The sequence below is a fragment of the Colossoma macropomum genome, unplaced genomic scaffold (assembly GCF_904425465.1).
Source record: "Colossoma macropomum unplaced genomic scaffold, Colossoma_macropomum, whole genome shotgun sequence".
Taxonomy (NCBI): domain Eukaryota; kingdom Metazoa; phylum Chordata; class Actinopteri; order Characiformes; family Serrasalmidae; genus Colossoma; species Colossoma macropomum.
The window spans coordinates 1,540-59,622 of NW_023495821.1; the positions used below are offsets into that span (position 1 = coordinate 1,540).

Consider the following 58,083-nt stretch of genomic DNA (forward strand, 5'->3'; position numbering starts at 1 on the left):
TTGCAAAAATATAACATCACGATACTTGAAGACAATTTTTTTCTTTTTCCTTTTCTTTGAACATGCTGATGTATTCTGACTAACATAACATGTTCCATGTTTTAAGGAACTTAACATAAGGTAACATTAAGGAAATCAACATAGGTATGGCAGCCTAAAGAGCCGAAAGAGCATGTTTTTTTTTTTTACTGTTTTTCTTTGATGTTATTTTCATTTGTTTTCTGAAGACCTAATGATATTTATGTCATTGTCACAACATAACGAACATTGTTCCACTGAGATAAGACACATTGTCATGATAATGGTATAAATATCTTAGGAATTTTGAGAAAACAACATTCGTTATGTTGTCATAATTATATAACTAGCTCGAATCCATAACTCTTTAGGGCTTCCGTACATAAGGCTATAGGCCTGTTTTTTAAGTGATTGCACTGGTATAAGGAGGCTAACGATGTTCAGTTGTGCAGAAACTTGGCATTATTATTCTGAAACATCTTGGGGAAATTATAGGTTTTTGTGTTGGATAAGTAGTGAAGACTGTCTTTCCAGAAAAGGTATAATGAGCTAATACTAGAGTTAACTGGTACAGTATTTGGATGCTGTTGATGACCCGTTGTCTTCTACACTAGGTCTTCTGTCCTCATATGATGTGCCAACATGTTAGTTTGCCAGAGAAATATTTTTTTGTTGTTTCCAGCTTACAGTCTAAGCTGGAACCAACAAACAGATTGTTAGTACTTTTTTTGTAGTACTACTACAGCAGTTCCTAGTTCCAGCCAGACCACCTCTGCCTCCTCAATCATCAATGTGCCCTTGTGTGCTTGGATTGGAGAAGTAACAACTTTATCAGTTACTGGGTTTCATAGTTCAGCTGCTTGAACAAAAAGCACTTCCCATTCCCTCCATTTGTGGTGGGCTTATCTGCGTCATGTTTTTCCAGGGTTAGAGCCATGAAAAGCTCTTTTAACCAATCCCAGCATCTTTTAAATGATAACATATTACATTTATTAGAAAAATCTCTTTTGTCTAAACTGCATTATTCTTTTCGGGCCTTACTGCTGTCAGAAGCCTGAATTTCTGAAATTGACCCAGAGGTACAAGAACAATTTCACTTTTTTATCTGAAACGCTGTTATGAGCCCTGGTACTTATAGATACTAAGCTTAAACTAGTTTACTGTGTCACATTACTGGCCTTACCTTTGTTTAAACTTGCCGAAATATGAAACGGCAATTTGTAGTAGTAGTAATAATAATAATAATAGTAATAATAGTAATAATAATAGACCAGCTGCAAAACAAAAAGATGGAGAAACTGAGATTCTATGTTGAAAATTGTCTTTAAATCACTTTAAATCACTTTGTATTATTTTATTATATTTTAATGAGCAAAATAGCACAATATGTGCACTAATATAGATTACAAAAAGGTATTTACAGTTGATAAAGACATAGAAAATTAAATAACAGTCCTAATATTGATACCTTTGGAAAGCAAATTAAATAATACACAGTAGGTACTGCAGATGCTCTATCTACACTAGCAATATAATGGCTTTTAATTATAAAATAACAGACAAGCAAGAAAACATTGTGATATACAGGAAATCAAATAATCGTTTACATCATTTACAGTGGATCCACAATTAAAATGCTTCTATTTTGTGTTGTTTAAGTTTTTATTACAAATCATGTCATCAGCATAACAATGTGAGTGAAAAGTAAAATCTTTGAAATATTTAAATGAAATTCAGAATTTCTTAGCATTTGCTGTGTGACCCCACAAATCTGTGCCGCCGCCTCTGATCAGTAGCTCAAATCCACTTGAGAGTTGTCTGAACTTCAGCTTCAATGGAACAGATACGTCTGACCATCTACAAAGATTTGAGACAATTAAACAATAAATATTAAAGGTTCAGTTTCCTTGTTTCCTTTGACTATCGTACTTTGACCTGTGAGTAAATGTCCTGACTTTCCTTGACTCTGGACGTTCTGGATGGAGGAGGTTTCTTAGCAAAATTCAGAGCTGCATAATTCAAGGCATCTGTGTTCTCAACCTGACGGAGAACATTCCACAACAACGTATATTAATTTTGTAAGCTGCAAATTAGTGTAGAAATAGTATGACTACACAGTACAACATATGCAGGACAAGGAATGTACATGATAATAAGAAATATTTTTTTCATTTTACCTGATTTGTGTGACTTGGATGATCAGTGAAAGACCCTGAAAAGGGTAAAGTTTGGCTGCTTGTTATAACTGTGGACATTTAATTGAGATTTATGAAACAAAAGCTCTATTACAGCATCAACACTGGTGACCTACCTTTCCGTTGGTTCTTAAGGAGCAGAACAGCCAGAACAACAGTCACAGTAAGAGTTATCACATTGGATGTTGTCAAGGCAATAAAAGTCCAACTGTTATCTTCTAAAATGAGGAATACAGTGTATTAATGATCCTCCTCCACTTCACACAGTGGACGTTCTTTACTGAAAGAAAGCTATACAAATGCAAAGATACAAAGTCTTACCTTTTACACTGAGTTTAGTTCCATTCCCAAACAGTATCTGTCCACATGCAGAGACTGCACAGTAGTAAGTTCCAGCATCAGAGAGGCTGAGGTTTCTCTTGGGGAGTTTGTAGACACAGCTCTGTGTAGGAGAATCAGTCTCAGAGCTCCTCGTACAAGAACTGTCGGTGTCTCCATGAGTGTAAATGATTCCTGGATGAGATTCTTCTGATCCATGTCTGATCCAGTACACACTGTGTTCTCCTGAACAGCTCAGAGGAGCCACTGAACACTGGAGTGTAACCGACTCCCCGCTTTTCACATCTACTTCAGTCAGATTTCGCTTCTTAGACTTTTCATCTTAAAAATCATTTGAAAAAATGAAAGAGAAATGATGCAAAAAGCTCAGATTAACATGCAACTATAAAAATCATCAAGTTAGAAGAAGAGAACTGTTACCTGGGAAAAGCAGAAGGGTCCCAGATCCAAACTCTGTAACGCCTTTCTTTGCTTTCACACAGAAATATGTTCCTGCATCCTCTTCCACAGTTTTAATGATGCTGAGATCAAACTTTTCTTCACCTGCAGTCAGTCTGAAGCGCTGTTTAAATGTTTCAGCAACTCTGATATTTGCATTATTTGCAGATGATCTCACAATAAGCTGAGGCAGTTTTCCAAAACTCTGCTTATGCCAGGCTAAATAGTGTTCACTGCCTTTGACGAAGTCTTGGTCACATTTTATTGTAACATTTTCTCCACATCTCACTGTTTGCACTTGAAGGTCATCAGTCTCAGACGTTTTCACTGAAACAAAATAGATGCATAAATAAACAAATAAACAAATCTAAAAAAACTAAAAGGACAGCCTGAATAACTGTATTATTTGTGTCCTAACAAAAAATAAATTGTATATATTAAATTAAACGAATGACCTACCTGTAACAAAAAGACAGAAAGTTGCAAAGACTGTGATCATTGTTCCTGTCGTGAGAGAGTGATAGTGATGTCTAACTGGTCTGTGGAAAGAGAAACCTCATGTCTGAAGTGACAGGTCATTCTGAAGTTGTGAACTTTTGTGATTGGTTGAATTATTGTGAAGGAAATGGGGAAAGGTCAATTCTATGAGCATGACGTCACATCTGCACCTTAATTTTATTGCTTTGTTAAGGTCATTGATATAGAGACTTCCAGTAGATGGCAGATTAACAAACAAGTATGAATGGTGAAGAAGAAGGATGTGGAGAAGTGAAGGCTCACAGTGAACATTACTTCCTGTACTTAGGGCGTTAATATCTGATGTGCTTGTATGTTCAGTGGCTGAAGTGAGTTTATGGCATTTTTTCAGAATGAGGGTTAAAATTGATGGAAATAACCTCAGTATTTAAAGTGGGAAACTGGTTTTAGATATACTGAGGGGTAGATATCAGGGGCCTCATTTTTATAATGTTGCGTCGAATTCAGAATGAAATTATGCGTGTGCACGAAAAGCAGAAAATGGCATGAGGAGAAGATGATGGTTCTACAACTGTGGATCAAGAACATTGTGGAAGGTGGTCTCAGGGAAAAGGTCTCCAATTCCATTATGTGTGTTCTTCCGCCTCACCCTCCACCTTTTAAGTGTAGAGTGAGTAAGAATTGCATAATTGTATAGTTTTACTTTTGGAGATTTGATGACTCTATGATAAAACCAAATCTTGCAAATATCCAAAAGATATATAGAATAGGTTACAATCAGAATCAGCCTTTATTTCCCAGATATGTTTGCACTTACAAGGAATTTACTTAAAGTTGGACAGTATCTTGGTTACTCAGTAGCACAGTAGTCATTCTACTCCAACAGGGTAGTGCTGTAGTCAAGAGCAAGAGCTGGGCATGTTGAGTTTGAGTCAAGATTAAGACTGAGTCCGAATCAAGACTGAGACCAGGAGTGGCCAAGACTGAGACAAGACAGAAACCAGTATATAGAATATAAAAATAGTAAGAAGAGAGGAGAAAAAAATAGCTTGTGGTTCATAAATATAACATTAAATAATATATAGACTAAAAATATTATTAATTATCATTATATTGTCTTAGTCTAACTTTGCACTGTAGCCTTTACCAGAAAATAATACTAAGGTTATTCTCTGTCTCTTCTTCTCTGAACCACCTAAAGTCAACCGAATATAAACAAAACAACAAATTAGTCACTGGACAAAAAATTACTCACCTTCTGTGTTTAAGGTGGTAGTAACTGCAGGCTTCTGCAGGTTGCGTTCCACGAGGATGATCAGGCTATAAATACCTGTGGGTTGTGCAACGGGATTCATAGATTGAGAAGAGGTGGTACAGTGCATTGAATGTCTCGTTTCGATGTGTTAGCAAGAAGAGTGAATTTGGGCGTGCCTAAGGCTATAGTGTGAAGGAAGTAGCTGAATTTGCAGGTGTATTGAAGCGTACGGTCATACGGATCTACAGGCAGTGGCAAAAATCTCAGTGTACAGGAAATTCTCACCAGAACGCTGGCAGAAAGTGGAAACTGATGGACAGTTTCACAGCCTGTGAATAAGAAATGCTTTGCTTCCAGGCAAGAATACCTTCTAGAAGTCAACGCAGGTCCTTTACAATCAGTTTCTGAAAGAAATTGTTCCTCAGGGAACTGCATGACATGAACATATGGAGCAAAGTGGCACAGAACAGGCCATTGCTCACTTCTGCTCACAAAGTTGCCCAGTTACAGTGGCTGAAGAGACTGGTCAGATGAATCTCGTTTCTGCCTGTGCGTGAATGATGCTAAGTGTCAAGTTCATCATAGACCTCAGGAAGCTTTCAGGGAGGACTGCGTGTAAGGTGTGATTCAAGCTGGAGGAGGTCTGTGATGTTCTGGGGTGTTTTAATTATGTGGAAATTGGTCCTTTTGTTGAGGTCACAGTAAATTTGAACCACAGTGCCTACATTGAGCTGCTGGACAACCAGGTTTTGCCTTTTGCTCATCATCTTACAGAGGAACATAACATCCCTATCCGTGTATTCCAAGATGACAATTTTCACATTCCCAGGGCTGCAAATGTGACTGATTGGGGTGATGAACATTCATTAGCATTCACACATCTGGACTGACCTGCAAAATCTCCAGATTTGAATCCTCTTGAAAATCTGTGGGACTACCTGGAACAATGAGTAAGACACCAGGGAAGGCATCCATGAAATTTGGCTGAACTGCACAATTCTTTGATGCAGGAATGGCTGAACATTGATAATACTGGTTAAAAATATATGCACTCATTTAAGCGCATCTTAGGCCCAATCCCATTTCTTATTTTTACCCATACCACTTGTTTTTGAGTGTCACCTTCCCCCCATGGAACTGAGTTACAGGGGGTAGTTTTTGAAATCTTCCCCTGTAAAACAGGACAACCCTTAAAGAAAAAAGAACATTACTTCATTAACAGGCTACCATCAGTGTTCTGTAGGTGACCCTGCCAGTCTGCACTGATAGCAGAGGAGCAGTAAAGTTCAGCAACCTCACTGCTGGTCTTTAGTTAAATTTAGGGAATCGTGTGCCTTCAATTATTTTTTATCGCCCACCCCTAATTTTTTGGTGATATGAAGCTGAAGTCAGCTGTTCACCAGCTTTTTGTTCAAATTTTCTGTTCCACTCTCCTGTAGCACTCTGTTTGGAGTGAGCCTCTGAAAAACCTCCGTTTGGACAGCCATGTAGCCCCAACACTTCACCCTACCCCTCTATCTCAACAAACATCGGGACACTCTACTCCTAGACGTGAACATGCAAAACAGTGGGCTAAGGGCTAAGTTGTAGGAACAAGGGGTAAAATGGGATTGGGCCTTAGTCAATGCTTAGCAAGTCTCCACACATTTCTGTGACCACAAACCACCACTAATATTGATAATGATGATGAATATTATAATTATAGTGGTATAAATACTTATAAAGACTATTTAATAAACATTTAAGCATTCATTGGAATTAAATAAACTTACATTTAACAGTATAATTGCATGGGACTCTTATTGTGATAACAGTGGAGTTTCTGTTTTTGTGAATGAAGTGCTTGAAATGGAGAGCAGTTAAATCTACTTTTCAGTGGATTCGTTTGATAATTATGTTCATTTCTTAATTCTGACATGTTGTATCTACTGCTGTGTCATGAATGAATCTCACATGGAGGCTTCACAGTTGTCTGGCCTCAAGAACATTTTCCACCTTACCCTGAAGCTGAGGCAAGAGTTTACTGTTGAGGCCAAAACAAGAGTGAGACCACTAGAATTCACGGTTTTAACTTAAATATTATAGTACTACAACGGGGTTAAAGAAGTTTCTACACTTGTTTCGGAATGTTTTGTATGTGTTGTTATATACTTACGCTTTTGTAGGCTTCATATGCAAGTATTTCTGTTGTGTGGCTTTTACATAATGTATGGATTACACTGGATTGCCTTCCTGCTGGATTTGAATATAAATGAAGCCTATCTAAAGTACTATGTTGACGCAGGGCTGTCAATGCAATTAGACAGCATGACCTACTATGTGAGAATCCTGTGTCTCACAGCAAGTGTGCTAAATTCAGCCCAACAATTGAGAGAGATTAAGCCCAGTTCTAGATTACATTTTCCTTTCAGTGTAAAATCTCTATTCCAGTGTTTGCCAACCTTGGTCCTGCAGTGCTTTCCCTGCTTCATTACACCTGTTTCAACTCAGAAAAGGGTCGTTAATGATCTGATTAGTTAGATCAGGGGCTTTACTTGTAGAACCTACTTGAATTTCATGCTAACTGAGTGTACACTTGAATGTATGCACACAAGTGCAACTGATTATTTATAAATCACAAATGGTCGTAGAAATGAGTGCACGGGAAGGAACTTTCCAACTCTGCCCATCTTTTAACTGATTTACAGATAAGTGTTTTCAGCAATAAACGTTCAAAAGGAGCAAAAAGAGTATAGTACAGCATGTTCTACAGACTTGATGCTCACTGGTTTAACAATGAGTTTACTAAAATTGTTTAATTCATTCATTAAAAAAACAGTAACGTAAGTCTACAAAAGTATAGATGTTGTAGTGTTCCGCTACTGGCTCATGCTACTGTGGGAGTGCGGAAACTGTGGCCATGTAAAGTGGCCATGCGTGGAACCTCTTAGGGGGTGCTGCGCCGTGGTAGGAGAGACTTTTATTATAAATAAGTTGTTGTTGTTGTTAGCTTAATGATGTGCACATGTGTTGGTTGTGCTGTTTTATACTGGGCTGTGCGATGTTGCAGTGTTAGTGCTTAACATCGAGAGAAAGTGTATGGCTAGAAGTGACACACCTGCAATCTCAGCCTTTTCAGCTAGCACTGAGCTGTGGTTCTCTCTAGCTGCCTGTTGAATAAAAGAGTGTTGTTTATTAAGTGGCGATGATGTGAAGATGGTGAAGGAAAACTCCGTTGACACTGTCTTACCAGTATAAGATGTTTATTACAAAGTAAAACAGTATCATATCAAGCACTATGAAGTACCTGAGAGAGGATCCGTGCCAATTCTAAAGTGTCTCCTCCAGAACAGAATATTCCAACTGCTTATATACGGTTCTTGTTGTTGAAACAGAAGACAGAACATGTGGTTCTTTTTAAAATGATCTCATCTATTTGGAACTAAGAGAAGAAGGGAGAAAGTGAGAGGCCTACTCCCTATGGGCCTTTGGACCAGGGGGCCCCTTAATTTAAACATTCCAATCCCCTGCAAAACAGAGCACACAGGGTACTTCAAACACTACAATATCAACTTATACTCAACGTTAAGAGTGTTGTTGCCTTCTTTTATAAAGTTACTCTTTTTAAATACACCTCATATTCCCCCCTTCGAGGCTTCAGCAAAGTCTCGAAAAACAAAAAAGTATCACATACATGTTTGCAGTTGTAACAAAATAACAGTTCCTCCTACACATGCTTCCTACAGCATGAGCTTAGCAATGCAACAACTTTCTGGAGTGTGAGAGCGAAAAAACCTGTCAGGCAGCTATCATTCCTGAAATGTCCATCAAACAATCTAGACAGGAAAAATTCTCTCACGGCCCCTCTGCCTTAGGCGACCACATAGAGTACTCCAGACCACTTTAAAAAGGAAAAATCTTGATAAATTGTATAGAGATATGACTTAAGCAAATACATATGGAAACCTCAAAAAATAAAATCAAAACAATGTCCACATTCAGGCTGGTTGACCCATCGGACCTTCCAATGGACCTTTCCCTGCCTAACACCAATATCCCTAAGCACCCGAAAAAAGAAAAAAACATCTGAGGTCCCAATGTATTTACCCCATAACAGAAAACATCAGTCTTCAAGCAATTTAAAACCAAAGAGAGTGTTATAAATTTAAGTACTACTCATGCAATAAACAACTCAAACACTCAATCCAAGTAGTATGTCTTACTAAGATTATCACTACCTTATAAAGGTCCTCTATCAATATCACACATTACAATATAATATAACAAAATCTAATACTATGCAAATATATATATATATATGTAGACATAAAAATATATCACACTGCAGCTCTTAAGCAGCGTCGACTTTCAGTGTAGTGTCGATGATGTGTTGACTCTTGGGCATTGTATCACAGTGTCCTTATTCATAGTCCTTCAGTCCAGTCTTATTGTCCATGCACATCGGGGTCCCTGAAGATCCAACCACCCTTACAGTGGTCTTCCCCCAACATCGTTCTTGAAGGAAAGAAAAGAAAACCACCAACCAGTATCTTTTGCAAAAAACAACAGATGAATCAAATTGAAACATCACATATGAATTAACACCTTATAAGTTAATGTGAAACTCACAGTATCATACTTTCACATTATTCCAAGTTATAAATCACCTTTTTCATTTCCCCCTGCTATCATCCCACTCTATAGTAAGAGACTACTAAATACTCAAAATAGTAACAGAAATAAATGTTAAGACATTAATAAGAATAGATATTTAAAATGGATATTTCTCCATCAGTTCGCCTTCTATCACCACTTCCTCATCATCGTCTGTGTCAGTCCTATGTAGTAATGGCATCTGAACTTGATCTCCAGGCATCACAACGCCAACCCATCTCGATATCATAGCCTTTGCAAAGGTCAACAACAATGTACAGAAACAGAACATCACACTCAATGATCTAAGAACTGCTACCATAATCTGAACCAACACTGCTCCCAATGGTCCTAATTTCTCCTGCAACCAAGCATTCGCAGACCATCCAGCTCCTTCTGATGGGTCAAAAACCCCCCTCAGATGCTTCAATGCATCTATGATACTAGTCACATTATCAGAACTATCAGGAATCAAAGTATAACAGGCATCACCAGTTAAGTTCAAAGCCACACATAGGCCCCCTTGTTTGGCCAAAAGATAATCAAGAGCCATGTCATGTTTCAGCAACGTCGGTCTGTGACTCTTTTGAGTATTTGACAAGTATTCAAAACCTCTTATAGTCTCATTTGCAAAACCCTGTAGGGTGTAGGTAATATTATCAATGTGATCTGCCAAAAATGTCAGACCATACCATGGAAATAGTCCTATACCCCACCTCTCTCCTAGACTTATCCTCCAATGGTAGGACTCCAGATTATGAAATTGTACTAGTTCCCTTTTCTTCCTACTTCCAGAAATAGCATCAGATTGAACCTCATCAGAAACTTTTCCCTTCTGGACAGTAAAAACCTCATATGGAAGCTTCAATGTTGCCATGTAACAGCATCCTATCCACCCATACGGTAGAAATATATATGCCTTATCACCACAAACCCCACAGATTTCACTTCCAATGCATCAGGGATCGCTGTTATCATATTTTCATACTGATTGTCATGCATCCCTATGGCTCAGAGGTTTCCCTGGACTCCATCTCCCAGAATCCTCTGGGAGATCACATGACTCCTGACCCTCCACCATGCTCCTATCACAGGTCTCTTTCTCCTGAGTACTGATCTGTTACACCTGTGACCTCTCACCAGCTTCAGTATAAAGCCTGGGCTTTTAGAACAGTTCAGTGCGAGGTATTGTTTCTTTCTATTTTTCCAGTTTTGACTATTCATCTGTATTTTGATTCACCCGTTTTTGCCTGACCCCTTTTGGATGGTGTTTGCCTGTTGTTATGTTTGTGTTTCTTTACTTGCTGCCCTTTCTGGATTTGACCTGTGCCTGTTTCCTGACAACAATTTTGTTTGATGATTCAAACAGTAAAGCCTCCTCGGTCTCTCTATCCGCGAGCGTGTAAGTGGTTCTGTCATGTTACACTGATCAAGTAAATTCACATATGGTAACTCTCCCAACCAAGAACAATTATGTTTAGGCCTAAACAGATGCACTGACAGAGCCATCACCTTATCCTCTGCTAATTGCTGCTGATATAACAGCCACTATAATGCACAAGATTGACATTTAGCACTTAATGGTTCTGGTACCTCTCTAAAATTGAAGGCCATGTGCCTGGTGTTGGAACTTTCAACACACATGGACAATTCCGCTTCCTAACCGATCTTACAGAATGAGTTAACTGCTGGAATCATAAGTTCCTACCTGCCCTTGGGTCTGCGATTTGTAACCCCTAGAAATCAAATCCATATGCCTTCCACTTAGTTTCTCTCTTCTGTAATACACGATACTGGTCAGTCATGTCTTCTGGTGTCCAGTCAAGGTCAAAAAACTCCTCTTCCATGTCTAAAATAGTCCTCTGAGCTGTCACAGATGAATCTGCATCATGCTCTTCCACCATCCGTTCTCTAGGTTTAAAAATCTCATTACTACTATTCACACTAAGCTCTATCTTTAACATAGGTTTCTGGGTTGTATTTACTCCTTCTTTAAAGTTCAGAAATGTCATACCAGGTGTCTGTGTTACATTTACAACTTTCCTAGGCGACAGAGATGTCGTCACTGTTTTATTAGCAAAGGTTGCCCTTGGCCCAACCTCACTTGTAATATTTCCAGAAGTAACAAAAGGAGAAATTGGCGCCTTCCCTGTAGTAGCATTCATCCCCTTCAAAGTTGTAGCTAAAGTAATAGCCTAATCGATGTAATATTCACCCTTGGAGTGGTTGCTGTGGTGAATCGTTCCCGAACTCTTTTAGTAACCATGAAAACTCCCAGAAGAACTCAAATCTTCTATCACAACTACTACCTTACAAGTTATATAACCCTCTCTCCACACATTTTCTTCTGGCTCTCTTGAGCCTTCAACATCTCCTCTCTTCTTTACCTTCAACAACTTACTCCTGTGTAATCTTTCTCCTAACTTCCCCCTTGCAACATGAGCTGACCCCTTTGCCTCCTAAATCATCAGACCTCACTCCGTGTCAGCACTGGCCTGCTGCTTCCTCTCTCTTCTCTCTCTCTCTCTCTCTCTCTCTCTCTCTCTACACACATACACCTTTCTCTCTTTTTCTCTCTTCTTGTCTCTCTCTCCTTCTCTCATCATTTTCTTTTTCTCCCTCTTTCTGTTATTCTTCTCTTTTCTGTTTCTTCTTCTATTTTTTTTTTATTTCTCCCTCTTTCTCTTCTCCAATTCTCACACACCCCATAGGTGGATAAACGAAGAAACAAATCAGAATTAAGTATCAAATGAACCCACTAGCTATTTTTAACCACACAATAAGCAATCCAATATGATTTACACCCTTTATCTACCAACACACAAATGTTTTTCTCCTTTAAACACCAAATTATCATCAATAAAGAAATTTCAGTTTATTTCACTCTGATAACACCTTACATACTCGTTCAATTTTTCTTTACCCATACACACAAACATCCTCACTGATCTCTCCACTCCTCTCCAAAATTATAAACGTCCTTCTTGGGGGCTCATGAATGTTGTAAATTAATTTATAAAAGTCCTCTTATTCTTTCTGAGGCTCATAAATCTTAACTTTATCTTAAATCTTAAATCCAAAAATGTCCCCCAAGAAAGCTCATGATGTTAATCAAAATCAAAGAAACGCCCTCTCATAGAGGTTCATATACTTTTACACATTATCATTTATACATTCCTAAAGCCAGTCACACAGCTGGAGCACAGCCAAGACAAGCAACGCACACACACACACACGCGCACATGCACACGCGCACACGGAGAAGCCAGCTCCGCACACGCACAGTAAGGGGGGGGCCAGTCCCCCTCACACAAAAAACACACAGCGAGCTCAAAGACACCGAAGACAAAGAACAACATTCATCCTATAGCATGCTTTTTCCTGCCGCTCCTTTTCCTCTTTTTCTTCTAAATTTATGCTGCCCTTATGAGGTGTGAATATTCACTAAAAAGCTGCTTCAGACACAGTTCGTCAACTAGTGTTCGAGTGGGAACTTTACAATTGAATTTTCCATTCCACACCTCCAGTTCCTTAGAACTGACCCAAAATTCACCTAGTGATTTTCCAGGATTTTAGGCCCGTCTAAAACCGCCCCCCAGAGGGCTTTAGTCCAAATCTGCGGCTCCTTTTCTCCTTTAACTCATATCATCTCTATTCTCTTTAACTTCTCTTATTTCTCTTTAACTCTTCTCTTCCCTATTTTCTTTAACTTCTCTTATTCTCGCCTCTTTTTTCCCATTAATCCAATTTCCCCAGGGCCCTGGGCTGTTACTTTTCACTTTTGTCCCTTTTTATTTTCTAACCTGATCTGACTATTTCTCTAAGCCAACTTTCACGCAGTGACTAATATACACATGTCTTACCATTAAGAAGATAGGGGCCCAACCTTCATTAATCTCGCATGGTGTTATTTAGCTCACCTTATCGTTACTAATTAGGCTATTCCACACTTTTCCATCAGCTTCCCTTTTCTGTATTATACTCCCCCTTTTTATTGCAGCGTACACAACACAATAAACCCCAATTTAGAACGGAGAAGCACATCAGCACAGCATGGCTCACACACACATGATTCTTTATGGTGCAACTAGACAGCAAACACCCAACAGCCTCAACGAAAAAACCGGCGCTCATCTGAATAGCCGGTCTGGTGCGGGAGGAAGTGCGCTAAGGCTGTCGGCGACGCAGCCAGCCACAACACGTCCGAAGTTCGTGACGCCAATGAAGTACCTGAGAGAGGATCCATGCCAATTCTAAAGTGTCTCCACCAGAACAGAATGTTCCAACTGCTTATATACGGTTCTTGTTGTTGAAACAGAAGACAGAACATGTGGTTCTTTTTAAAATGATCTCATCTATTTGGAACTAAGAGAAGAAGGGAGAAAGTGAGAGGCCTACTCCCTATGGGCCTTTGGACCAGGGGGCCCCTTAATTTAAACATTCCAATCCCCTGCAAAACAGAGCACACAGGGTACTTCAAACACTACAATATCACCTTATACTCAACGTTAAGAGTGTTGTTGCCTTCTTTTATAAAGTTACTCTTTTTAAATACACCTCAATAGCATCCACATTAAAAGCGCAGTGTTTATATAAACACTTTAGTAAAATTACTGAGGAAGAGGATGGCCTCATGAGCCACTCATCAGAATGTATTAAATCAGCCCAGGCTTGAAAGGTGAAAGGTGGTTCTCCGCAGTGCTGCTTCTGCTAGGTCCTCAAAAAGGACCAACACACTAGCTTATTAACCTGTTCTTAATGAATGAATGAATGAATGAATCATTAATTAATTAATAGTATTTGCCATACAGCTTATTTGCAGTAGCCCTGTTTGCCTGTATTCTGTTTGACAAAAAAGACTAATCTGTGTAAATCAAGTTTTATCTAAATGATTCTAATTTTGCATGATTTGTAATAGAAATATTTTACTTATTATGTCTAACAGAAGCACATGTTGAGACTTTTTAATCTTTCATGAGAGTGCATTGCCCACCACTGTACACTGTCTCCTTCAGCAGAGCCATGTGATATGAAGTATCTGATCGTAAAATGTGTTAATGTGTTTTTTTTATTATGAATTACTAACCGATGTAGCGTATTCCAACTCTCCTACTGAATACACTACACTGTGTGCAGTCTCTAAAATTTGTTGGATTATATTATCTATTATTACGAACAGAAACAGGCATCCTCAGAGGATACCACAGAATGAGGGCACTGAGTGGTGTCCTTCGTGTTTGCTTTGATCTGCAGCGGTGTGAACCAATTTGCATATCAAACTGCAAATATTAGTTATGTTGTTCAAGGTTTGGGCTGGCTCCATAGTAAATGTAATGTTAATGCTACGGCGTATGGAGAAATTTTAGGCAGTTATTTGCTCCCAGCTTTGTGGCAACAGGAAGGAAGGAAGGTCCATTTCCTGTTTCACCATAACTGGACACAAAGTGAGCTCCATAAACACACAGAACTCCAGTGGTCTCCAGTGGTCCAGTGGTAAATGGGCACAAATTTCCACAGACACACTCCAAAATCTCAAAATTCTCAAAATGGATTTTATTTTGTTCTATGGTTTCAATTTAAAGTAATTGTGGATTTTCATTTGACTTCACAAATGAACAAAATATAGAATTTGGCAAGGGTTGCCCAAACTTTTATACATATCAGTGAGTAATGGTGATCTGTGATAAGTCATTTTCATTTGTTTTCTGAAGTTCTCATGATATTTATGTCATAGTCATGACAAAACTAACATTGTTTCATTGAGATAACACTTTTTTTCTTATGATAATGGCACAAATATCTTGAGATCTCAAGAAAACGTTTTTTGTTGTAATAATTATATAATTAACTCAAGACTCAAAAGAAACAAATGAAACTAATTAGTTATCATGGAAAAACAGAGTAAAAAACATGCAAATCCATGGATCTTTAGGGCTTCCATACATCAGGCTATAGGCCTAATTTTTAAGGTAATAGACTTAGTATAAGGAGACTAACGATGTTCAGTTGTGCAGAAACTTGGCTTTGTTATTCAAAAATATCTTGGGGAAATTAAAAGGTTTTTGTGTTGGGTAAGTAATGAAGACTACCTTTTCAGAAAAGGCATAATGAGCTAATACTAGAGTTAACTGGTACAGTATTTGGATGCTCTTGAGGACTTCTTGTCTTCTACACTAGATTTTTGTTCTCATATGATGTGCCAACATGTTAGTTTGCCAGAGAAATATATTTTTGTTGTTTCTAGCTTACAGTCTAAGCTGGAACCAACAAACAGATTGTTAGTACTTTTTGTAGTACGACTTCAGTAGTTAGCCTAGTTCCAGCCAGACCACCTCCTCAATCATGAATGTGCCCTTGTGTTTTTGAATTGGAGACGTATCAGCTTTATCAGTTACTGGGTATCATAGTTCAACTGCTTGAACAAAAAGCACTTCCCATTCCTCCATTTGTGGTGGGCTTATCTGCATCATATTTATCTAGTGGTAGAGTTGAAAAGCTCTTTTAACCAATCCCAGCATCTTTTAAATGATAACGCATTACATTTTTTTAGAAACATCTCTTTTGTCTAAACTGCCTTATTCTTTTTGGACCTTACTGCTGTCAGAAGCCTGACTTTCTGAAGTTGACCCAGAGGCACAAGAACAATTTCACTTTAAATTCTAATGATTTTTTTTTATCTGAAAAGCTGTTATGAGCAGCCCTGGTACTTATATATACTAAAGTTAGCTTACTGTGTCACATTACTAAGAAAATAGCAGTTGTTGTACACCATGAAAGCTAATTCCTTTATTTGTTTTTCTTCTTACATACTAAAGTGTAAAGAGAATCTGACAAACTATCCATAGACACACACACACACATTTGTCTAAACTTGCTGAAATATTATTAATATTTTATATTATATTAATAATATTTTAACAAATTAATGACAATAATAATAATAATAATAATAATAATAAGATGGAGAGACTTAGAGCTCATGTTGAGAATCATCTCTTTAAATCAGTTTGTGTTATTTTATTATCTATTAATGAGCAAAATAGCACAATATATGCAAATAAAATTCACAAAGTTATTTACAGTTCATAAAGACAAAGAAAGTTAAATAACAATCCTAATATTGATACCTTTGGAAAGTAAATTAAATATTTTGTAATCAGGGAAAAACACACACTAGCAATACAAGGCTTTTAATTCCTCTTCCAAAAGCAATATACGGGGTTTGAATTACAAAATAATTGCCAAGCAAGCATTTAGATCATTTACAGTGGGGTCCAAAAGAGACAACATTTAAAATGATTCTATTTTGTGTTAAGTTTTTATTACAAAATTCTGTTATCAACATAACAAAATGAGTGAAAAGTAAAATCTTTGAAATGTTTAAATGCATTTCAGATTTTTTTAGGATGGGCTGTGTGATCCCACAAGTTTGTGCAGAACTCTCTAATCAGTAGCTCAAATCCACTTAAGAGTCTCTAATACATCATCTACAAAGATTTCAAACAATTAAAATATAAACATTAAATGTTCAGTTTTCTATCGTACTTTGACCTGTGAGTAAATGTCTTGACTTTCCTTGACTCTGGACGTTCTGGATGGAGGAGGTTTCTTAGCAAAATTCAGAGCTGCATAATTCAAGGCCTCTGTGTTCTCAACCTGATGGAGAACATTCCACAAAAATATATATTAATTTTGTAAGCTGCAAATTAACATCAACGTGGTATGACTACACAGTACAGCATATGCAGGACAAGGAATGTACATGATAATGTGAAATAAATGTACATTTTACCTGATTTGTGTGACTTGGATGATCAGTGAAAGACCCTGAAAAGGGTAAAGTTTGGCTGCTTGTTATAACTGTTCATGTTTTATTGAGATTTCTGAAACAAAAGCTCTATTACAGCATCAACACTGGTGACCTACCTTTCCGCTGGTTCTTAAGGAGCAGAACAGCCAGAACGACAGTCACAATAACAGTTATCACATTGGTTGTTGTCAAGGCAAAAATCCAAATATTATCTTCTAAAATGATAAAAGGCACACAGTGGGTTAATTACAGGTGATGTATTCATAAGCAGGAGTTCAAGTTTCTCCTAAGGTAACCATTTCATACAGTGGACGTCCTTTACTGAAATAAAGCTCTGTATTAACAGTCCTACCTTTTACACTGAGTTTAGTTCCATTCCCAAACAGTATCTGTCCACATGCAGCCACAGCACAGTAGTAAGTTCCAGCATCAGAGAGGCTGAGGTTTCTCTTGGGGAGTTTGTAGACACAGCTCTGTGTAGGAGAATCAGTCTCAGAGCTCCTCGTACACTGACTGTCTGTGTCTCCATGAGTGTAAATGATTCCTGGATGAGATTCTCCTGATCCATGTCTGATCCAGTACACACTGTGTTCTCCTGAACAGCTCAAAGGAGTCACTGAACACTGGAGTGTAACCGACTCTCCACTTTTCACATCTACTTCATTCAGATTTCGCTTCTTAGACTTTTCATCTTAAAAATCATTTGTAAAAATGAAGAGAAACAATGCAAAAAGCTCTGAGAAGTACAAACATGAAGGAAATAAACATGTACAACATATTGGTTAGTATTGCTTAAAATCACATTTATCAGAATAGAACTGTTACCTGGAAAAAGCAGGAGGGTCCCAGATCCAAACTCTGTAACATACTCCTTCACTTTCACACAGAAATATGTTCCTGTATCCTCTTCCACAGTGTTTATAATGCTGAGATCAAACTTTTCTTCACTTGCAGTTAATCTGAAGCGATCTACAAATGGTAGAGCGTATCTGACATCTGCATTATTCTCAGCTGCTCTTACAATAAACTGAGGCAGTTTTCCAAAACTCTGCTTATACCAGGCTAAATAGTGCTTATTGCCTTTGACAAAGTTTTGGTTACATTTTATTGTGACATTTTCTCCATAAGTCACTGTTTGCACTTGAAGATTATCAGTCTCAGATGTTTTCACTGAAAGAAAAAAGTGTTTTATGACTAAAATAAACACCTCAATATAAATTGTTTAAGATTAATCATATTTTAAATTAAATAAGTGACTTACCAGATGCAAAAAGGCAAAAAATGGTGAAGATTCTGATCATTGCTCCTGTTGTGAAAGAGAGATGATTGTGAGTGATGTGTAATGAAGTGGTCAGCTGCCTGTAGCAGAATAGACCTTGTGTCTGATGTGATTGGGCATTCTGAAGTTGTGAACTTTTGTGATTGGTTGAATTTTTTTTAAGGAAATGGAAAAAGGTCTGTTCTATTTGCAGGACCCCACATATCTGCACCACATTTTTTATTACTTGGTGTGGGTTCTTGAGAGAGTTTTCCAGTAGATGACATTCTAAGATGCATTTTTTCTTGTAAAACACAAAATATTACATGTAGAGAAGTGAAGGTCTATAATGAACATGTTGCTATCTATAAGATAACTCTAGGCTACTACTTTATAAATACATGCTGTACCTCTAGCTGGACCGGTAGATCAAAAATCTCTGATGTGCTTAGTGGTTTAGTGGCTGTCAGTTTAACCCCTTGAAATCCCAGTCTTACGACATAATAATGCTGATTATTCAGTAACTGCAGGGACTTGTTGACAAACTGGTTGAGCTGTTTTTAGGTCACACAAGTGTATAATAAAACTTTGGGCCCAGTGGCGGAAACTGGCCATTTAAGGGGTTAAAACTTTATGATTAGTGCTGTTTTCAAATAGGAAATTAAGATTGATTAAAACAATCTCACTATTTAAATCCACGCGATTTAGAAGGAAAAGCAGTTTAGAAAATGTGTGTGTGTGTGTGTGTGTGTGTGTGTGTGTGTGTGTGTGTGTGTGCGTGTGTGTATTAAAACAAAATTGGTACATTAATGTGTGGAGAACAGGAACGTATTTATACAACTTTCTGTGGATTTCCAAAATGAAAGTATGCACAAAAAGCAGAAAATGGTGTGTATATATATAAAAATAATCTGATTTGTATAAGCTTGAGTATATGTCCATGCATGCTGTTTAATGAGCCTCATGTCCCATCATATGACCTCACACAATTATCAGTGCAGTGGTCAGTGTACATTGCTTCGTGAATATATACTTTTAGTGGAGTGTCCCATTTATGGAATAGTGGCAACCGTGGTAGAGTGGAGAAGAAAATAGAGTGATCTTTTAGAGTGTGAAGTATTGCTGCATGCTAAATCATTTCATTGTTATTGCTAGATATAGTTGTGTTTGTCATCTGACTGAAAATAGGAAAAGTTGTTCAGGCAATCCTGACTTTTAGACTGAAACACATCGTGGAACTCACTCATGTTTCACAGGCTACAAATTCTCCAGAAGGGGGCACCATTAGCAGTCAAATCATTTTTGATATTTCTTAAGAGCAGTGCTTCACATCAGTGACACTTTACTTAAGTGTCCTTTACTTAAAGTTGGTAAGTATCTTGGTTACTCAGTAGCACAGTAGTCATTCAGCTCCAACAGGGTAGTGCTGTAGTGAAGAGCACTAGAAGCAAATCTGAGTCAAGACCAAGACCTGGACACATTGAGTTTGAGTCAAGATCAAGACTTTAGTGTAGTCCAAATCATGACTGAGACCAGGAGTGCTCAAGACAGACTAGACAGAAACCAGGCTAAGATTTTTCAGAATGTAAAAAGAAGAAAAGAGAATGTTTTTTATTTTAAAATTCATAGTAAATCATTATCATCATTCAAATATTTTTGTAATATTTTGTCAAATATAACATTAGATAATAAATAGACTAAAAATATTATGAATTTGAATTATCATATTGTAGTCTTAGTCTAACTTTGCACTGTAACCTTTGGGAGCAAATGACACTAAGGTTATTCTCTTCTTCTCTGAAACTTATACAGAATCACCACCTAAAGTCTACTGAATATAAACCAAACAACATACATCCATTTTTATCATTAAATGAAGACATTCAGAGTGGCTAAGGTAAGCCATCATGGAATAGATCAGATTTAGATTCTCAACCTGCAGTGAACAGATTTTATTTAAACATGTAGAACAGGGGTGTTAAATTTAAATAACCTGGGGGCCACTAGCTAGGTAGTCTTCTCCAAGGCGGTCAGGTAGAAAATATGTAGGGAAAAAGGGTCGTATATTTGTTTCCAAGTATGAATTTTAACAAAGTATATGCACTCATTTAAGCACATCTTAGGCCCAATCCCATTTCTCATTTTTAACCCATACCCCTTGTTTTCGAGTTCCATGTTGCCCCGTGGAACTGAGTTACAAGGGGTAGTGGTTGAAATGTTCCCCTGTAAAATGGGACAACCCTTAAATAAAAAAACCTTTCATTAACAGGCTTCATTAACGCTGTTCTGCAGGCAACCCTCCCAGTCTGCAGTGATAGCAGAGGAGGGTAAAGTTCAGCAACCTCACTGGTGGTCTTCAGTTACATTTAGGGAATCATATGCCTTCAAAGTTGGGGGGATGCAACAATTATTTATTATCGCCCACCCCTAATTCTTTGGTGATATAAAGGTAAGGTCAGCTGTTCGCCAGCTTTTGGTTCAAATGTTCTGTTCCACCTTAAACAGTGCAGCAGTTCTGATGCCTGAGGCACCAGAATGTAACTGCTGCACCATTTAAGGTGGAACAGGAAATTTTGCTAGGGCCGTGTAGCCCTAACACTTCACCTGCCCCCTATATCTCAATAAACATCAGGACATCCTTCCCCAAAGCCTGAACATGCAAAACAGAGGGGTAAAGGCTGAGTGGTAGGGGCAAAGGTTGAAATGGGAGTGGGCCTTAGTCAGTGTTTAACAAGTCACCACATTTCTGTGACCACAAATCACTACTAATATTGATGATGATGATGATGATTAATTATTATCTAACAGTAGAATTGCATGGGACTCTTATTGGAGAGCAGTTAATTCTGCTTTCTCAGTGGATTCGTTTGATAATTATGTTCATTATGTTCATTTATGTTCAAATTTCATGCTAAGTTTGTTCTGAAGAAAAGTTCTGAATTTGCATGTGATTTTTAAATTGAGTGTACACTTTAATGTACGCACACAACTTAAGTGCAACTGATTTATAAATAACAAACAGTTGCAGAAATGAGTGCACAGGAATGAGCTTTCCAACTCCGCCCATCTTTTAACTGATTTGTAGCGTTTCCAGCAATAAACGTTAAAAAGGAGCGAAAACAGTATAGCCCAGCATGTTCTACAGACTTGATGCTGACTGGTTTAACAGTGAATTTACTAAAACTGTTTAATTCATTCATTTAAAACAAAGTGAGCTCCACAAACACGGTTTGATGAGTTTAGTGTGGAGGAACTCCAGTGGCCTGCAGAGAACCCTGACCTCAACTCCACCAAACCACCTTTGGGATCAGTTAGATTGTGAGTCAGGCCTTCTCATCCCACCCCAGTACCTGATCTCATAAAAGCTCTTTTGACTAAATGGGCACAAATTCCCACAGACACACTCCAAAATCTTGTTGAAAGCCAGAAATTTGTAGGCTGCTATAGCAGCAAAGGTGAGGCCGACTCCATATTAATACCCAGTTCATATACACTGATCAGGCATAGCATTATGACCTCCTCCTTATTTCGACGCTTATTGTCCATTTTATCATCTCCACTTACTATATAGGTGCACTTTGTAGTTCTACAATTACAGACTGTAGTCCATCTGTTTCTCTGCATACTTTGTTAGCCCCCTTTTACCCTGTTCTTCAGTGCTCAGGACCCCCATGGACCCTCACAGAGCAGGTACTATTTGGGTGGTGGATCATTCTCAGCACTGCAGTAACACTGACGTGGTGGTGGTGTGTTAGTGTGTGTTGTGCTGGTGCGAGTGGATCAGACACAGCAGTGCTGCTGGAGTTTTGAAACACACTGTGTCCACTCACTGTCCACTTTATTAGACACTCCTACCTTGTCAGTCCACCTTGTAGATGTAAAGTCAGAGACGATAGTTCATCTGCTGCTGCACAGTTTGTGTTGGTCATCCTCTAGTCCTTCATCAGTGGTCACAGGACGCTGCCCACAGGACGCTGCCCACAGGACACTGTTGGCTGGATATTTTTGGTTGATGGACTATTCTCAGTCCAGCAGTGACACTGAGGTGTTTAAAAACTAAATTAAAATTAAAAATTTGAAATTTTGAATTTGACTGCAAATTGATGGAACCAGCTTACATTGGAGTCGGGGGGCTGACTTCAGGCGGGGTCGTCTCAGGACAGACTGGATCGAAGGCTGGAGCTCATGCGGTGGTTCCTCTCCTCACTGGCTGTGGATGCTGCATCTCCGTGCGGGCACGCGCCTTTCCATCAGTGATTGGGCGGAGGCGTCTCGTGGCCGTCTGACGGTGGAGCTTGGGCAGCCTTTCAATGGTCGATCTGTTCACAGATCAGTGCGTGGCTCTGGGTGCGATGCTGGGTCTCCGTGGCGTCAGAACCGCTCCCACTCCTCTGGCGAGGTTCAGGTTGCAATCAGGGTTCTGAGGCTGGTGATACTAATTTAACTAACTACCTCTCTTTAGCCAAATCGAAAGTGATGGATGTATTCTCCCTGGCCAGACAAGAAATATCCACCTTCCTTCTCTGAGGGTGGTTTAAACTTAAGGTGTGTAGACAAACAGGCAAGTTACAAAACAAACAGAGGTTTCAGATCTGGAAATTTAGTGTTCTAATACTTCTGACCTGTCTTTCTGACCAAGGCCGGCACAAACTTAGAAACTTGGCTACCTTCTTGTTGAGAATGCAGGAATCTGAACTCCCAAATTTGCGGTGCACTCTGGTTTTGCTCGGCTGGAGGCCCTACCCTTTGGAGGTGGAGCCAGAGTGCTGATAGGTTCTCCTCACCTAAGGTTACTAGCTACTTATTGTTTCCAACTCTGATTGGTTGTGCATAATTTTAGGAATGACTTCCCCAGAATCACTGCCTCCTTTGTTTCAGCTAGTTTAAACAAAGAAAAAGAAGCATTTCTATATCATCAAATTGGTTTAACTTTCAAAATCAAGGAATGAACAACTAGGATATTCAGGCATGTTTCTAAGAGAGAGTTTAACCCTTGTTACCTGATACACAACACATGTCAAAGAACACAGGTACTATTTGCCAATAAAAGGAAAGGAACAAAGGAAGAAAAGAAAAGAAAACCACATTCAGGATACATATTGGTCAATGGTCTAAACTCATAGCAATTAAATGGTTGGGTCTGACTGTTATCAAAGTTATACTCTACGTATTTCTAGCCTTTAATAGTAGAAAAAGATACAGGTAATATTTAGGTACTACCCAACAACAAGATTAATACAACAAGTAGTATTGCTTACAGATTATATAATATGTTGATAATCAAGCAGACAAAGCAAGAAGTTTCTTAGGGTTCCTTATAAGCACAAGTCCTTACGGTGGTGATGTGGTAATTCGCGGTTTCACCCCTTGGGGGTGCTGTGGGTCCATGCTTGAGATCCCTAGGGAATTTAGAAAGTTGAAACTTTGCCATCCAAAGTCGTATGAGTTCCGTTTTTGGTATGTCTTGTTTAGTTAAAAAGAGTCCTAACGAATGGTTGCAGTTTGGAGTGGACATATACCTTAGAAATGTACTTTCTGTTACTTAAAGATAAAGTTGTCCACAGGACTTTGGAGGGCCATGTGGCCAATATTCCAGGGAGGCGTTGTCCTGTTGCCCTCTGGGTCAAGGGAGAGGGGTGCTGGTTCTTGATTCAGCTGTAAATCTGACTGAGTCTGAGGTTGGGGGGTGTTAAGCTGACAGATTTACACCTCAATTCCAGACTTGCTGGAGCCAAAAGGCCCTTAACTTTGGGTTGCTGATACGTTAGAAACACTCAGCCTAGGGGTAAAGTTTCAGCCAGTGTTCACTACAGATGTTATTTTCATTTGTTTTCTGAAGATGATATTTGTCATTGTCACAACATAACAAACATTGTTCCACTGAGATAAGACACATTATGTCATGATAATGGCATTAATATCTTGAGATATTAAGAAAACAACATTCGTTATGTTGTCATAATTATATAACTAGCTCGAATCCATGACTCTTTAGGGCTTCCATACATAAGGCTATAGGCCTGTTTTTTAAGTGATTGCACTGGTATAAGGAAGCTAACTGTTCAGTTGTGCAGAAACTTGGCATTATTATTCAGAAACATCAGGGAGAAATTAAAAGGTTTTTGTGTTGGATAAGTAGTGAAGACTGTCTTTCCAGAAAAGGTATAATGAGCTAATACTAGAGTTAACTGGTACAGTATTTGGATGCTGTTGATGACCCGTTGTCTTCTACACTAGGTCTTCTGTCCTCATATGATGTGCCAACATGTTAGTTTGCCAGAGAAATATATTTTTGTTGTTTCTAGTTTACAGTCTAAGCTGGAACCAACAAAAAGATTGTTAGTACTTTTTGTAGTACTACTACAGTAGTTAGCCTAGTTCCAGCCAGACCACCTCCTCAATCATCAATGTGCCCTTGTGTTCTTGGATTGGAGATGTAACAGCTTTATCAGTTACTGGGTTTCATAGTTGACCATAGCTGCTTGAACAAAAAGCACTTCCCATTCCCTCCGTTTGTGGTGGGCTTATCTGCGTCATGTTTTTCCAGGGTTAGAGCCATGAAAAGCTCTTTTAACCAATCCCAGCATCTTTTGAATAATAACAATAATAACAGAGAAATCTCTCTTTTCTAAACTGCATTATCAACTGTTTCTGGCATTGATGCTGCCAGACTCTCTGAAGTTGACCAGGAGGTACAAAAAAATTTTTAAGTTTAACTTCTACTGATTTTTTATCTGAATCGCTGTTATGAGCAGCCTTGGTACTTACACATACTAAGCTTAGCTAGCTTAATAGGTCACATTACCTGGCTTACCTTTGTTTAAACTTGCCGAAATATGAAACCGCTATTTGTAATAATAATTATAATAATAATAATAATAATAAACAAAAATACAAAAGATTGAGACTGAGACCCCATTTTGAGAATCATCTCTTTAAATGGGTTTTTATTATTTTATTATATATTAATGAGCAAAATGGCACAATATATGCAAATAAAATTCACAAAGTTATTTACAGTTCATAAAGACAAAGAAAATTAAATAACAATCCTAATATTGATACCTTTGGAAAGTAAATTAAATATTTTGTAATCAGGGAAAAACACACACTAGCAATACAAGGCTTTTAATTCCTCTTCCAAAAGCAATATACGGGGTTTGAATTACAAAATAATTGACAAGCAAGCATTTAGATCATTTACAGTGGGGTCCAAAAGAGACAACATTTAAAATTATTCTATTTGTGTTAAGTTTTTATTAAAAATTCTGTTATCAACATAACAAAATGAGTGAAAAGTAAAATCTTAAAATGTTTAAATGCATTTCAGATTTTTTTAGGATGGGCTGTGTGATCCCACAAGTTTGTGCAGAACTCTCTAATCAGTAGCTCAAATCCACTTAAGAGTCTCTAATACATCTTCTATAAAGATTTAATTAAAATATAAACATTAAATGTTCAGTTTTCTATCGTACTTTGACCTGTGAGTAAATGTCTTGACTTTCCTTGACTCTGGACGTTCTGGATGGAGGAGGTTTCTTAGCAAAATTCAGAGCTGCATAATTCAAGCCATCTGTGTTCTCAACCTGATGGAGAACATTCCACGAAACTATATATTAATTTCATAAGCTGCAAATTAATGTCAACGTGGTATGACTACATAGTACAGCATATGCAGGACAAGGAATGTACATGATAATGTGAAATAAATGTATATTTTACCTGATTTGTGTGACTTGGATGATCAGTGAAAGACCCTGAAAAGGGTAAAGTTTGGCTGCTTGTTATAACTGTGGACATTTAATTGAGATTTAAGAAACAAAAGCTCTATTACAGCATCAACACTGGTGACCTACCTTTCCGCTGGTTCTTAAGGAGCAGAACAGCCAGAACGACAGTCACAATAACAGTTATCACATTGGTTGTTGTCAAGGCAAAAATCCAAATATTGTCTTCTAAAATGATAAAAGGTACACAGTGGGTTAATTACAGGTGATGTATTCATAAGCAGGAGTTCAAGTTTCTCCTAAGGTAACCATTTCATACAGTGGACGTCCTTTACTGAAATAAAGCTCTGTATTAACAGTCTTACCTTTTACACTGAGTTTAGTTCCATTCCCAAACAGTATCTGTCCACATGCAGCCACAGCACAGTAGTAAGTTCCAGCATCAGAGAGGCTGAGGTTTCTCTTGGGGAGTTTGTAGACACAGCTCTGTGTAGTAGAATCAGTCTCAGAGCTCCTCGTACACTGACTGTCTGTGTCTCCATGAGTGTAAATGATTCCTGGATGAGATTCTCCTGATCCATGTCTGAACCAGTACACACTGTGTTCTCCTGAACAGCTCAAAGGAGTCACTGAACACTGGAGTGTAACCGACTCTCCACTTTTCACATCTACTTCATTCAGATTTCGCTTCTTAGACTTTTCATCTTAAAAATCATTTGTAAAAATGAAGAGAAACAATGCAAAAAGCTCTGAGAAGTACAAACATGAAGGAAATAAACATGTACAACATATTGGTTAGTATTGCTTAAAATCACATTTATCAGAATAGAACTGTTACCTGGAAAAAGCAGGAGGGTCCCAGATTCAAACTCTGTAACATACTCCTTTACGTTCACACAGAAATATGTTCCTGTATCCTCTTCTACAGTGTTTATAATGCTGAGATCAAACTTTTCTTCACTTGCAGTTAATCTGAAGCGATGTACAAGTGGTCGGGCATATCTGACATCTGCGTTATGCCCAGCTGCTCTTACAATAAGCTGAGGCAGTTTTCCAAAACTCTGCTTATACCAGGCTAAATAGTTCTTATTGCCTTTGACAAAGTTTTGGTTACATTTTATTGTAACATTTTCTCCATAATTCACTGTTTGCACTTGAAGATTATCAATCCCACTTGTTTTCACTGAAAGAAAAAAGTGTTTTATGACTACATTAAACCACCTGAATATAAATTGTTTAAGATTAATCATATTTTAACTAAATAAGTGACTTACCAGATGCAAAAAGGCAAAAAATCACAAAGATTCTGACCATAGCTCCTGTTGTGAAAGCAAGATGGTAATGTTTAATGAAGTGGTCAGCTGTCTGTAGCAGAAGAGACCTCGTGTCTGATGTGATTGGGCATTCTGAAGTTGTGAACTTTTGTGATTGGTTGATTTTTTTGTAAGGAAATGGAAAAAGGTCTGTTCTATTTGCAGGACCACACATATCTGCACCACATTTTTTTTTCTTGGTGAAGGTTCGTGAATGAGCTTTCCAGTAGATGGCATTCTAAGATGAAATTTTTCTTGTAAAATACAAAATATTGTGGTGGAGTGAAAGTTTTAGTGAACAGGTTAATATCTGTAATATGACTCTTAGGCTACTATTTTATAAATACATGCTGTACCTGTAGCTGGACAAGTAGATGAAAAACCTCTGATGTGCTTAGTAGTTTAGTGCCTGTCAGTTTAAAACTGTAATGTATATGTTAGTGCAGTTTTCAAATTCTATTAATGTTCATTAAAACTTCACCATTTAAAGAAAAAAGCCACATTAAGGTGTGGAGACCAGGAGCCTCATTTAGAAAACTTTCTGTGGATTTCCAGAATAAAAGTATGCACAAAAAGCAGAAAATGGTGTATTTTGCACAATAGTGATTGGTGCTTTTGTATTTTTGGAAGCAAAAAAAAAGGTGGTATTCAATCTGAGGTACACTGTTTTAATAATGATTTATTGCTTCTCATATTATGTTAGCAAATAGCTTTATTGGACACAATTTGATGCCCATATCATACATTCCTAGTGTAGGTGAGGGATAGAGTGTTGTTTGGTGGCACAATGATAGGATTAATTAGGCAAGAGAGAAAAATAAATCATGCTATATCATAGTCCAGCAACCAATAGCTATAGCATATTAAAGGAGATACACTACATGGACAAAAATATTGGGACACATACACATTACACCCACAGGAGCGTTTATGACATCCCATTCCAAATCCATAGGACACAATATAATTTTTTTTCACTCTACAGCTTTTTTCACATGTCTGGTGCCATCAGAAAATGGGTTTTGATGAAAACAGCTGTTGAAACTGTAGTTGAAAGTGTTATGCAGGTCAGAGGGCCAAAGATACACAGATAGACTGCCTGAGCATCAAAAAATATTAAGTGAGACTAAACTTAAATACAAGCTGTTAATCTAATTTGTTTGTTCAGTACAATGTAGAACATCCAAAAATGTTTCAGACCTACTTCCTTGAGGCCTCAGCATTATAGATTAATGTAGTAAATTAGGCTCCAGCAGGTCTGCACACTGTACTGTAATCATTAGTGGTATCGTATGTAGAATGACCAAAAAACTTGAAATGCATCCAAGCACAGTATGCTGGAAGGCACAGCAGTTCATCTCCGCACAGTACCGATCATGGGTAGGGGATGGCTGCCGTTGACACTTGGGGGCAGGAAGATATGACATTTAGTCTGGATAGCTGAAATCCAAGATGTGCGTTCTGGGCCTGTATGTTTTGAAAAGCAATTGGTGCCAAATAGACCTAGAAAATACCACTCTGAGTTTCAAAGGCAGCCATGAGGTGAAGATGAGGCCACCGGGTGCCCAGTGCATAGTGGAACATGCTGCATCAAAGCCAGTTGAAGCGTCTCCAGGGGCGGAGAGTGCTCTCACGTTCACACGGTGAGCTATGAGAAGTTCCACTGCACCGGGAAGAGGATGTAGAGCAGTTTGTATGTTGCTGTGACCAGTGAACAGTTAAGAAAGGCACCTGCAGCAGTCGCTCACGCCACTTCAGTCTATCTGCTCCGGCGCTCTGATGGAGTGGATGCTGTGGATTTCACATTCAGCTGCCCGCCAGCACTGGTCAGTCCCCCACCCAAGCATGCCCTAGAAGAGGAGTGCGGCCCCCAGTTCGGTTCAAAGGCTTTGTGATTCTCTGGGGTGAGGACATGTGGTAAGGGGTGGGTAGTATAGTGTGTTCAAGGAAGGTTCTGCATGTTAATTCTGTGTTATTGTTCCCCAGTTATTTTCTGGATTTATTCTGACAAAGCATCTTATTGAGAGGGTTGGGCTAGCCTTCCTTCACTGTGTTTATGCAACACAACAGGATGAACTAGTCAGTGGGAGCTCAGAAGCAGTAGAGGGTGTAGAGCTAGCTGTTAGCCTAAATACTTGCTTATTGTACACGTTGCTGTGAACAACTACAGGCTTTAGCAAAGCACAACTACTTGTACATAAGCTTTGTCTTCTTCCTTAGCGATTAATGCTACAGTATGTATGAAGGTGTACATTCTGCACTGTTTTTGTTTTTTAAACTACTCCTGAATTAGGGATTTTGTCAAATTTGATGTCTGAATTCATAAGGCAAAAAAAAGCCCACGAAGGATTCATCAGCCTACAGGCTGCCACATGGCAGACAGATCAAGCAGACGATGTGTAGTGTCCAGAAAGATGTAACGCTCAGCATCTTAATACTACAAATTCATACTAGATGATGTGGCTTGAAACTTACATTGAGAAAAGCAGCCATGCCTAAGTTTTTAAGATGAACAGACAAATATTGTAAGTCTGTCTTCAACTTGGCTAATGTTACTTGCCTAGTCACATAATAACATCAGAACATTTCACCTCGTCCATTTTAGCTTTGAAAATAGCAAGTTTGTGAAGAGTTTGTTAACTGGTACCAAATGTGATGCTTTCACTTCTGAATGAGGTATAGTGTAAAATGAGCTGGAGCTTGTTGTTTAACAGTGCTTTTCTGTGAGGGTTCCTATGTGGTATACAGTGAGACGAGACAAATACACAGACATTTTTGCTTTTGTTAATATATTTCAGTGCATATATCCACTTCAAATTTACACGCATAATGTCTTTTGGCATGTAAAATGTAGGTTGGCGTGTACTAACAACTCAAAATGTCATAAAGGGTCAGTGGAAGTGCAGAAGGGTAGAGAGGTGTGACACAGGAAGGCCTGTATTGAAAGGTTTTGTTATTCATGGAAAGAGCTACAAAGTGAATACTTGCATCTGATTTCTTTGTGAAGTTGACCAGTAATGTTCACTCAGAAAACAGTTCGATTTACATACCATTGTGTGGCTGCAAAACACTGGGCGTTTTTCATTTACGGGGTTGACAGGTGCTGTTATCTAGCCTAATGTTATTGCCTGTTGCATAATTTGGAGATCTACATTCTACCACCAGAATTTTGACTTGTTTTTCACATTTTCAGTTTTTTCAGTTTGCTGTAGTGTGGTCTGAAACTTCTCACTCTCTGCGTATATAGAAGTTTTATATGCTACATAGTGGATGAAAGTAGTAAGCTTCAGTCACAGTAAAACATAAGCTACCCCCCACCCTTTTTTCAGATTTTAGCATGGGCCTGTATTAGTAAACTACACTCTCTTTAGATGGACGATTTAGTGAGTTTATCACCTTCAGGGGATACATAGGTGTGTTCTACTCCAGGCCCAAAGGCCAGTCTGGTCTATATGAGGTACTGATGGGATACTTCATAGTGAAAATATGTTACAGTTTCAGAAGAGTGGAGAGTGCTTTACATGGAACACTGTGCTGCTGTGTTCTGGTAATGATATGTGAAAAACATACAGATGCATTTTAAATTTTAAACTGCTGGGTAAATATCATTTAAAAGAAAGGAATGATGGGGATCAGTGCAGCTGCACAACAAAGTGAGAAGTCACAGCCTGTTCAGCAGAGGATTTCCCTACTTAAGCACACTAAAACTGGCACTTAACAGAATCAGGTGTGTCTTAGCAGGGAACCCCCACACTGTGCTGGACACTGGCCCTTCAGGACCCCTTGGTCTGTACTCTCTCATTGTACATTTAATGGATTATTATTCAAGATATCTCCTACTTCTTACCTGTCCATACATTTACTTTAACTTCTCATTAGTTATTAATGCACAAAACAATGTTTTTGAATAACCTTGAATAAAAAAAGCATAAAACATTCATGTAAAGCCGAGCAGATTTGGCAAATAACATCATATATTCACTGAGAGAAGGAGGGAAAGCCATAACAGTTCAGAAACATCTTTATTTTTTGTGTAAAGCTTTAACACATTGCCCACATTTTGTCAGAACCATCTACCGAATAAGTGAATAGAAGCTTTCTAGGTCCAGAGAGGATTAAATAACGTTTTTGTCAAAGTTGAGGCAGCTTATGTTAAAGCACAAGACATTTCAAATGGAAACACCAGTCTTCCATTACAAGAGATCAGCAACACATAAAATGGATGTATTTTAGCTAAATATGTCAGATATCTGTCTTCAGCATGTCTACTTTCTTTCATTTTTAACGATGTGGAGTACAGTAAGGATAATAATCATTGCAGCAAGAAGTCCAGTTCTTAAAATGGAGAGCCAGCACAAAATGCTCATCTGTTGCAAACATCCACCTGCATGGAAAAATAAAATTATTTTCCAGCACATGACAACTGAACGATAGTGACTAAGGAAGTATAATTAAATAAAATAGAACAAAGTAAATCTAATAATTATGGATACTGGCTATGAGATTACGTTTAATTACCTTAAATTCCTTTACTGAAATAAAGCTCTGTATTAACAGTCTTACCTTTTACACTGAGTTTAGTTCCATTCCCAAACAGTATCTGTCCACATGCAGCCACAGCACAGTAGTAAGTTCCAGCGTCAGAGAGGCTGAATATTTTGTTGAGTTTGTAGACACAGCTCTGTGTAGGAGAATCAGTCTCAGAGCTCCTCGTACAAGAACTGTCGGTGTCTCCATGAGTGTAAATGATTCCTGGATGAGATTCTCCTGATCCATGTCTGATCCAGTACACACTGTGTTCTCCTGAACAGCTCAAAGGAGTCACTGAACACTGGAGTGTAACCGACTCCCCGCTTTTCACATCTACTTCAGTCAGATTTCGCTTCTTAGACTTTTCATCTTGAAAATAATTTGAAAAAAATGAAAGAGAAATGATGCAAAACGCTCAGAGTAACATGCAACTATAAAAATCATCAAGTTAGAAGAAGAGAACTGTTACCTGGGAAAAGCAGAAGGGTCCCAGATCCAAACTCTGAAACGCCTTTCTTTGCTTTCACACAGAAATATGTTCCTGCATCCTCTTCCACAGTTTTAATGATGCTGAGATCAAACTTTTCTTCACCTGCAGTCAGTCTGAAGCGCTGTTTAAATGTTTCAGCAACTCTGATATCTGCATTATTCTCAGATGATCTCACAATAAACTGAGGCAGTTTTCCAAAACTCTGCTTATACCAGGCTAAAACGTGCTCACTGCCTTTGACGAAGTCTTGGTCACATTTTATTGTAACATTTTCTCCACATTTCACTGTTTGCACTTGAAGGTCATCAGTCTCAGACGTTTTCACTTAAACAAAATAGATGCATAAATAAACAAATAAACAAATCTAAAAAAACTAAAAGGACAGCCTGAATAACTGTATTATTTGTGTCATAACAAAAAATATATTGTATATATTAAATTAAACGAATGACCTACCTGTAACAAAAAGACAGAAAGTTGCGAAGACTGTGATCATTGTTCCTGTCGTGAGAGAGTGATAGTGATGTCTAACTGGTCTGTGGAAAGAGAAACCTTATGTCTGAAGTGACAGGTCATTCTGAAGTTGTGAACTTTGTGATTGGTTGAATTATCGTGAAGGAAATGGAGAAAGGTCAATTCTATGTGCATGACGTCACATCTGCACCTTAATTTTATTGCTTTGTTAAGGTCCTTGATATAGAGACTTCCAGTAGATGGCAGATTAACAAACAAGTATGAATGGTGAAGAAGAAGGATGTGGAGAAGTGAAGGCTCACAGTGAACATTACTTCCTGTACTTAGGGCGTTAATATCTGATGTGCTTGTATGTTCAGTGGCTGAAGTGAGTTTATGGCATTTTTTCAGAATGAGGGTTAAAATTGATGGAAATAACCTCAGTATTTAAAGTGGGAAACTGGTTTTAGATATACTGAGGGGTAGATATCAGGGGCCTCATTTTTATAATGTTGCGTCGAATTCAGAATGAAATTATGCGTGTGCACGAAAAGCAGAAAATGGCATGAGGAGAAGATGATGGTTCTACAACTGTGGATCAAGAACATTGTGGAAGGTGGTCTCAGGGAAAAGGTCTCCAATTCCATTATGTGTGTTCTTCTGCCTCACCCTCCACCTTTTAAGTGTAGAGTGAGTAAAAATTGCATAATTGTATAGTTGTACTTTTGGAGATTTGATGACTCTATGATAAAACCAAATCTTGCAAATATCCAAAACATATATAGAATAGGTTACAATCAGAATCAGCCTTTATTTCCCAGATATGTTTGCACTTACAAGGAATTTACTTAAAGTTGGACAGTATCTTGGTTACTCAGTAGCACAGTAGTCATTCTACTCCAACAGGGTAGTGCTGTAGTCAAGAGCAAGAGCTGGGCATGTTGAGTTTGAGTCACGATCAAGACTGAGTCCGAATCAAGAATGAGAGCAGGAGTGGCCAAGACTGAGACAAGACAGAAACCAGTATATAGAATATAAAAATAGTAAGAAGAAAGGAGAAAAAAATAGCTTGTGGTTCATAAATATAACATTAAATAATATATAGACTAAAAATATTATTAATTATCATTATATTGTCTCTTCTTCTCTGAACCACCTAAAGTCAACCGAATATAAACAAAACAACAAATTAGTCACCGGACAAAAAATTCCTCACCTTCTGTGTTTAAGGTGGTAGTAACTTCAGGCTCCTGCAGGTTGCGTTCCACGAGGATGATCAGGCTATAAATACCTGTGGGTTGTGCAACGGGATTCATAGATTGAGAAGAGGTGGTACAGTGCATTGAATGTCTCGTTTTGATGTGTGGAAATTGGGCTGCAAAGCAGATTTTAATGATTAGCTAAAAGAGTGATTGAATTTGGGCGTGCCAAAGGCCATAGTGTGAACGAAGTAGCTGAATTTGCAGGTGTATTGAAGCGTACGGTCATACGGATCTACAGGCAGTGGCAAAAATCTCAATGTACAGGAAATTCTCACCAGAACGCTGGCAGAAAGTGGAAACTGATGGACAGTTTCACAGCCTGTGAATAAGAAATGCTTTGCTTCCAGGCAAGAATACCTTCTGGAAGTCAACGCAGGTCCTTTACAGTCAATTTCTGAAAGAAATTGTTCCTCAGGGAACTGCATGACATGAACATATGGAGCAAAGTGGCACAGAACAGGCCATTGCTCACTTCTGCTCACAAAGTTGCCCAGTTACAGTGGCTGAAGAGACACAAAAATTGGACTGTTCATGACTGGAAATGTGTTATCTGCTCAGATGAATCTCGTTTCTGCCTGTGCGTGAATGATGCTAAGTGTCAAGTTCATCATAGACCTCAGGAAGCTTTCAGGGAGGACTGCGTGTAAGGTGTGATTCAAGCTGGAGGAGGTCTGTGATGTTCTGGGGTGTTTTAATTATGTGGAAATTGGTCCTTTTGTTGAAGTCACAGTAAATTTGAACCACAGTGCCTACATTGAGCTGCTGGACAGCCAGGTTTTGTCTTTTGCTCATCATCTTACAGAGGAACATAACATCCCTATCCGTGTATTCCAAGATGACAATTTTCACATTCCCAGGGCTGCAAATGTGACTGATTGGGGTGATGAACATTCATTAGCATTCACACATCTGGACTGACCTGCAAAATCCCCAGATTTGAATCCTCTTGAAAATCTGTGGGACTACCTGGAACAATGAGTAAGACACCAGGGAAGGCATCCATGAAATTTGGCTGAACTGCACAATTCTTTGATGCAAGAATGGCTGAACATTGATAATACTGGTTAAAAATATATGCACTCATTTAAGCGCATCTTAGGCCCAATCCCATTTCTTATTTTTACCCATACCACTTGTTTTTGAGTGTCACCTTCCCCCCATGGAACTGAGTTACAGGGGCTAGTTTTTGAAATCTTCCCCTGTAAAACAGGACAACCCTTAAAGAAAAAAGAACATTACTTCATTAACAGGCTACCATCAGTGTTCTGTAGGTGACCCTGCCAGTCTGCACTGATAGCAGAGGAGCGGCAAAGTTCAGCAACCTCACTGCTGGTCTTTAGTTAAATTTAGGGAATCGTGTGCCTTCAATTATTTATTATCGCCCACCCCTAATTTTTTGGTGATATGAAGCTGAAGTCAGCTGTTCACCAGCTTTTTGTTCAAATTTTCTGTTCCACTCTCCTGTAGCACTCTGTTTGGAGTGAGCCTCTGAAAAACCTCCGTTTGGACGGCCATGTAGCCCCAACACTTCACCCTACCCCTCTATCTCAACAAACATCGGGACACTCTACTCCTAGACGTGAACACGCAAAACAGAGGGCTAAGGGCTAAGTTGTAGGAACAAGGGGTGAAATGGGATTGGGCCTTAGTCAATGCTTAGCAAGTCTCCACACATTTCTGTGACCACAAACCACTACTAATATTGATAATGATGATGAATATTATTATTATAGTGGTATAAATACTTATAAAGACCATTTAATAAACATTTAAGCGTTCATTGGAATTAAATAAACAGTATAACAGCAGTATAATTGCACGGGACTCTTATTGTGATAACAGTGGAGTTTCTGTTTTTGTGAATGAAGTGCTTGAAATGGAGAGCAGTTAAATCTACTTTTCAGTGGATTCGTTTGATAATTATGTACATTTCTTAATTCTGACATGTTGTATCTACTGCTGTGTCATGAATGAATCTCACATGGAGGCTTCACAGTTGTCTGGCCTCAAGAACATTTTCCACCATACCCTGAAGCTGAGGCAAGAGTTTACTGTTGAGACCAAAACAAGAGTGAGACCACTAGAATTCACGGTCTTGAGACAGAGTTTGAACTTAAATATTATAGTACTACAACAGGGTTAAAGAAATTTCTACACTTGTTTGCTTTTGTAGGCTTCATATGCAAGTATTTCTGTTGTGTGGCTTTTACATAATGTATGGATTACACTGGATTGCCTTCCTGCTGGATTTGAATATAAATGAAGCCTATCTAAAGTACTATGTTGACGCAGGGCTGTCAATGCAATTAGACAGCATGACCTACTATGTGAGAATCCTGTGTCTCACAGCAAGTGTGCTAAATTCAGCCCAACAATCAAAAGAGATTAAGCCCAGTTCTAGATTACATTTTCCTTTCAGTGTAAAATCTCTATTCCAGTGTTTGCCAACCTTGGTCCTGCAGTGCTTTCCCTGTTTCATTATACCTGTTTCAACTCAGAAAAGGGTCGTTAATGATCTGATTAGTTAGATCAGGGGCTTTACTTGTAGAACCTACTTGAATTTCATGCTAACTGAGTGTACACTTGAATGTATGCACACAAGTGCAACTGATTATTTATAAATAACAAGTGGTCGTAGAAATGAGTGCACGGGAAGGAACTTTCCAACTCTGCCCATCTTTTAACTGATTTACAGATAAGTGTTTTCAGCAATAAACGTTCAAAAGGAGCGAAAAGAGTATAGTACAGCATGTTCTACAGACTTGATGCTCACTGGTTTAACAATGAGTTTACTAAAATTGTTTAATTCAATCATTAAAAAAACAGTAACGTAAGTCTACAAAAGTATAGATGTTGTAGTGTTCCGCTACTGGCTCATGCTACTGTGGGAGCGCGGTAGCTGCGGCCATGTAAAGTGGCCATGCGTGGAACCTCTTAGGGGGTGCTGCGCCGTGGTAGGAGAGACTTTTATTATAAATAAGTTGTTGTTGTTGTTAGCTTAATGATGTGCACATGTGTTGGTTGTGCTGTTTTATACTGGGCTGTGCAATGTTGCAGTGTTAGTGCTTAACATCGAGAGAAAGTGTATGGCTAGAAGTGACACACCTGCAATCTCAGCCTTTTTCAGCTAGCACTGAGCTGTGGTTCTCTCTAGCTGCCTGTTGAATAAAAGAGTGTTGTTTATTAAGTGGCGATGATGTGAAGATGGTGAAGGAAAACTCCGTTGACACTGTCTTGCCAGTATAAGATGTTTATTACAAAGTAAAACAGTATCATATCAAGCACTATGAAGTACCTGAGAGAGGATCCGTGCCAATTCTAAAGTGTCCCCTCGAGAACAGAATGTTCCAACTGCTTATATACGGTTCTTGTTGTTGAAACAGAAGACAGAACATGTGGTTCTTTTTAAAATGATCTCATCTATTTGGAACTAAGAGAAGAAGGGAGAAAGTGAGAGGCCTACTCCCTATGGGCCTTTGGACCAGGGGGCCCCTTAATTTAAACATTCCAATCCCCTGCAAAACAGAGCACACAGGGTACTTCAAACACTACAATATCAACTTATACTCAACGTTAAGAGTGTTGTTGCCTTCTTTTATAAAGTTACTCTTTTTAAATACACCTCAAGAGCATCCACATTAAAAGCGCAGTGTTTATATAAACACTTTAGTAAAATTACTGAGGAAGAGGATGGCCTCATGAGCCACTCATCAGAATGTATTAAATCAGCCCAGGCTTGAAAGGTGAAAGGTGGTTCTCCGCAGTGCTGGTTCTGCTAGGTCCTCAAAAAGGACCAACACACTAGCTTATTAACCTGTTCTTAATGAATGAATGAATGAATGAATGAATGAATTAATTAATTAATAGTATTTGCCATACAGCTTATTTGCAGTAGCCCTGTTTGCCTGTATTCTGTTTGACAAAAAAGACTAATCTGTGTAAATCAAGTTTTATCTAAATGATTCTAATTTTGCATGATTTGTAATAGAAATATTTTACTTATTATGTCTAGCAGAAGCACATGTTGAGACTTTTTAATCTTTCATGAGAGTGCATTGCCCACCACTGTACACTGTCTCCTTCAGCAGAGCCTTGTGATATGAAGTATCTGATCGTAAAATGTGTTAGTGTTTTTTTTATTATGAATTACTAACCGATGTAGCGTATTCCAACTCTCCTACTGAATACACTACACTGTGTGCAGTCTCTAAAATTTGTTGGATTATATTATCTATTATTACGAACAGAAACAGGCATCCTCAGAGGATACCACAGAATGAGGGCACTGAGTGGTGTCCTTCGTGTTTGCTTTGATCTGCAGCGGTGTGAACCAATTTGCATATCAAACTGCAAATATTAGTTATGTTGTTCAAGGTTTGGGCTGGCTCCATAGTAAATGTAATGTTAATGCTACGGCGTATGGAGAAATTTTAGGCAGTTATTTGCTCCCAGCTTTGTGGCAACAGGAAGGAAGGAAGGTCCATTTCCTGTTTCACCATGACTGGACACAAAGTGAGCTCCATAAACACATAGAACTCCAGTGGTCTCCAGTGGTCCAGTGGTAAATGGGCACAAATTTCCACAGACACACTCCAAAATCTCAAAATTCTCAAAATGGATTTTATTTTATTCTATGGTTTCAATTTAAAGTAATTGTGGATTTTCATTTGACTTCACAAATGAACAAAATATAGAATTTGGCAAGGGTTGCCCAAACTTTTATACATATCAGTGAGTAATGGTGATCTGTGATAAGTCATTTTCATTTGTTTTGTCATGATATTTATGTCATTGTCATGACAAAACTAACATTGTTTCATTGAGATAACACTTTTTTTCTTATGATAATGGCACAAATATCTTGAGATCTCAAGAAAACGTTTTTTGTTGTAATAATTATATAATTAACTCAAGACTCAAAAGAAACAAATGAAAATAATTAGTTATCATGGAAAAACAGAGTAAAAAACATGCAAATCCATGGATCTTTAGGGCTTCCATACATCAGGCTATAGGCCTAATTTTTAAGGTAATAGACTTAGTATAAGGAGACTAACGATGTTCAGTTGTGCAGAAACTTGGCTTTGTTATTCAAAAATATCTTGGGGAAATTAAAAGGTTTTTGTGTTAGGTAAGTAATGAAGACTACCTTTTCAGAAAAGGCATAATGAGCTAATACTAGAGTTAACTGGTACAGTATTTGGATGCTCTTGAGGACTTCTTGTCTTCTACACTAGATTTTTGTCCTCATATGATGTGCCAACATGTTAGTTTGCCAGAGAAATATATTTTTGTTGGAACCAACAAACAGATTGTTAGTACTTTTTGTAGTACGACTTCAGTAGTTAGCCTAGTTCCAGCCAGACCACTTCCTCAATCATCAATGTGCCCTTGTGTTTTTGAATTGGAGACGTATCAGCTTTATCAGTTACTGGGTATCATAGTTCAACTGCTTGAACAAAAAGCACTTCCCATTTCCTCCATTTGTGGTGGGCTTATCTGCGTCATATTTATCCAGTGGTAGAGTTGAAAAGCTCTTTTAACCAATCCCAGCATCTTTTAAATGATAACGTATTACATTTTTTTAGAAAAATCTCTTTTGTCTAAACTGCCTTATTCTTTTTGGACCTTACTGCTGTCAGAAGCCTGACTTTCTGAATTTGACCCAGAGGCACAAGAACAATTTCACTTTAAATTCTAATGATTTTTTTTTTTATCTGAAAAGCTGTTATGAGCAGCCCTGGTACTTATATGTACTAAAGTTAGCTTACTGTGTCACATTACTAAGAAAATAGCAGTTGTTGTACACCATGAAAGCTAATTCCTTTATTTGTTTTTCTTCTTACATACTAAAGTGTAAAGAGAATCTGACAAACTATCCATAGACACACACACACACACACACACAAGATCATTTACAGTGGGGTCCAAAAGAGACAACATTTAAAATGATTCTATTTTGTGTTAAGTTTTTATTACAAATTCTGTTATCAACATAACAAAATGAGTGAAAAGTAAAATCTTTGAAATATTTAAATGCATTTCAGATTTTTTTAGGATGGGCTGTGTGATCCCACAAGTTTGTGCAGAACTCTCTAATCAGTAGCTCAAATCCACTTAAGAGTCTCTAATACATCATCTACAAAGATTTAATTAAAATATAAACATTAAATGTTCAGTTTTCTATCGTTCTTTGACCTGTGAGTAAATGTCTTGACTTTCCTTGACTCTGGATGTTCTGGATGGAGGAGGTTTCTTAGCAAAATTCAGAGCTGCATAATTCAAGGCATCTGTGTTCTCAACCTGATGGAGAACATTCCACAAAAATATATATTAATTTTGTAAGCTGCAAATTAACATCAACGTGGTATGACTACACAGTACAGCATATGCAGGACAAGGAATGTACATGATAATGTGAAATAAATGTATATTTTACCTGATTTGTGTGACTTGGATGATCAGTGAAAGACCCTGAAAAGGGTAAAGTTTGGCTGCTTGTTATAACTGTTCATGTTTTATTGAGATTTCTGAAACAAAAGCTCTATTACAGCATCAACACTGGTGACCTACCTTTCCGCTGGTTCTTAAGGAGCAGAACAGCCAGAACGACAGTCACAATAACAGTTATCACATTGGTTGTTGTCAAGGCAAAAATCCAAATATTATCTTCTAAAATGATAAAAGGCACACAGTGGGTTAATTACAGGTGATGTATTCATAAGCAGGAGTTCAAGTTTCTCCTAAGGTAACCATTTCATACAGTGGACGTCCTTTACTGAAATAAAGCTCTGTATTAACAGTCCTACCTTTTACACTGAGTTTAGTTCCATTCCCAAACAGTATCTGTCCACATGCAGCCACAGCACAGTAGTAAGTTCCAGCATCAGAGAGGCTGACGTTTCTCTTCGGGAGTTTGTAGACACAGCTCTGTGTAGGAGAATCAGTCTCAGAGCTCCTCGTACACTGACTGTCTGTGTCTCCATGAGTGTAAATGATTCCTGGATGAGATTCTCCTGATCCATGTCTGATCCAGTACACACTGTGTTCTCCTGAACAGCTCAAAGGAGTCACTGAACACTGGAGTGTAACCGACTCTCCACTTTTCACATCTACTTCATTCAGATTTCGCTTCTTAGACTTTTCATCTTAAAAATCATTTGTAAAAATGAAGAGAAACAATGCAAAAAGCTCTGAGAAGTACAAACATGAAGGAAATAAACATGTACAACATATTGGTTAGTATTGCTTAAAATCACATTTATCAGAATAGAACTGTTACCTGGAAAAAGCAGAAGGATCCCAGATCCAAACTCTGTAACATACTCCTTCACTTTCACACAGAAATATGTTCCTGTATCCTCTTCCACAGTGTTTATAATGCTGAGATCAAACTTTTCTTCACTTGCAGTTAATCTGAAGCGATCTACAAATGGTGGAGCGTATCTGATTTTTGCATTATTCTCAGATGATCTTGCAATAAACTGAGGCAGTTTTCCAAAACTCTGCTTATACCAGGCTAAATAGTGCTTATTGCCTTTGACAAAGTTTTGGTTACATTTTATTGTGACATTTTCTCCATAAGTCACTGTTTGCACTTGAAGATTATCAATCCCAGATGTTTTCACTGAAAGAAAAAAGTGTTTTATGACTAAAATAAACACCTCAATATAAATTGTTTAAGATTAATCATATTTTAAATTAAATAAGTGACTTACCAGATGCAAAAAGGCAAAAAATGGTGAAGATTCTGATCATTGCTCCTGTTGTGAAAGAGAGATGATTGTGAGTGATGTGTAATGAACTGGTCAGCTGCCTGTAGCAGAATAGACCTTGTGTCTGATGTGATTGGGCATTCTGAAGTTGTGAACCTTTGTGATTGGTTGAATTTTTTTTTTTTTTAAGGAAATGGAAAAAGGTCTGTTCTATTTGCAGGACCCCACATATCTGCACCACATTTTTTATTACTTGGTGTGGGTTCTTGAGAGAGTTTTACAGTAGATGACATTCTAAGATGCATTTTTCTTGTAAAACAAATATTAAAAAATATTACATGTAGAGAAGTGAAGGTCTATAATGAACATGTTGCTATCTATAAGATAACTCTAGGCTACTACTTTATAAATACATGCTGTACCTCTAGCTGGACCGGTAGATCAAAAATCTCTGATGTGCTTAGTGGTTTAGTGGCTGTCAGTTTAACCCCTTGAAATCCCAGTCTTATGACATAATAATACTGATTATTCAGTAACTGCAGGGACTTGTTGACAAACTGGTTGAGCTGTTTTTAGGTCACACAAGTGTATAATAAAACTTTGGGCCCAGTGGCGGAAACTGGCCATTTAAGGGGTTAAAACTTTATGATTAGTGCTGTTTTCAAATAGGAAATTAAGATTGATTAAAACAATCTCACTATTTAAATCCATGCGATTTAGAAGGAAAAGCAGTTTAGAAAATGTGTGTGTGTGTGTGTGTGTGTGTGTGTGTGTGTGTGTGTGTGTGTGTGTGTGCGTGTGTGTATTAAAACAAAATTGGTACATTAATGTGTGGAGAACAGGAACGTATTTATACAACTTTCTGTGGATTTCCAAAATGAAAGTATGCACAAAAAGCAGAAAATGTTGTGTATATATATAAAAATAATCTGATTTGTATAAGCTTGAGTATATGTCCATGCATGCTGTTTAATGAGCCTCATGTCCCATCATATGACCTCCCCATTATCAGTGCAGTGGTCAGTGCACATTGCTGAAAATACTTTTAGTGGAGTGTCCCATGAATAGTGGCAACCGTGGTAGAGTGGAGGGAAAATAGAGTGCTTTTAGAGTGTGAAGTATTGCTGCATGATCATTTCATTGCTAGATATAGTTGTGTTTGTCATCTGACTGAAAATAGGAAAAGTTGTTCAGGTAATCCTGACTTTTAGACTGAAACACATCATGGAACTCACTCATGTTTCACAGGCTACAAATTCTCCACAAGGGGGCACCATTAGCAGTCAAATCATTTTTGATATTTCTTAAGAGCAGTGCTTCACATCAGTGACACTTTACTTAAGTGTCCTTTACTTAAAGTTGGTAAGTATCTTGGTTACTCAGTAGCACAGTAGTCATTCAGCTCCAACAGGGTAGTGCTGTAGTGAAGAGCACTAGAAGCAAATCTGAGTCAAGACCAAGACCTGGACACATTGAGTTTGAGTCAAGATCAAGACTTTAGTGTAGTCCAAATCATGACTGAGACCAGGAGTGCTCAGGACAGACTAGACAGAAACCAGGCTAAGATTTTTCAGAATGTAAAAATAAAAAGAAGAAAAGAGATTTTTTTTAATGTTAATATTCATAGTAAATCATTATCATCATTCAAATATTTTTGTAATGTTTTGTAATTTTTGTAAAATAAAACATTAATTAATAAATAGACTGAAAATATTATGATTTATCATATTGTAGTCTTAGTCTAACTTTGCACTGTAACCTTTGGGAGCAAATGACACTAAGGTTATTCTCTGTCTCTTCTTCTCTGAAACTTATACAGAATCACCACCTAAAGTCTACTGAATATAAACCAAACAACATACATCCATTTTTATCATTAAATGAAGACATTCAGAGTGGCTAAGGTAAGCCATCATGGAATAGATCATTTAGATTCTCAGCCTGCAGTGAACAGATTTTATTTAAACATGTAGAACAGGGGTGTTAAATTTAAATAACCTGGGGGCCACTAGCTAGGTAGTCTTCTCCAAGGCGGTCAGGCAGAAAATATGTAGGGAAAAACGGTCGTATATTTGTTTCCAAGTATGAATTTTAACAAAGTATATGCACTCATTTAAGCACATCTTAGGCCCAATCCCATTTCTCATTTTTACCCATACCGCTTGTTTTCGAGTGCCACGTTGCCCCGTGGAACTGAGTTACAAGGGGTAGTGGTTGAAATGTTCCCCTGTAAAATGGGACAACCCTTAAAGAAAAAACCCTTCATTAACAGGCTTCGTTAACGCTGTTCTGCAGGCAACCCTCCCAGTCTGCAGTGATAGCAGAGGAGGGTAAAGTTCAGCAACCTCACTGGTGGTCTTTAGTTACATTTAGGGAATCATATGCCTTCAAAGTTGGGGGGATGCAACAATTATTTATTATCGCCCACCCCTAATTCTTTGGTGATATAAAGGTAAGATCAGCTGTTCGCCAGCTTTTGGTTCAAATGTTCTGTTCCACCTTAAACAGTGCAGCAGTTCTGATGCCTGAGGCACCAGAATGTAACTGCTGCACCATTTCAGGCGGAACAGGAAATTTTGCTAGGGCTGTGTAGCCCCAGCACTTCACCTGCCCCCTATATCTCAATAAACATTGCGACAACCTACCCCTAAGCCTGAACATGCAAAACAGAGGGGTAAAGGCTGAGTGGTAGGGGCAAAGGTTGAAATGGGAGTGGGCCTTAGTCAGTGTTTAACAAGTCACCACATTTCTGTGACCATAAATCACTACTAATATTGATGATGATGATGATGATAATTATCTAACAGTAGAATTGCATGGGACTCTTATTCGAGAGCAGTTAATTCTGCTTTCTCAGTGGATTCGTCTGATAATTATGTTCATTATGTTCATTATGTTCAAATTTCATGCTAAATTTGTTCTGAAGAAAAGTTCTGAATTTGCATGTGATTTTTTAAATTGAGAGTACACTTTAATGTACGCACACAACTTAAGTGCAACTGATTTATAAATAACAAACAGTTGCAGAAATGAGTGCACAGGAATGAGCTTTCCAACTCCGCCCATCTATTTAACTGATTTGCAGATAAGCGTTTCCAGCTATAAACGTTAAAAAAGGAGCGAAAACAGTATAGCCCAGCATGTTCTACAGACTTGATGCTGACTGGTTTAACAGTGAATTTACTAAAACTGTTTAATTCATTCATTTAAAACAAAGTGAGCTCCACAAACATGGTTTGATAAGTTTGGTGTCAGGAACTCCAGTGGCCTGCAGAGAACCCTGACCTCAACTCCACCAAACCACCTTTGGGATCAGTTAGATTGTGAGTCAGGCCTTCTCATCCCACCCCAGTACCTGATCTCATAAAAGCTCTTTTGACTGAATGGGCACAAATTCCCACAGACACACTCCAAAATCTTGTTGAAAGCCAGAAATTTGTAGGCTGCTGTAGCAGCAAAGGTGAGGCAGACTCCATATTAATACTCAGTTCATATACACTGATCAGGCATAACATTATGACCTCCTCCTTATTTCGACGCTTATTGTCCGTTTTATCAGCTCCACTTACTATATAGGTGCACTTTGTTGTTCGACAATTACAGACTGTAGTCCATCTGTTTCTCTGCATACTTTGTTAGCCCCCTTTTACCCTGTTCTTGAGTGGTCAGGACCCCCATGGACCCTCACAGAGCAGGTACTATTTGGGTGGTGGATCATTCTCAGCACTGCAGTAACACTGACGTGGTGGGTGGTGTGTTAGTGTGTGTTGCGCTGGTCTGAGTGGATCAGACACAGCAGTGCTGCTGGAGTTTTCTAAACACCTCAGTGTCACCGCTGGACTGAGAATAGTCCACCAACCAAAAACATCCAGCCAACAGTGTCCTGTGGGCAGCGTCCTGTGACCACTGATGAAGGACTAGAGGATGACCAACACAAACTGTGCAGCAGCAGATGAGCTGTCGTCTCTGAGTGGACACAGTGTTTAAAAACTCCAGCAGCACTGCTGTGTCTGATCCACTCAGACCAGCACAACACACACTAACACACCACCACCACATCAGTGTTACTGCAGTGCTGAGAATGATCCACCACCCAAATAGTACCTGCTCTGTGAGGGTCCATGGGGGTCCTGACCACTCAAGAACAGGGTAAAAGGGGGCTAACAAAGTATGCAGAGAAACAGATCGACTATAGTCTGTAGTTGTAGAACTACAAAGTGCACCTATATAGTAAGTGGAGCTGATAAAATGGACAATGAGTGTAGAAACAAGGAGGTGGTCATAATGTTATGCCTGATCGGTGTAGGTGTGATGGTCATTTGTAAACATACTGTTGGCCATAGATTTGTGCATGTATTTTGATTAATTCTAATCTAAAGTAATTTTGAATTAATATTTCACTACAAAAATAAAGAAAATATGAAACTTGGCAAGGGTTGCCCAAACTTTTACACATACCTGTAAGTGCATCGCCTTTTGCATTTCCGAAAGACGAAGTCTTTAGTCTTAAAATAAAAAAAAAGGACGACAGCACCAAAAAGCAATAAAACAAGTAATGCTTGTTGAAGAGAAAACAAAAACAAACCCTGAGTTGATGCAGTGCAGTCAGAGCTCGAAATGGTAAAAATGAATCTGGAATGGAGTAACAGTCAGGATGGAACAGTGTTTTGGCTCAGATTAGGGACATTTCTGGAATTGGTTATACAGGTGAAAATTACCTATGGATGTTTTACACTGTTTCTAAATTGTGAATGAAATAAAGTGTAACTTCTTTTATTGAATGCACACAACTTTCTGCCCATTTGGCCAATGGAAGGCCATGATTCTTCAGCCTCCACATGCTCAGTAATTTGTCTAATAGTTTGTCAGTGCACGCTGTGTTTGTATGACAGTCAATGATAAGCAGTTGTTGGTGAGTTTCCTCAGACCATTCACTGGTGGGTAGTTAAGATGTCTAAATATCTGAAAATGTAGCTAAATGGACACAGCGTGATACTGACAGTCTAAGTAGACCACGTTATATTGTAGCATTTACCGCTATGAAAAAAGAAATAGCTTAAGCACAATTAGTTGTGCTTTATTAACCGTCTGTAGTCTGGCCACAGCCATGCTGTACAGTAAACAAGGCTTTTAGCTAACAGTTCACTCTACATTCAGCTCACATCTGCACTCTCTCACTTTTAACTCTGACTGACACCCAGTACCTCTTTGATCTGACCTGCCTTCACATTAAGAGTATAACTGCAGAAGAACAGTACCCAAAATAAACATGCAGAATATTTCTCAAACACATTCCAATACGAACAAGGTGGTCTGGTTGACTAAATCTTGACCAAATGTTTATTTAAAGTCTGTCTCAATGTGAAAATGCTCCAAAGGAACATTGTTCCATTGACATAAGACACATTATGTCATGATAATGGCATAAATGTCTTGAGAACATGAACAACAAGTGCTTCCATACATAAGGTTATAGGCCTGTTTTTTAAATGATTGCACTGGTATAACGAGGGGTTACAATGTTCAGTTGTGCAAAAACTTGGCTTTATTATTCAAAAATATCTTGGGGAAATTAATAGGTTTTTGTGTTAGGTAAGTAATGAAGACTACCTTTTCAGAAAAGGCATAATGAGCTAATACTAGAGTTAACTGGTACAGTATTTGCTCTTGAGGACTTCTTGTCTTCTACACTAGGTCTTCTGTCCTCATATGATGTACGAACATGTTAGTTTGCCAGAGAAATATCTTCTTGTTGTTTCTAGCTTACAGTCTAAGCTGGAACCAACAGATTGTTAGTACTTTTTTTGTAGTACTACTACAGTAGTTAACCTAGTTCCAGCCAGACCACCTCCTCAATCATCATGTGCCCTTGTGTTCTTGGATTGGAGATGTAACAACTTTATCAGTTACTGGGTTTCATAGTTCAACTGTTTGAACAAAAAGCACTTCCCATTCCCTCCGTTTGTGTGTCATGTTTTTCCAGGGTTAGAGCCATGAAAAGCTCTTTTAACCAATCCCAGCATCTTTTAAATGATAACATATTACATTTATTAGAAAAATCTCTTTTGTCTAAACTGCATTATTCTTTTCAGGCCTTACTGCTGTCAGAAGCCTGACTTTCTGAATTTGACCCGGAGGTACAAGAACAATTTCACTTTTTTTTTTAATCTGAAAAGCTGTTATGAGCCCTGGTACTTATAGATACTAAGCTTAAACAAGCTTACTAGGTCACATTACTGGCCTTACCTTTGTTGAAACTTGCCGAAATATGAAACTGCAATTTGTAATATTAATAATAATAATAATAATAATAATAATAGACCAACTGCAAAACAAAAGATGGAGAAACTGAGATTCTTTGTTGAAAATTGTCTTTAAATCACTTTAAATCTTAAAAATAAAATAACTGACAAGCAAGAAAACATTGTGATATACAGGAAATCACATAATCATTTACATCATTTACAGTGGATCCACAAATAAAATGCTTCTATTTTGTGTCATTTAAGTTTTTATTACAAATCATGTCATCAGCATAACAATGTGAGTGAAAAGTAAAATCTTTGAAATATTTAAATGAAATTCAGAATTTCCTAACATTTGCTGTGTCACCCAACAAGTCTGTGCAGAAGCCTCTGATCAGTAGCTCAAATCCACTTGAGAGTTGTCTGAACTTCAGCTTCAATGGAACAGATACGTCTGACCATCTACAAAGATTTGAGACCATTAAACAATAAATATTAAAGGTTCAGTTTCCTTGTTTCCTTTGACTATCGTACTTTGACCTGTGAGTAAATGTCTTGACTTTCCTTGACTCTGGACGTTCTGGATGGAGGAGGTTTCTTAGCAAAATTCAGAGCTGCATAATTCAAGGCCTCTGTGTTCTCAACCTGATGGAGAACATTCCACAACAACGTATATTAATTTTGTAAGCTGCAAATTAGTGTAGAAATAGTATGACTACACAGTACAACATATGCAGGACAAGGAATGTACATGATAATAAGGAATATTTTTTCATTTTACCTGATTTGTGTGACTTGGATGATCAGTGAAAGACCCTGAAAAGGGTAAAGTTTGGCTGCTTGTTATAACTGTTCATGTTTTATTGAGATTTCTGAAACAAAAGCTCTATTACAGCATCAACACTGGTGACCTACCTTTCCGCTGGTTCTTAAGGAGCAGAACAGCCAGAACGACAGTCACAATAACAGTTATCACACTGGTTGTTGTCAAGGCAAAAATCCAAATATTATCGTCTAAAATGATAAAAGGCACACAGTGGGTTAATTACAGGTGATGTATTCATAAGCAGGAGTTCAAGTTTCTCCTAAGGTAACCATTTCATACAGTGGACGTCCTTTACTGAAATAAAGCTCTGTATTAACGGTCTTACCTTTTACACTGAGTTTAGTTCCATTCCCAAACAGTATCTGTCCACATGCAGCCACAGCACAGTAGTGAGTTCCAGCATCAGAGAGGCTGAGGTCTCTCTTGGGGAGTTTGTAGACACAGCTCTGTGTAGGAGAATCAGTCTCAGAGCTCCTCGTACACTGACTGTCTGTGTCTCCATGAGTGTAAATGATTCCTGGATGAGATTCTCCTGATCCATGTCTGATCCAGTACACACTGTGTTCTCCTGAACAGCTCAAAGGAGTCACTGAACACTGGAGTGTAACCAACTCTCCACTTTTCACATCTACTTCATTCAGATTTCGCTTCTTAGACTTTTCATCTTAAAAATTTGTAAAAATGAAGAGAAACAATGCAAAAAGCTTTGAGAAGTACAAACATGAAGGAAATAAACATGTACAACATATTGGTTAGTATTGCTTAAAATCACATTTATCAGAATAGAACTGTTACCTGGAAAAAGCAGGAGGGTCCCAGATCCAAACTCTGTAACGCTGTTCTTTACTTTCACACAGAAATATGTTCCTGTATCCTCTTCCACAGTGTTTATAATGCTGAGATCAAACTTTTCTTCACTTGCAGTTAATCTGAAGTGATCTACAAATGGTAGAGCGTATCTGACATCTGCATTATTCTCAGCTGCTCTTGCAATAAACTGAGGCAGTTTTCCAAAACTCTGCTTATACCAGGCTAAATAGTTCTTATTGCCTTTGACAAAGTTTTGGTCACATTTTATTGTAACATTTTCTCCATAAGTCACTGTTTGTACTTGAAGATTATCAGTCTCAGACGTTTTCACTGAAAGAAAAAAGTGTTTTACGACTAAAATAAACACCTCAATATAAATTGTTTAAGATTAATCATATTTGAAATTATATAAATGACTTACCAGATGCGAAAAGGCAAAGAATAGCAAAGACTCTTATCATTGCTCCTGTTGTGAAAGAGAGATAGTGATGTGTCTCTGATGTGATGGGAGACAGAGTCTTGGTCTCTGATGTGATGGGCATTCTGAAGTTGTGAACTTTTGTGGTTGGTTGAATCTTTTTAAGGAAATGGAAAAAGGTCTGTTCTATTTGCAGGACCCCACATATCTGCACCACAATTTTATTTCTTGGTGTGGGTTCTTGAGAGAGTTTTCCAGTAGATGGCATTCTAAGATGCAGTTTATCTTGTAAAACACAAAATATTACATGTGGAGGAGTAAAGGTTTAAAGTAGACAGGTTGCTATCCATAGTGTGACATTGGCTACTACTTTATAAATATATTCTCTACCTGTAGCTGGACAAGTAGATGAAAAATCTTTGATGTGCTTAAAGGTTTAGTGGCTGTGAGTTTAAAACTATATGATTAGTGCTGTTTTCAAATTGAGAATTAAGGTTGATTAAAATAACCTCATTATTTAAATGCCCCATGGCCCATAATGATGAGCAGTTTAGAAAGTGTGTGTGTGTTTGTGTGTGTGTGTGTGTGTGTGGGTGTGGGTGTATTTAAAGAAAAAGGATACATTAAGGAGTGGAGAACAAGAGTGTATTTCTACAACTTTCTGTTGAGTTCCAGAATAAAAGTATGCACAAAAAGCAGGAAATGGTGTGTATATATATAAAAATAATCAGATTTATATAAGCTTGAGTATATGTCCATGCATGCTGTTTGATGAGCCTCATGTCCATCATATGACCCCCCACAATTATCAGTGCAGTGGTCAGTGCACATTACTGACCACAGGATATATTTTTGGTGTAGTGTCCCATTTATGGTATAATGGCAACTGTGGTGGAGTGGAGGGCAAAAAAACAGTATTTTTTTAGAGTGTGAAGTATTGCTGCATGATAAATCATTTCATTGTTATTGTTAGATATATTTGTGTTTGTCATCTGACTGAAATTAGGAAAAGCTGTTCAGGTAATCCTGACTTTTTAGACTGAAACGCATCATGGAACTCAGTCATGTTTTACAGGCTACAAATTCTCCACAAGGGGGCACCATTAGCAGTCAAATTTTTTGATATTTCTTAAGAGCAATGCTTCACATCAGTGACACTTTATCCTTTACTTAAAGTTTGTAAGTATTGAGAGAAAGTATAGGTCTTTTCACATTTGCTTTCTTCTATGCTGTAATCTATGTTGTCTTTTTGTTGTGTCAGCTGTATTGTCTTACAGTTGTGTGCCTTTTGGTGTTTTATCCCCCTGAGGTGAGAACAACCTCACCTGACCCCAGACCCCCGTCCCCTTCTTCCCCAACCTTTTGATTGTCACCTACTTCCCCTCCCTCTTTGCTTCCTCCCCCGACCACCAGTATCTCTACTTAAACTATGCCAGACCATGTATTCATCCGACTGTACTGCAGACTGGACTAGACTAGTGACCAGACCAGACTGGTGACACACTGATGACCAAGCTGTGCCCATGAATAAGACTAGACTCCTGATACTGCTGATCGACCACGCTGTACCCATACTCTGTATGTGGAAATAAACTCCAGTCAACGCTGAAGCTCCAGTCTCCTGACTCTTCTTGTCGAATTTCTGACAGTATCTTGGTTACTCAGTAGCACAGTAGTCATTCAACTCCAACAGGGTAGTGCTGTAGTGAAGAGCACTAGAAGCAAATCTGAGTCAAGACCAAGACCTGGACACGTTTAGTTTGAATCAAGATCAAGACTTTGTAGTAGCTGAGCCAAATCACGACTGAGACTAGGAGTGCTCGAGACTGAGACTAGACAGAAACCAGGTTAAAATTTTTCAGAATGTAAAAATAAAAAGAAGAAAAGAGGAAAAAAAAGTTAATATTCATAGTAAATCATGATCATTAAATATTTTTGTAATATTTTGTAATATTTTGTCAAATAAAACATTAAATAATAAATAGACTGAAAATATTATGATTTATCATATTGTAGTCTTAGTCTAACTTTGCACTGTAACCTTTGGGAGCAAATGACACTAAGGTTATTCTCTGTCTCTTCTCCTCTGAAACTTATACAGAATCACCACCTAAAGTCTACTGAATATAAACCAAACAACATACATCCATTTTTATCATTAAATGAAGAATTCAGAGTGGCTCAGGTAAGCCATCATGGAATAGAACATTTAGATTCTCAACCTGCAGTGAACAGATTTTATTTAAACATGTAGAACAGGGGTGTTAAATTTAAATAACCTGGGGGCCACTAGCTAGGTAGTCTTCTCCAAGGCGGTCAGGTAGAAAATATGTAGGGAAAAAGGGTCCTATGTTTTTTTCCAAGTATGAATTTTAACAAAGTATATGCACTCATTTAAGCACATCTTAGGCCCAATCCCATTTCTCATTTTTACCCATACCCCTTGTTTTCGAGTTCCATGTTGCCCCGTGGAACTGAGTTACAAGGGGTAGTGGTTGAAATGTCCCCCGGTAAAATGGGACAACCCTTAAATAAAAAACCTTTCATTAACAGGCTTCATTAACGGTGTTGTGCAGGCAACCCTCCCAGTCTGCAGTGATAGCAGAGGAGGGTAAAGTTCAGCAACCTCACTGGTGGTCTTAAGTTACATTTAGGGAAACATATGCCTTCAAAGTTGGGGGGATGCAACAATTATTTATTATCGCCCACCCCTAATTCTTTGGTGATATAAAGGTGAAGTCAGCTGTTCGCCAGCTTTTGGTTCAAATGTTCTGTTCCACCTTAATCAGTGCAACAGTTCTGATGCCTCAGGCATGTAACTCCTGCACCATTTAAGGTGGAACGGGAAATTTAGCTAGCTAGTTACCACAACAGCAAACTACTAGCGTTTTCTATTATGCTTGTTATAAAAGACCATATGATGGTTGCTGTAATGTTTAACAGAAAAAAGTACTTACATTGTGCAGCCATCTTGCTGATTTTTCTTTTTTTCCCCATAACTTCCGTTTGGAGGGCTGTGTAGCCCTAACACTTCACCTGACCCCTATATCTCAACAAAAATCAGGACATCCTACCCCTAAGCCTGAACGTACAAAACAGAGGGGTTAAGGCTGAGTGTTAGGGGCAAAGGGTGAAATGGGAGTGGGCCTTAGTCAGTGTTTAGCAAGTCACCACATTTCTGTGACCACAAATCACTACTAATATTGATGATGATGATGATGATGATGATAATTATTATCTAACAGTAGGATTGCATGGGACTCTTATTGGAGAGCAGTTAATTCTGCTTTCTCAGTGGATTCGTTTGATAATTATGTTGATTATGTTTATGTTCAAATTTCATGCTAAATTTGTTCTGAAGAAAAGTTCTGAATTTGCATGTGATTTTTAAAATTGAGAGTACACTTTAATGTACGCACACAACTTAAGTGCAACTGATTTATAAATAACAAACAGTTGCAGAAATGAGTGCACAGGAATGAGCTTTCCAACTCTGCCCATCTTTTAACTGATTTGCAGAAGAGTATTTCCAGCAAAGACATTCAAAGCAGCAAAAAGAGTATAGTGCAGCATGTTCTACAGACTTGATGCTGACTGGTTTAACAGTGAATTTACTAAAACTGTTTAATTCATTCATTTAAAACAAAGTGAGCTCCACAAACATGGTTTGATAAGTTTGGTGTCAGGAACTCCAGTGGCCTGCAGAGAACCCTGATCTCAACTCCACCAAACCACCTTTGGGATCAGTTAGATTGTGAGTCAGGCCTTCTCATCCCACCCCAGTACCTGATCTCATAAAAGCTCTTTTGACTGAATGGGCACAAATTCCCACAGACACACTCCAAAATCTTGTTGAAAGCCAGAAATTTGTAGGCTGCTGTAGCAGCAAAGGTGAGGCCGACTCCATATTAATACTCAGTTCATATACACTGATCAGGCATAACATTATGACAGAGCAGGTACTATTTGGGTGGTGGATCATTCTCAGCACTGCAGTAACACTGACGTGGTGGGTGGTGTGTTAGTGTGTGTTGCGCTGGTCTGAGTGGATCAGACACAGCAGTGCTGCTGGAGTTTCTAAACACCTCAGTGTCACCGCTGGACTGAGAATAGTCCACCAACCAAAAACATCCAGCCAACAGTGTCCTGTGGGCAGCGTCCTGTGACCACTGATGAAGGACTAGAGGATGACCAACACAAACTGTGCAGCAGCAGATGAGCTGTCGTCTCTGACTTTACATCTACAAGGTGGACTGACAAGGTAGGAGTGTCTAATAGAGTGGACAGTGAGTGGACACAGTGTATAAAATCTCCAGCAGCATTGCTGTGTCTGATCCACTCGTACCAGCACAACACACACTAACACACCACCCACCGCGTCAGTGTTACTGCAGTGCTGAGAATGATCCACCACCCAAATAATACCTGCTCTGTGAGGGTCCATGGGGGTCCTGACCACTCAAGAACAGGGTAAAAGGGGGCTAACAAAGTATGCAGAGAAACAGATGGACTACAGTCTCTAACTGTAGAACTACAAAGTGCACCTATATAGTAAGTGGAGCTGATAAAGTCGACAATGAGCATAGAAACAAGGAGGTGGTCATAATGTTATGTCTGATCGGTGTAGGTGTGATGGTCATGTGTAAACATACTGTTGGCCATAGATTTGTGCATGTATTTTAATTTATTCTAATCTAAAGTAATTGTGAATTAATATTTCACTACAAAAATGAACAAAATATGAAACTTGGCAAGGGTTGCCCAAACTTTTACACATACCTGTAAGTGCATCGCCTTTTGCATTTCCGAAGAATGTAGCCTTTAGCCTTAGGACAACAGCACCAAAAAGCAATAAAACAAATAATGCTTGTTTAAGATAAAACAAAAACAAACCAAAAAAAAAAAAACCCCACAAAAAACCCTGAGTTGATGCAGTACAGTCAGAGCTCGAAATGGTAAAAATGAATCTGGAATGGAGTAACAGTCAGGATGGAACAGTGTTTTGGCTCAGATTAGGGACATTTCTGGAATTGGTTATACAGGTGAAAATTACCTATGGATGTTTTACACTGTTTCTAAATTGTGAATGAAATAAAGTGTAACTTCTGTTATTGAATGCACACAACTTTCTGCCCATTTGGCCAATGGAAGGCCATGATTCTTCAGCCTCCACATGCTCAGTAATTTGTCTAATAGTTTGTCAGTGCACGCTGTGTTTGTATGACAGTCGATGATAAGCAGTTGTTGGTGAGTTTCCTCAGACCATTCACTGGTGGGTAGTTAAGATGTCTAAATATCTGAAAATGTAGCCAAATGGACACAGCGTGATACTGACAGTCTAAGTAGACCACATTATATTGTAGCATTTACCGCTATGAATGAGGACACAGCTTAAGCACAATTAGTTGTGCTTTATTAACCGTCTGTAGTTGGCCACAGCCATGCTGTACAGTAAACAAGGCTTTTAGCTAACAGTTCACTCTACATTCAGCTCACATCTGCACTCTCTCACTTCTAGCACTGACTGACACCTAGTTCCTGTTTGATCTGACCTGCCTTCACATTAAGTGTCTTTGTCAAAATAAATCCAGAGAATAACTGCAGAAGAACACTACCCAAAATAAACATGCAGAATATTTCTCAAACACATTCCAATATGAATAAGGTAGTCTGGTTGACTAAATCTTGACTAAATGTTTATTTAAGGTCTGTCTCAATGTGAAAATGCTCTGAGAAAAGACATTTAGTGCTTTGGGAAAACCTGGCTATTTCCTAATATGGGTCAGCATTTTAACCTTTGTACATGTCAGCTAGCATTACTATGTTGTGTAATAGCTAGGGGTGAGTGATATTGCAAAAATATAACATCAAGATACTTGAAGACATTTTTTTTCTTTTTCCTTTTCTTTGAACATGCTGATGTATTCTGACTAACATAGCACATTCCAATTTCTTTTAAGGAACTTAACATAAGGTAACATTAAGGAAATCAACATAGGTATGGCAGCCCTAAGAAGCCGAAGGAGCATGTTTTTTTCTTTTTTTTTACAGTTTTTCTGTGATGTGTAACGGGTTTTGCAATTTTTAATATTATTATTGCTAGAACCTTATGTGAGGGTTTGAGGTAACCCAGATTTATTTGAAGTCTACAGACCAGGGCAAGAGAGAGAAACGCTCGCACCAAGGATGCTTCAGAAAAGGGAATTTATTGGCTAAATATCAAACTACTTTGGACTACATTCAATGATAAACAATAGAAAATAAAACCAGAAAACAAAACAAAACAAAGTGATAGTAATGAAAGACAAATTAGCTCGAGTAAGTTAGAGTGATTCACGGCTAAGTGGTATGAGGCATTGTGGTTTGGGAAGTCGCTTGGGAGAGCCTCTAGAGAATTAACCTAAGCATGGACCGGAATAACTATATGGCTGGATGTACTTATAAAAGTTCTCTTATTAAATAAATTGGCGTCAGGGCCCTGACTGCAAATTGATGGAACCAGCTTATGTTGGAGTCGGGGGGCTGACTTCAGGCGGGGTCATCTCAGGACAGACTCGATCGAAGGCTGGAGCTCATGCGGTGGTTCCTCTCTTCGCTGGCCGTGGATGCTGCATCTCCGTGCGGGCACGCGCCTTTCCATCAGTGATTGGGCGGAGGCGTCTCGTGGCCATCTGACGGTGGAGCTTGGGCAGCCTTTCAATGGTCGATCTGTTCACAGATCAGTGCACAGATATCCACCTTCCTTCTCTGAGAGTGGTTTAAACTTAAGGTGTGTAGACGAACAGGCAAGTTACAAAACAAACAGAGGTTTCAGATCTGAAAATTTAGTGTTCTAATACTTTGGTCTTTCTGACCAAGGCCGGCACAAACTTAGAAACTTGGCTACCTTCTTGTTGAGAATGCAGGAATCTGAACTCCCAAATTTGCGGTGCACTCTGGTTTTGCTCGGCTGGAGGCCCTACCCTTTTGAGGTGGAGCCAGAGTGCTGATAGGTTCTCCTCACCTAAGGTTACTAGCTACTCATTGTTTCCAACTCTGATTGGTTGTGCATAATTTTAGGAATGACTTCCCCAGAATCACTGCCTCCTTTGTTTCAGCTAGTTTAAACAAAGAAAAAGAAGCATTTCTATATCATCAAATTGGTTTAACTTTCAAAATCAAGGAATGAACAACTAGGATATTCAGGCATGTTTCTAAGAGAGAGTTTAACCCTTGTTACCTGATACACAACACATGTCAAAGAACACAGGTACTATTTGCCTATCATATCTGAACATGACCCATTGCATGAAAAATAAAATCGACAATAAAAGGAAAGGAACAAAGGAAGAAAAGAAAAGAAAACCACATTCAGGATACATATTGGTCAATGGTCTAAACTCATAGCAATTAAATGGTTGGGTCTGACTGTTATCAAAGTTATACTCTACGTATTTCTAGCACTTAATAGTAGAAAAAGATACAGGTAATATTTAGGTACTACCCAACAACAAGATTAATACAACAAGTAGTATTGCTTACAGATTATATAATATGTTGATAATCAAGCAGACAAAGCAAGAAGTTTCTTGGGTTCCTTATAAGCACAAGTCCTTACGGTGGTGATGTGGTAATTCGCGGTTTCACCCCTTGGGGGTGCTGTGGGTCCATGCTTGAGATCCCTAGGGAATTTAGAAAGTTGAAACTTTGCCATCCAAAGTCGTATGAGTTCCGTTTTTGGTATGTCTAGTTTAGTTAAAAAGAGTCCTAACGAATGGTTGCAGTTTGGAGTGGACATATACCTTAGAAATGTACTTTCTGTTACTTAAAGATAAAGTTGTCCACAGGACTTTGGAGGGCCATGTGGCCAATATTCCCGGGGAGGCGTTGTCC

At 38.3% G+C, this 58,083-nt stretch overlaps 5 protein-coding genes across 5 annotated transcripts; all 5 read right to left on the bottom strand.

The window, feature by feature from the left end:
• Window positions 1-1,820: 1,820 nt before the first annotated feature.
• Window positions 1,821-3,511, bottom strand: LOC118803080. The gene is made up of 6 exons (XM_036563585.1): window positions 3,450-3,511; window positions 2,973-3,317; window positions 2,535-2,873; window positions 2,330-2,431; window positions 2,196-2,230; window positions 1,821-2,058 (listed from the first exon to the last, which is right to left on the bottom strand). Exons 1-6 carry the CDS (start codon window positions 3,487-3,489, stop codon window positions 1,939-1,941), a joined length of 981 nt encoding a protein of 326 aa, XP_036419478.1. The 5' UTR covers window positions 3,490-3,511; the 3' UTR covers window positions 1,821-1,938.
• Window positions 3,512-16,890: 13,379 nt separating this feature from the next.
• On the bottom strand, window positions 16,891-18,465 carry LOC118803076. The gene is made up of 6 exons (XM_036563579.1): window positions 18,426-18,465; window positions 17,990-18,175; window positions 17,517-17,855; window positions 17,281-17,379; window positions 17,147-17,181; window positions 16,891-17,010 (listed from the first exon to the last, which is right to left on the bottom strand). Exons 1-6 carry the CDS (start codon window positions 18,463-18,465, stop codon window positions 16,891-16,893), a joined length of 819 nt encoding a protein of 272 aa, XP_036419472.1.
• Window positions 18,466-25,887: 7,422 nt separating this feature from the next.
• LOC118803088 lies at window positions 25,888-27,492 on the bottom strand. Its single transcript, XM_036563592.1, has 6 exons — window positions 27,424-27,492; window positions 26,988-27,332; window positions 26,515-26,853; window positions 26,279-26,377; window positions 26,145-26,179; window positions 25,888-26,008 (listed from the first exon to the last, which is right to left on the bottom strand). Exons 1-6 carry the CDS (start codon window positions 27,461-27,463, stop codon window positions 25,889-25,891), a joined length of 978 nt encoding a protein of 325 aa, XP_036419485.1. The 5' UTR covers window positions 27,464-27,492; the 3' UTR covers window position 25,888.
• A 4,030-nt stretch (window positions 27,493-31,522) lies between these two features.
• On the bottom strand, window positions 31,523-33,025 carry LOC118803089. The gene is made up of 4 exons (XM_036563593.1): window positions 32,939-33,025; window positions 32,462-32,806; window positions 32,026-32,361; window positions 31,523-31,846 (listed from the first exon to the last, which is right to left on the bottom strand). Exons 1-4 carry the CDS (start codon window positions 32,976-32,978, stop codon window positions 31,728-31,730), a joined length of 840 nt encoding a protein of 279 aa, XP_036419486.1. The 5' UTR covers window positions 32,979-33,025; the 3' UTR covers window positions 31,523-31,727.
• A 7,324-nt stretch (window positions 33,026-40,349) lies between these two features.
• LOC118803081 lies at window positions 40,350-50,335 on the bottom strand. The gene is made up of 6 exons (XM_036563586.1): window positions 50,215-50,335; window positions 49,779-49,922; window positions 41,007-41,345; window positions 40,771-40,869; window positions 40,637-40,671; window positions 40,350-40,500 (listed from the first exon to the last, which is right to left on the bottom strand). The coding sequence occupies exons 1-6, from the start codon at window positions 50,333-50,335 to the stop codon at window positions 40,381-40,383; spliced, it is 858 nt and encodes a 285-aa protein (XP_036419479.1). The 3' UTR covers window positions 40,350-40,380.
• Between the last annotated feature and the right edge of the window lie 7,748 nt (window positions 50,336-58,083).

Bases quoted from the DNA above. Each gene is read 5' to 3' on its own strand.
- LOC118803080 (XM_036563585.1), bottom strand. From the start codon at position 3,489: ATGATCACAGTCTTTGCAACTTTCTGTCTTTTTGTTACAG. The intron at 3,318-3,449 runs GTAGGTCATTCG...ATTTTGTTTCAG, and splicing joins TTTCTGTCTTTTTGTTACAG to TGAAAACGTCTGAGACTGAT. The intron at 2,231-2,329 runs GTAGGTCACCAG...TACCCTTTTCAG, and splicing joins CCTTAAGAACCAACGGAAAG to GGTCTTTCACTGATCATCCA.
- LOC118803076 (XM_036563579.1), bottom strand. From the start codon at position 18,465: ATGATCAGAATCTTCACCATTTTTTGCCTTTTTGCATCTG. The intron at 17,380-17,516 runs GTAGGACTGTTA...TTATCATTTTAG, and splicing joins AACTAAACTCAGTGTAAAAG to AAGATAATATTTGGATTTTT. The intron at 17,011-17,146 runs GTAAAATGTACA...GTTCTCCATCAG, and splicing joins ATCCAAGTCACACAAATCAG to GTTGAGAACACAGAGGCCTT.
- LOC118803088 (XM_036563592.1), bottom strand. From the start codon at position 27,463: ATGGTCAGAATCTTTGTGATTTTTTGCCTTTTTGCATCTG. The intron at 27,333-27,423 runs GTAAGTCACTTA...TTTTTCTTTCAG, and splicing joins TTTTTGCCTTTTTGCATCTG to TGAAAACAAGTGGGATTGAT. The intron at 26,009-26,144 runs GTAAAATATACA...GTTCTCCATCAG, and splicing joins ATCCAAGTCACACAAATCAG to GTTGAGAACACAGATGGCTT.
- LOC118803089 (XM_036563593.1), bottom strand. From the start codon at position 32,978: ATGATCACAGTCTTCGCAACTTTCTGTCTTTTTGTTACAG. The intron at 32,807-32,938 runs GTAGGTCATTCG...ATTTTGTTTAAG, and splicing joins TTTCTGTCTTTTTGTTACAG to TGAAAACGTCTGAGACTGAT. The intron at 31,847-32,025 runs GTAAGACTGTTA...TTTTCCATGCAG, and splicing joins AACTAAACTCAGTGTAAAAG to GTGGATGTTTGCAACAGATG.
- LOC118803081 (XM_036563586.1), bottom strand. From the start codon at position 50,335: ATGCCCATCACATCAGAGACCAAGACTCTGTCTCCCATCACATCAGAG. The intron at 40,672-40,770 runs GTAGGTCACCAG...TACCCTTTTCAG, and splicing joins CCTTAAGAACCAGCGGAAAG to GGTCTTTCACTGATCATCCA. The intron at 40,501-40,636 runs GTAAAATATACA...GTTCTCCATCAG, and splicing joins ATCCAAGTCACACAAATCAG to GTTGAGAACACAGATGCCTT.